At 41.2% G+C, this 56463-nt stretch overlaps 1 protein-coding gene across 3 annotated transcripts; it reads right to left on the bottom strand.

Moving 5' to 3' along the window:
* Positions 1-3474: 3474 nt before the first annotated feature.
* zbtb33 (zinc finger and BTB domain containing 33) lies at positions 3475-41764 on the bottom strand. 3 transcript variants are annotated; one of them, XM_060832046.1, is made up of 3 exons: positions 41700-41764; positions 9683-9724; positions 3475-7402 (listed from the first exon to the last, which is right to left on the bottom strand). In XM_060832046.1, exon 3 carries the CDS (start codon positions 7398-7400, stop codon positions 5550-5552), a length of 1851 nt encoding a protein of 616 aa, XP_060688029.1. In that variant the 5' UTR covers positions 7401-7402; positions 9683-9724; positions 41700-41764; the 3' UTR covers positions 3475-5549. The 3 variants fall into 3 exon arrangements, with proteins under 3 accessions (XP_060688029.1, XP_060688028.1, XP_060688030.1); XM_060832045.1 differs by lacking the exon at positions 41700-41764 and adding an exon at positions 41341-41409; XM_060832047.1 differs by lacking the exon at positions 41700-41764 and adding an exon at positions 17498-17531.
* Between the last annotated feature and the right edge of the window lie 14699 nt (positions 41765-56463).

Here is a 56463-nt window from a genome sequence, read left to right as displayed (position 1 = left end):
TGGGACATTGATCTTGCAGACAGCTGGTATGGACTTGAAGGGCTAAATGGTCTCCTTCTCCACTGTAACCATTGATAATAGTTTCTGCAATTGGCTTGAGATCTAAATCACTCAGAGAGAAGGTGGGCGGCACGGTGGCTAGCACTGCTGCCTCACAGCACCAGAAACCCGGGTTCAATTCCCGCCTCAGGCGACTGACTGTGTGGAGTTTGCACATTCTTCCCGTGTCTGTGTGGGTTTGCTCCGGTTTCCTCCCACTGTCTAAAAATGTGCAGGTTAGGTGAATTGGCCATGCTAAATTGCCCGTAGTGTTAGATGAAGGGGTAAATGTAGAGGAATGGGTCTGGGTGGGTTGCGCTTCAGTGGGTCGGTGTAGACTTGTTGGGCCGAAGGGCCTGTTTCCACATTGTAAGTAATCTAAGTGTTCTACCATGTTTTACAAATAGCTTTGTGAACTTCAAGAAGATGTGAACATCAGTTTAACAATAGGATTCACATGTGCACCAAACAGCATTTGCATGTTTTGACTGACATGGTTCAATAATTTGCATTTTAATTCCTATGATATTTCAGCATGTAAAGAACATCTGTAAAAATTTACACAGTTTGTGGAACAAATGCTGCAAATATTTTTTGAGGTTTCAACTTTTGTTAGTACTTTTTATACAGTGGGGAACAACAAGTATTATGTCTAAGTAAGCAAAGAGGCATTTTAGAGGCCCTGGGAAAGGTTCATCAGCCATTCAAGGACTCCCAGACCCAATGACCAGTGACACAGAATTTCCCAGATTGTCAATCATATTCGTTATCGAGTGATTGCCAACAACAACATATACAGCTGTAATTGTCAGAGGGAAATGAGTCTAGGTGGGTTGCTCTTCGGAGGGTCGGCGTGGACTTATTGGGCCGAAGGGCCTGTTACCACACTGTCGGGAATCTCATCTAATCTAAAATTGTTTGATGAAAGTACTTGTGAAATTTAATCTTTAACTATAAATGAACATTAGTAGAGAGCTAAATTTTTAAAAGTTCACTTGCACCTATCCTAGATATTTCCACCTCACCTGGTTTTGAAATTAATGAAACCCTAAGCACTCCAGTACTGATGGTCTGACTTGAAATATTAGGACATCTTTCCCTTATTTCATGTGAGGAGTTATTCAGTTCTACACAATGTTCAACATCATAGTAGGATAGAAAACACAAGAACTGACAAAGTAAGGTTTGAAAACTGTCAATGATCTTCAATGGTATGCTGCGATTGTAATGCAAGTTTACCAATTACCTTCAACATGAGTTAAAGTGGGTGCATTCTGTTTAGACATACAGCCATATCCTCTAAAATGGGAGTGGAGAGACTGTAGGTGAGAAAGTACAATCAATTTATTTTGAAGCACTTCTTTGCCCTCACCTTGAAGACAATAATTAAATTCTCAAGAATGAAAAGCTGCGAGGATTCATGATCAAATGTAAAATTGCCATTTTTGAAAGGAATACATAACTAATGAAACTCATTTTATGAATCCCATAAAAACCTAATTAAGTACATTCAAAACTGTGTACACAACAAGTAATCATTCACAGACAGATGAACAAAAAACTGTTTGACATGAAATCCCTCTGTACACAATTAATACTTTTGTGGGCTCCACTGCGGAGTCAGTGGGTAAATTAGTATGTAGTGCACAAGTGAGCCATGCAAAACAGGAAGGTCTGTTTGTTTGATCCTTGTTCTGCATTCAAGTTGGCCAATCTTATCCAGGGAATTAGGCAATGTGTTCCTTTGGCTGGGAGTCAGGGAGGTCCTATTCATTAGCACTTTCCAGTAACCTTTGCTGAAACATTACACAGAATCAATTCTTCCTGATGTGCTTCCTGTACGCTGTTTGCCTGTACTACATTTTGCGATAGCAAATTCTACATTATAACCACTCTGAGTAGAGACATTTTTCTCAAATTTCTTGTTGGAACCATTAAAATAAGATGGTCAAATTAATCCAAGTTTTGGACTCCATTAAGGAGTTAAATATTTATCGACATCTACCAATGAATCCTTTTCATAATTCATCGAATCCCTAGTGTGGAAGCAGGCCAGTTAGCTTGAGTCCACACCAACCCTCCAAAGATCATCCCACCCAGACATAACCCTCTACCCTATCCCTGTAACCCTGCATTTGCTACAGATAATCCACCCCTAGTCTGCACATCCCTAGACACTATGGGCAACTTACTATGTACTGTGTGAGGAAACCGGAGCACCCGGAGGAAACTCATGCAGACACAGGAAGAGTGTGCAAACTCCACACAGACAGTCGTTTGAGGGTGAAATCGAACCAGGTATTTGGTGCTGTGAAGCAGCAGTGCTAACTACTGAGCCACTGTGCCACCTCCCAAATAATAATCTTAAATAACTCAGCCTTAGTCTCATCTTTTCTCAAATGCCCCAAGATGTTCATCTTTCTGATAAGTATATTCTTTCAGTTCTGGTTGAGCTTTGTGAACCCTTTTTCTGCTTTGGAAGTATGTGGTTTGGATTAAGTTTGAAATGCATGAACATACAGCCTGTTGACATTCATTGGGCTTGCTGAATCTTCTGACTCCCTAACGTCTTTGCATTGTCTGAAAGGAACAAGTAGAAAGTGTGATGGAATATTCTCCATTTTCCTAGCATCCCATTCACCACATTGAACATTTACCCTTCCATCAATGGGTAGCAGGCTTGAATTGTGTACCATCTACAAGGTGTCAAGGGTTCTTCGACAGCACCTTGCAAGCCCTTACAGCTACTGCCTAGAGGAATAATTGTCTGCAAAAGAACATTACCAATTACAAGTTTCCCTCCAAATCGCACAACATCTTGACTTGGAACTATATCTATACCACATAGATTATAGAGGATAAAGAAGGTGCTCACCATTACCTTCTCAAGGACAATTAGGGATGAGAAATGAATTCTGACCTTGCCAGAAAATCTCATAATCCATTAATGATTTTTTTTTAAAAAGCTATGCTAACTCTTGGCAATACCATTTAACTAAGAGACAGAGTTTTAGTAAATATCCATGGACTCTTGTCCCAACAGTTGCATAGTCCTTCAGAAAAGGGGAGAACATTTTAGACACAAAACTTGGAAACTTACTTTTTTTAAGCAAAAGAACATTTTACCACATTTTCAGAGAAATTTCAAGTCCAATATAAAAGGTACACCTTTTGGAGAATGCCAAGGAATTCCATATTTTGTTGGTAATTAGTAACCTGATCAAACAAAACATATATAGTATGGACAGATACAAGTGAACACATTCTGTAAGTTTTATTTTTATCATTAAAAGAGAGCAAATACAATAAATAAACTTACATTCTAAGGCTCAAACTTAAAGAAACTAGAAAAGTGACAATAATAACCTATACTAAGGAAGAAGCTTTGTTACAACTCTATGTACATTTTAGTAGTTTTATTATTTTCACTGGTACAAAAGCATTAATCTTGCTTGCACAATAGGACGTAACAGTATTAAACAGACCAACATAATTTTTCCAATTTGCAGATAATTAGAAAAAAATTACTGTAATGCAATTGTAAAAAGATTTGCTATTCTGCAGTTTTGTTCTAATCTATGCATGCAAAACTGTTACAAACAAAATGATAGGCTATTCCTTTTTTATTACTTTTCTACAATTTTGAAGACTTACTTGAAGGACCAATTTTCTTCCCCAAAGTGAAACATATGTACAATGTTGATCCATACAGTGGTGCATTTACAAAAAAATCATTTTGCTAAGAGTTTACCCCTGCATAGGTACTAAACAGGAGTTTGCTACGAAACACATTTCCAATATTGTAAGCATACAGTACTTGACATGATAGCATAATCATTTTGTTTTTAACAATGTATACCACGGTAATGATAGACCGGGTTAATGATGTAAACCACAGCTGTGGCATTTAAGCTAACAAAACATTTTCAGTTTTTTCTCAGTTGGGAAGATTTCAATTTAAAAATCTTAAAATCATTTTGGGTGAAAAGGCATCTTAAACTGCATCAACCACCTGATTAATAAAGCCTTCTGAATGGCTATGAGCCCAAAAATTACTTTAGCAGTACAATCATTGGAGCTATAAAATGATAAATTAAGTCCCTAATCATTTATTAAAAATACAATTATGGAGCTATTCCACTATGAAGATGGAAAGCTAGATATTGCTCTTTAAAATCATACCGACTACCAATTTCACAGTAGAAAAACAAATGAGAAAAATATTTGAGAAATTGAAAACTGACAAGAAAATATCACTTAACATGCATATCTCAGGTAAGCCAGGCATTGTAAATATTGTAAATATCCGTTCATTTCTCGAACTGCTAGATTTAAAAGCTTTCATCCCAAAGTACTGCATTAGCATCTAGCTTGATAGATATAATCAATATAACAAATAACAAGACAATGGCCAATGAGGAGTCAGCTTGGTATTGGGTCATCCAAAATAAGTCACCTTGCATTATGGACTCAGCACCACTCTCGCAAGTTAGATTAGTTTTTTTTCCTAACACATCTCGTCCCATCACTGATTCTATATTTATTTAATCTAGTTTAGTTAGGCACATTTTTTAAAAATCAAATGTATACATTATTACGATAAATTTGTAAAAGAGTGATTAAAACTGCAAGATGAATGATCATGGAATCAAAGACAGTCTTTCAGGGTTGAACTATGGTTGTTTAATAAGGATGTGAACCTCCTATCGTTACTCTTCAATTTTGTGGTGTTCGTGACAGAGCTACTTACAGCAGCATTTACACCTGTCCATCACTATATCAATAAAGGCTAGAACTAAGCTTTCTACCATTGTGAAGCTTTGTTTAATGGCACTGTTACCAAAATTAAGCATGACACTCTCCAGTACTTTTGATTGCTCTCCAGTGACCCTCTAGGCTTCATGTCTTAAAGACAGTGAGGTGTCACTTTAGGAAGGAGGACATAGTGATTAATTAAAGATTGATAAATATTGGAGGGTAAAGTGATTTGCTACTTTAGGTACATGATTTTTTGTGGATTCACCAGAAAAAGAAATCAACAGCAGCCTTTTATTCCAGCCCTATAATGTAAAATGAAAAGTGCTAATACACAAAATTTCACAAATTCAGTTTCTGACCAGAAGTATGCAAAAAATAAACATCTGGGTAAAGGCTGTTTGATCAGCAAAAGAAATTGAAAACTCTTTCAATACTATACATCAGATATAAATGTCCACTGGCTTCTGGCCACTTCCAATGAAGCTCCTTTAGAAACTGGATTTTAGTTCAAAACCATGATTAGATTCTGTTTAATAATCATGATGTATACTACACCGACATCATTACATTTAACAGTAAAAAAAGACTGCAAGTTACCTATACAATGGTCCAGCCACTGAATCTTTTGTTTGCCTGAAACACAACCTGGTCTGTTAGTACATTAATATCACCAATGGCTGTCTGTCAACTGTTTAGCAGGTATCACAGTCCATTTTCTTACTATGTTCAGTTCCATCATAGTTTGAATTAATTTATGCCAGTTCTCTGAAGGACTCTGGTATGACAAACTCTAATTCGGAATTGCCATCTAAGGAATTGTACCTATAAACAGGAGTGCCTTCCTGAGGAAAAATATCGTCCCAACTTGTTGACTTGTTGCTTCCTATGGTCTGGGGAGTCTGCTGTGGAGTTACTGTAACATCATCATCATCATCAACATGATATACAATTCCATCTTCATTAATCTCAGCCATGGGACCTGATTCACTTGCAGTCAAGAATCCATACTGCCTAATCTGTAAGGTTTTGCACGGCAGTAAGCGGTAAAGTTTGGAATCGGAGACAGTCTCATCCTCAGCTGCACTCTTGCCGGTCTTTTTGCTATGGACTGACCTTATGTGTGATGCCATCACCTGGTAGTTGATGAAGGTTTCGCCACAGGTTAAGCACTGGTATCGCCGTTCACCGGTGTGGAGAATTTCATGCTTAGTACGATATTCTGCCAGAGGGAACACTTTCTCACAGTAATGGCAAGGGTATTTCTTCTCCCAGGAATGAACATTGAAATGCCTTCTCAGGCTAGTCAGGCAGGCATATGATCGCTTACAAACAATACAAACATAAAAGACTCGTCCATCCACAACTAACTCGTAATGATCTTGTTCCCTTTTCATTCGTTTTGCATCTGGAAAGTGCTGATCATTAATGAATACAGGTCTTGAGTTATTTATATGATTAGCAGAATTTTCAGGCATGATTTGAATACTTGACTGGCCTTCATCACCAGATACCTTGTCTCCAATTAGCAGTAACTTTTTTTCAGGGGACCTAGGTTCCTTGTTTTGTTTGGGTTCACGGCTGGTTAAGTCATCTTTGTTTGGTACCACAATGTGATAAGTGTTGGGGTTTGTGTCAATATTTGCATAGACTCTGCAACCTTTGGACAAAGTATCAATGGCAGCTGTTTTAACTATGGTTACAGGCTGTTTTCCATCTTGAATATACTTTGTGTCTAGAATCTTCATGCTTTGCTGGCTAATTACAGTGTTCTGCCCGCTTCCTGTGCCAGTGTCTGAGCTTTTGACCTTAAAATCACCAACTTTCAAGGATGCCTCTGGCAACAGAGTAACTTGTTTTGTTTGAACTAAGTTGTCAGAACTCACTGATATATTGGGAATAATATTTGTTTGCAATAAATTGTTAGTAGCTACTTTGGAAGATTGTTTAGGTGGTGCAATTTCACTGCAGAAAATGACATCATCGTTATCTTCCGAGTCTTCACCGCTGGCCAAGTCTTTACCATTACCTTTAGAATCCCTAAACTCTTCACTAGACAAAGAGAAAGCATCAGTTATTCGTGGTCCCAGACCTCCTTCTTCTACATGCACAATTAAGCATTCAGGTTCTGCTGCTGGATCAGCAGCATTTTTCTGTGAAGTGTCACTCTTGGAATTTGTCATAGAAGCTGCACTGTCTGTAGCAGGTGCTACTGGTTTTAACTTTGAAAGAGATGCCCCTAAGTCAGCAAGGAACTTTAACCCCAGGGCCTGCCCAGACTGAATTAACTCACTCACAAGTTCAGCATTTACACGTACCAATTTGGAGCTGTAGATAAAATTCAGGACTTCTGCAAATACTTCTGCTCTGACAAAGTTCAATTCAAGGACTTGTCCATATATGTTGCTAGTGACATCGAGAGTGAAAAGTTGACGGAAGTAGCTACTGGCAGATGACAAGACATTCTTATGTGCACGAAATTTGCGATCTTCCACGATTATAGTAATATCACAGAATAGTCCTTGGGCACGCTGCTCATTTAGAGACTGCAACAATGTTCCTGAATGATGAATGTCCGTTGCACTAATAAGTTTTTTGCTCTCCATAACTAGATGAAAAATAAAGATAACATTTCCAATGAGAGAAAGCCAGCTGGCTAGATGATCAAATCTTGTTAAGTAAAAAGAAAAATTACTCCAAACATCTTACAATTGCACCAACAGCAATGACTTATCAGATTCCCTATGATCACTGATCACTGCTATAGTTTTAGATCAAAACAGTAGCATTTATTTTATTTAATTCTATGAAACAGTAAAGACTTGATGCACCTCTCTACTATACTGAATGTGACTGAATCCAATTTATAACACATCACATATAATTTTGAGTACAGTGTATAATCCCACAGAAACACTGCAGAATAAAGATTTACAACAAGTCCATGCAGTAGTAATATTTTTCCACAATTAAATCTAAATGATTTTGGAGTTAAGAAATTAATTTAAAATAATTCACCTGAAGAGAGCTCTTACAGCATACATTTCGTTTTGTTAAAACTTGGGCAATGAAATTTGGCAAGGACTCTTCCAATCTCCCACTTTAACTTTAGCTAAAACAGCTTTGAAGTTGTTTCTCCAGTGATATTCTCAACGCTTGGTGGCCGCCTCAGTATTTGAAATGGGTAGGTAGACCAAGCTTACTTTCAGCAAAGTAACATTAATACAGGACACAGGAAACTCTTGGTTTGGGGGTTATGCAGTTCATGCCTTAGAGAAGGTAATAGGAAAGGACAAGAAATGCTAACCCAGACACTGACTCCCAAATCCCATGTGCAAACAAAATAAAAGTAGGCCAAGGTCTGTTTCAGTTCATTTATATAGCAGCTAGACCCCTTCTTCTGGTCTCTGTGCTCCATCAAGTGGCCTCTGCCAACTTGTTGTTCATTTTCTCTTCAGCATTGAATCAGTCACGAAAAGGAAAAGTTGTCTGGTTCAAGGGAACACAGGAATCTACATAAGCAGTGGAGCCAAAATGAAGATCGGATGGATCCTAACTGTCGCAAGTTAATAGAAACAAAACACCAGCCACAGAGCCAAGTTCAATAATTCCAGTTCTAGATAACTGCTGAGAGCACTGAATTAAAGAATAACCTTGTACCAGAAAATATTTTCTAGTGATGTACAAGGAGAACAAGATTCTTTTTCACATTTAGTTTAATTGTTCATGGGCTTCTTGGGTTACTTATATTAACGTTTTTCAATTAAATGAAAAATCAAGAGAACAGCTCAAACTAAGGTGATAGGACCATAAGACACAGGAGCAGAAAGAAGTAGGCTGGTCTACCCATCCAGTCTGCTCTGCCATTCCACAAGATCATGGCTGATCTGATAACTCTCCTGCTTTCTCCTCGGAACCCTCAATTCTCTTACTGATTAAAAGTCTGTATGTCACAGTCCTGAGTATACTTAAAGATCCAGCCTCAACAGCCTTCGCAGTAAAGAATTCCACAGATTTGTTACCTTGAGAGAAGAATGTCCTCCTCATTTCAGTTTTGAATGTCTGACCCCTAGGTCATAAATTTATTTTGTTAGATTCTGCCTTTTGGTAGTTCGGGATAAATGGGTTTGGGAAAATATTGAGCATTTGACTGCTCAGTTTTCTGCTGCTGAGTGGTCTTCATTCATACTTAACAACTGAATTTAACTATTTTTAATTCATTCATGTTTAATAAGTTAGATAATAATTTTACTAGGTCTTTATTTTAGCTAATCATTATTCACATGGGGAGGCAATGGCCTAGTGGTATTATTGCTAGACTATTAAAACAGAGACCCAGATAATTTTCTGGGGCCCTGGGAAAATGTGACTCCAGACCAACAGCAATGTGGTTGACTCTTAACTGCCCCCTGGGCAATTAGGGATGCTGGCTTGACCAGTGATGATCACATCTCACAAATCAATTTTTTAAAATGCATAAATGCCACTTTTGAGGACTGATTTTATGTATGATTTCAAGATGAGGAAGCAAGACTTCAAATCAAAAATGGATCACTTAATCATCACTTAAACTGGAGATCTGAAATCAAAAAACAGGAAGTGCTGGAGAAACTCAGCAAGTCTGGCAACATCTATGGAGAGAGCAACTGAGTTCAATGAAAAAGTCAAAAGTTTTGACTGAGTTATTGAGCTTGAAACATTAACTCCTCTTTCACTCTCCACAGAGGCCGCCAAACCTGCTGTGTTGCACCAGCACATTCAGTTTTTATTATATAATTAAAGGTATTATCGAGAAAACTAGCTAAAATTTTGTGCTGTGTATAATTTCTATTCAGGTAAGTGAATGATAATATTACTTTAGTAAATATTTCTGAAGTTCTACGTTTACCTTTATTAATTTTTTCAAAGGTCACGATTTCTTTGCAATGATCTGCAAAACCAAAAACATATAATTTTAGTTTTAAAGAAAGCTTCTAGAAAATAATAAAAATCCAGACAGCATTTAAAACAAAAAACATGCTATCATTGACTAGCTGTCTGAAGGTCGATGCAGTCAAGTTTATTTGCCTTCAACTTATTTTCAATGAGAAATACATTACAAAAATACACTATTTTTATGATGCCAAAAATATTTTCACATTTCAGTTTCAATTTTCGCAAGCCTTTCACATCTTACTAATCATAATAATATTGATTTCTGCCCTAGGTTTATGTATATTCTTGTGACCTTCTACGACCTTCATGGTTCCAAGTAATAGCTGAACAACTAAATATCATAGTTATTTCACTGCCCCTCTGCTTCAGAATTTAAGTTCAAAGGCTGAGAGCACATATAGAGCTTAAAGAATAATATAAACTGCTTTGATTTTCCTCTCCACTCCTTATATTTCAAGGGCTCAACTGTTTACTGAGGTATGTTTTCATAGGCAGCAAATAACAGTGTTCATTATTTACAGAAGCCTCAGTATGGCAGAACGCATACACATGGCAGAACGCATACACAGCCACTCTCCAACATCAAGTGGCCACTTTCTCTGTGAGCCTCAATTGTGGCTGCTTACTATAAGACATGAAAAGACAGTATCACACCAACCCCAGTTACACCCTCGTTCAAAATTTACACACATTTTCCACTTTCAGTTCTAATAGTAGGAGCACTGCATGAATTAGAATGGTGAAGGGGTAAATGTAGGGGAATCGGGCTGGGTGGGTTGCACTTCGGTGGGTCGGTGTGGACTTGTTGGGCCAAAGGGCCTGTTTTCACACTGTAAGTGATTTAATCTAACCTAAACATTTTCCCCTCATTGCCAACAACAGCATTGCTCTGGTTGAAACCACCTAACCCAATGGAATCAGGATCAAATCCAACTTTTCTGGCTCTGTAGAATACTAGGCAATACATCTTGCCATGTGCCATCAATGTATTCCTATGTTAAATCAAATTCTATACACTACATAATTAGTAACATTCAGAAATTTGAATCAAAATTCCCTTTTCAGTTTAGGCTACAATGTACCAAATTAAAAATAAAAAGCATGTAACCAAATTCACAAAACAAATAAAAAATGCCTGGAACTCGTAAGTATCAGTAGCCATTTCAGTACAAATTCAAAATTGCTTTATCACACAGTTAAAAGCAAAACATGAAGATTTGGCAATGCAAGGTATAGGACTTGAAAACACTGGATTAAAATAAATCTGTTGCACATTGACTTTCATTAACAAAATAACCAGAAGCTGCAGTTTTTTTGGTTTTCATTAATTCACTTATGGGATGTGGGCATTGCTAGCTAAATTAGCACTTACTACCCATCTCTAGTTGCCCTTGAGAAGGTGGTGGTGAGCTGTAGTCCAGTTACCCTAACAAAGAGAATAACTAACAGTTAAGAATTGAAGAAATTAAACAACAGCTTTGAAATTCCTCCACATGGTACTTTTACTGCAGCGGTTAATGTAATTATGTCCAATTCCTGTGTGCAGTATTGTACTTAAATCATTCAGTACTTTCTAAATGTTTTCTCTGAACATCGCACCGAAGAATTTGACATGCAAGTGTTAACTACTGCGCTAACAATAGCAAATGGAAGGAATTTCAACATTTTTTCCTCAATGCAAGGATTAATGAATTTGTGAAAATAGTGTACTTAACATAAAAGCTTAACCAAAACTAATGAGTGAGGAATTTCTAACCTTGGACTTATAGGCAATTTTCTGTACTCCGCCAACAACACCATCTCTATGTAATACCCTCAGAACTTGTGGGGTAAATCCATCTTTTTTAATCAATTGGTTTAAAGCCTACCTTGAAACAACTGGGTTGTACCACTTGTGCCTCTCAGACAGCCTCTACTGTGCCCCTCACTCCTCATATAAATTTCCAGTTAGTTTTAACAGGTGAAAATGATATAAAATTATGTTCTTTCCATCAAAAATGTTGTCTACGCTTTGTCACTTTGACCAGTTTCGACATAAATTTGTTTTACTCATATTGTAGTAAAAAATGAGGTCTGCAGATGCTGGAGATCACAGCTGCAAATGTGTTGCTGGTCAAAGCACAGCAGGTTAGGCAGCATCTCAGGAATAGAGAATTCGACGTTTCGAGGGCTTATGCTCGAAACGTCGAATTCTCTATTCCTGAGATGCTGCCTAACCTGCTGTGCTTTGACCAGCAACACATTTGCAGTTTTACTCATATTGTCCATGCTTTGGACAGTTCAACTAGTTTATGTATTAAAAACACTTTTATCCAAGCTCTCTGGACGCAGAGGTGGTCAAAGCAAAACAGAATTCAGTTTGTGGTTCAACTTGATTTTATTAACTAAATACTCCTTATGAAAAACATCATGTGAGAATGTCTCAAATTCCCACAATATTTCTTGTCTTCTTGCTCTATCTGCCTGAGAAAGAATATTACCCACAATAATCTTCTCTCTGATGTAGGGCTGGCTCTCTTCCACAAAAGTGGGTTTCAGAGGTCAGGATAGATTTTCTCTTGGGTCTTTTTGGGTTGCTGCATGGTCTTCTGCCATGAGTCTTGCTCCAAGCCTTTACTGGAAGGATAACTTCCAACATATGTTTGTATTGCCCTTACATCAGACTTTCCCATATATTTTGTGTCCTTTGGCCAAATAGAGGCATGAACAGAGCTTCAAAGTGTCCAATTGGTCATGCCAACACCCTCCACTGTAGCCATGCCGGGATGGTAAAAAGTGCACATCCACAGGTGCTGGCTGGAAGTCAAGGTGCCAGGAGTCTGACTGATACTTCTCCAATACACAATCTTCGGGCTGGTTGTAACTGGATCCCCTGAATTTCTGACCTTGATTTCTGCTGTCCTCTGTAGCCGATATCTGGTAGCTGCTGTTTAGTTGGCCAATTTTCTGTCATCCTGATTCTTCCAGCTGTGGGTTGATTTAGAATGCCCAATTTTGGGTCCCTGGTCACTTAACCATAGCGGGTGCTAAACTTGTGAGACGAACAGAAAGGTCAGAATTGTAATTAACTTACAATTCAACACAATTTTATTCACAACATACAATGAAATTACAACAGGGGTTGTATGACTGATTACTATTTAAATATATATATTATCTAAATATAATTGAATATCCCTGTTCTTCAGCAACAAAATTCCGAATTCTTAAATTAATTACGCTACCAATTGCAACGTTAAGTCTTTGTCACAATTCATTGAAGGAATAGCTGCCAGTTGTTCCTTCTTAGCCTTCCCTGCAACATCCTTCCAGAAAATTCTCTGGTACTCAGCCAATCATCTTCCAGGTCAAAGTCATGGCAGCCAATGGGATCCCAATATGTCAAGGGTACTTTCCCCTTCTCCATATGTGGTCATGGCAAGAACCCAGGGCACCAGTGAATTTACCTTACTCCAATACACAAACCAGTCTCATTTTCCAGGGCAAGTCCAGCTTATTCTAGTTTGCCTTTATATTGTGCAAATACTTTTTGCTCGGCCTATCATGAAAGTCCATTGGGCTTAAAGATTGCCCATTTTGATTTCAGACCTCGCCTTCGGGCCTTGGGCTACCTGTCTAGAATGGCAACACTCAAACCAGTTCGGCTCATGTAATCTGATTCATCATTGCCACTACTTGCAACAATGGATCTGGAGAAGCAAAAATCTTTTGTTTTACAATTTTTATAACCTGGCAAAAATATTTTAGGCTGTTCTTTTCTGCACTGAGGCTGCTGTGTTATAAGATATCTTCACTTACTTATAAAACATTATTGAGCTGATTAATCAAATAATACCAAGAATGCTGTTTGGGTTGGAGAGTTTTAGTTATGAAGAGAGATTGGATAGAATGGTTTTGTTTTCCTTGGAGCAGAGGAAACTGAGGGGGGACATGATTGAGATGTATAAAATAACGAGGAGCAAAAGTGTGGACAGGAAGAAACTTTTCTCTTTGGTAGCTGGGTCAATGACCTGGGGACATAGCTTTAAGGTAAGGGGCAGGTGTATTAGAGGGATAGGAGGAACTTTTTCTCATCCAGAGGGTGATAAGCATCTGGAACTCTGCCTGTAAGAGTGGTAGAGGCAGAAATTCTCATAACATTTAAGAACTAGTCAGTTGTGCTCTAATGGTGCCAAGACATTCAAGGCTATGGGCCAAGTGCTGGAAAATGGAATTAGAATAGTTACGTGGTTGTACATGATCAGTGCAGACTTGGTGAGCTGAAGAGTTTTTCTCTGTGCTATACACCTCCATGACTGGAAACGAATTTCTGGTCAGCAGTGAAGTAATAATGTTCATCATTGATCTCAAGGCAAAAGCCCAAAAATCTCATGATCTCTCTGGTGTGATTTTCTTCTTTCCTGATAACAGTCTAAAACTGGTGCCAAATCAAAAGGATCTCTATGCATGCATCAGCAAGCAAAATATGCAGCCAATTACATTAAAATATTATTGCAGACAGCATACAATCTCTTTGCTAATCACAAAATAAATAATTGAGTGTGTAAAAGATTAAATCAAATATCAATATAAACAAAGCTTTTTTTTTGAAAAGTAGAATGCGGAGATTTATTTTCACATTGCAGAAATGTGACAGTTGCAAGTATAAAATTAGCTTTGAGATTGCCAGTGAAGGTGCTTAGCAGTACTTATGACATTATTTTCCTATTAAAAACTTGCTTTCAGCTTATTTTACAAGATGCAACTTTATCAAGAGTTTTTTTTAAATTGCAAAACTAATAGTACAAAAGTGTTAAATCAATGTTTGTTTAGGGATTGTACTCCAAGGAGATCTCAACTTCTGGATTTTTTGGTCATTCTGTGTTTGTGTGGTAACATAAAGTTGCTGTTAGTTTCAATGCAGGAATGAAGGTGAACAATGAGAGTTTTGTCATCATTACCATCTCAAAATACTGACCATTTTCAAATGATTTAGCACTCTGTGGTGCCTTCCTTACAGCACTTAAGGAAATGAATAAAGTGCCTTCATTGATCCTTAAAGTACAAATCCCCTTCTGCAACTAGCCACTGAAAGTTGCCAGTTAACATGTTTTTTATTGAGTAAAAGCTAGTAATAATGGAATCACTTAAGACAGACTAATCAGAGCAACAGAGTTAGCTGTGGTTGATCTAATAAACAACAAAACGTGAATTTACATAGCATTCTCCATCCAGTAAAGTATCCCATAATAGTATTATCAGAAACAAGTTATATTGAGTTACATAATGAGCTAATTGGACGTGGCCAACAGCTTGGTCAGAGGTAGGTTTAAAAGGAGTCTTAAAGAAAGATGGAGAAAGGGCACAACCTTTTTTAATAATGAAGCAAAGAAAACCAAGACAGTCCAAAAGTATTAGAGGAACGCAGTTCTTGGAGGCTTTTGGGGCCAAGGTAGGTTACAAAATAGGGTGCAGCAAACCCATGAAGGAATTTGAACACAAGTATGAGGATAAATTTAAGGTGTTGCTGATCAAAGTGCAAATGTAGGCCTGTGAGCACAAAGATGTTCGTAAGTGGAACATGAAGTTGGCAGACAGCTTACAGAGTCAGAGTCATGCAGCACAGAAAAAGGCCCTTCAGTCCAACTCATCGACACTGTCCAGACATCCCAATCTGACCTCATCCCATTTGCCAGCATTTGGCCCATATACTTCTAAATCCTTCCTATTCATATACTCATCCAGATGCCTTTTAAAATGCTGTAATTGTACCAGCCTCCACCACTTCCTCTGGCAGTTGATTCCATATGCAGACCATCCTCTGCATGAAAAAGTTACCCCTCAGGTCCTTCTTAAATCTTTCCTCTCTCACCTTAAACCTATGTCCCTCTGGTTTTGGACTCCTTCATCCAAGGAAAAAGACCATGCTATTCACCCTATCCATGCCCCTCATGATTTTATGCACCTCTTTAATGTTGCCCCTCAGCCTCCACTGCTCCAGGGATAAAAATCCCAGCCTATTCAGTCTCTCCCGATAATTCAAACCCTCCAGCCCCAGCATCTTTGTAAATCTTTTCTGCAGCCCCTCAAAAGTTTAATATGGGCTAAAGTTTATACAGGGTGAAAGATGGAAGACCAGTCAGGAGTGCTTTGAAATGCCAGCAATAAAGGTGTGACGTATTACATATTTCACATCAGAGATAGAAATCTGAAAAAACATGAATACTCCCATGGCTCACTCAATATTTAAATCCACCACCTCATATGGTATTGAGTCTTGGGAATATAATGCTACGTTGAGTCCAGCCAAAGCTGGAAAGGGCCTACGGATGGCATTAGCATTTCAGATTTGAGAGCCATTCCTAACCACAAACACACTCGCTCCACTGTGAAGAAGAAACTTGATTAGGGTCAGTGTGATATCTTGCTGTGACTCATCGAGATGGGCATTGGTCATCAGGCAGACGGCAGAAAGTATACTTAAGCTCTATTTTCGGCAGTGCAGTGGAGTAAATGAAAGAGTTAAAGAATATACCAAAACCCACTTTTTCTTCATTACCATTTTGAAGATGCTGCCAAATCTTAACGAAATAGGACCTCAGTCATTATTAATGAGCAAGACGGAGATCTCAGCTGAGTCACATTAAAAAGTCTGGAAAGTGACTATAAATGATATCTGACATGAAAATACATATATCCTAGTCAATACAAAACATCATGACTATTAATTTTAGTTTTTCAATACGAAAGAATGAGATCTGTTTTGTCCTCATTGTAATAGACTCCTTCATGGCCTGTTGCCTGGATACTTGTGGACTGGCAAGGGGTTTGGCTGAAACACATCGTTTTTGTGGTTCTGACTCATGTTCTTTATTACTATATGTTAATAATTTGATTCAACCGGCCAGAAAATAGTCAAGAATTTTTAGCCATGACTGCCAACAGTGAAGAAGTAGGTCGTTCTGACTGAAAGCTGAACACAAGATTTATGCTTTTGTTTAACAGAACTATATATGCTATGTTGCAGTGATTTTTAAAAAATTAAACGCAGTTGTAGAGCGGTTGGGAGGGGGTGGGGAATGTAGTTGAGGCAGGGAGTTTGTAGTATTATTATAAGCATCAAGATCAAGCCTTCACTGAAAGATTAACAGAGAAAACAATGACAATCCAATTTACTTTGTAAATTATTCAATCATAATGACAAATGGTGGGGTAAGAGATGGGCAAACATCCTGGATTAACTTCATCGCTGTTTTTGATTTCTCTCAATGCCTCACCTTGGCAACCCAACTGCGAGTGATTAGGGATTACCATTTTATGGCACAACTTTTGTAACATATTACCTCATCACAAATGAAATGGTTTACTTTTCAAAGATTCAGACATAAAACATTGGAGTCCTAAAGCACAATGTTCTAAGTGGCAGAAGATGGAGTCAAGACCACAAACCTTCACATCAGTCTAATTACAATCACAGAGACATGTAATCTAACGCACAGTTTCACTTGTTGGCAGTTTCACCTTCGCCACTTTTCAGATCCTAGGTATGCACATCTTCCTCCTTGACCCTACCCATCTCCTCTACTAAAATAAATCGGTGAAATTTGCTCAATGGAGTTTACAGCAGATCTCTAACACCCAAGAATGCCCTCTGTTTATGTGTCTAATTTCCCATGGTCTCAACTGCAACACACCAAATAGTAAAAAGGCAACCTACTTGCAGACCTGCATGGAAGAGCATTTGAATAGTATCCAAATATTGCCCAAGACAACTTCAGTGCATACTTACCTTGAATCACCTTTGGGGGAAAATGTTCTGAAATAATTCAGCAATCCCCACACTCCATCCAAGTCAGGAATTTCGCTATGATAATGATACAAAATCACGCACCTCACTAACTGGACCATCCCACTGCAATGAAGAGATATTTACATCAAATAATATCAACCATTCGTCATATTAAATGTTATTCTAGGAGCTCTTTGATGCTGAGTATATGACACAGTACCAAGCCACCAAAATGGAACAATCCAAGTTCATTCTGAGCATGCAACACAGAAGTATACAAATTATGAGCAGGAGTAGGCCATTCAGCCCCTCCATCTGCTGCGCCATTCTATAAGATCATGGCTGATATGAATATGATTCAACACCACTTTCCTGCCAATCCCCTTTTACCTCCATTATCAGTCACAAATCAATTTACCACTGCCTTAAAAATATTCAAAGACTGGTTACCACTGCTCTCAAGAGAACCTCTCAAGTCTCTGGGAGAGAAAAATATCTCCTCAGCTATGTCTTTATAAGAGACACACTATTTTTAAATTGTGTGTGTGTTTTCTCATTTCACCTACAAGGTGAATCATCAATTCAGAATCCACTCTGCCAAGACCCCTCAATCTTAATTGTTTCAATAACATCACCTCTCACTCTTCTAGATTCCAAGAGATTCAGAACCACAGCCTGCCTAACCTTTCCTCATATGATAACACCCTTATCTCAGTTATTAGTTGACTGATCTTTCTCAAAACTGTTTCTGATGAACTCTTGAAATAATGAGTGTTCTACAAAATGGCCTGTACAACTGCAACCCTGACTTTATTCAATTCCTCTTGAAATAAATGAAAGCATTCAATTTGCATTTCTAATCACTTGTGTTTGTGCTTACCAACTTTATCTAATTCATGCATCTGTACACACATCACACACAATGACTCAAGAGTTCGACAATCATTCTTAACAGTCATTTTCAATTGATTATAAGTATCTTTCTCAATTACATTTGTGGTATCCCACTTCCTTTTATCCTGAAGGTAATGGTTCTTTGAGGAGTGGATTTGCAAGACTCATTCAATGAGGAATATCACAGAAAAGCCCAATTCTGTACTCAACAATATTGTGCATAGTCACTTTTAGCAGGTGGGAATCACTATATGGTAACTGGGTCTGACAACCATAATCAATCTTATCCTCCAAGGTCAATGGGCAATCCAGTACTGTCCAGGCTAAGACCAGCCAACTTTGCATTGTGCTGAGGTGCTTATGCTTTACATGATTCATCTATGTACTACCTTTGTTAGTTAAAATTTGGTACTAGAGTGCAAAGGTACAAGTTTTTACTGCAGCCTTTAGTAAGCCAATGAGTTTATCATAAAGAGGATTTGTACATAATCTTCCAGGCCAGTGGTGGTACACCTGGAGACAGAAAGTGAATTAAATTTGATGCGAAGATAGCAGGTCAGGATCTTGCCTGAGTTCAGTTCTGGGCGGGAAGCTCAATATTCTCACCTTACAACAAACTGAGGTTCTTAAGTGGACAATTAAACTCCACTTAAGGGCCTCCGCCTGTTTGGGTTGCAATTACTTCAGTTAGAGAGATGAGAAAGATTCAAGTGACTCAACTCTTTAACGAATGCTATCAGACTGTCAGATTTCTTTTTAAATTAATTCATGGGATGTGGACACAGTGGCCAGGTTAGCATTTACTGCCAACCTGTAATTGTCCTCGAAGGGATGATTGAGAGCAACCATCTTTAATTACGATCATTCACGAGATGTAGTGCACACAATGCTGTTAGGAAGGGCATTCCAGGACATGTAATCTAATGATAGCGAAGGTAAAGCGACATATTTCAAAGTTAGGATGGTATGTTAGAGGGGAGGTTGCAGATAGCAGTGTTCCCATGCATCTACTTCCAGATTGTAGTTTGTAGCTTTAAAATGTCCTGTCAAAGCAGCCGTGGCAAGAAGCTGAAGTACAGCTTGTAGATGTTGAATACAACTGCAACTGTGCATCAGTGATGGGCGGAGTGAACGTTCAACTGGTAGCTGGAGTGCCAAACAAGCGGACTCTTGTACTGAATAGTGTTGAGTGTGATCAGAGTTGTACTCATTCAAGAATAGTGTTGAGTGTGATCAGAGTTGTACTCATTCATTCATACCCTGACACATGCCTTGTTGATGATGGTTAGGCTCACAGAAATAATAATGGAAGTTACTTGCTGCTGGATGCCTACCTTCTAACTTTCTAACCTGCACTTGCAATCAGTATTTATATAATTGGTTCAGTTCAGTTTCTCGTCAAAGGTAACCCCCATGATGTCAACAGAGGGAGAGTTCACAACTGGTAATGCCAGTGAATGCTTTTTGTTGGAAATGTGTGTGCGCATGTGCGCACTTGTGCCCTCTCAATCTGCACAGAATTCTACTTACAGCAGAGACTGATAACTGAGAACCAATTGTTGAAAATGTGTTGCTGGTTAAAACACAGCAGGTTAGGCAGCATCCAAGGAATAGGAAATTCGACGTTTCGGGCATAAGCCCTTCATCAGGAAACTGAGAACCAATCCCCAGCCTCACTTCTAATTCAACTGTACCCCCTACCCCCTTGAGCCCAGCACTTTCTTTACCCCTTGGTGAGCCTTTGTCCTGAGAGTTCAGAAAACGTTGTCCCACAATAGCCACAGCCTCTGCCTTCAATCTTCCAAATTCTGGACCTGTTGGCCTCAGATTGGCATGGAGCTGCTGCCCAATCAGCTACCTGACTGCTGGAAGAACTAGTGGGCTTTCTCACTTCATTAGGCTGTTGGTTTCCTACTCAAAAGCTCTCCCACTTTCAGACTTAGTCCAATCATCATTATGCAACTAGCAGAGACCGTCAAATTAAACTTAAGCAACTTCATCATCTCATCCATCCCTTGTATGTAATTCTATCTCATGTTTCCCATGCCATCCCATCTTTCGAATGATAAATCACTAAACGACTTAGAAGCCAAGATGACCCACATTTGCCCAGCCTGAATCCAGCCATAAAGTTTCCAAATGGTTACATTTGAATTCGTATCATTTGCCTCTTAATGGAGGTTCACACCAGACAGATTGCCCCAATAATCATTATGGTATTTGAACAGTATTTTGAATCTTCCAAAGCATAATCAATAAAGCTTAGATTACATGCAAATGATTTGAGTCTGAACAGCAGTTACACATGTGGATGTATATACACTCAAAAGATGATTCGGATTTATTTAATATATTACTATATCCAATGATATTACCATATCAGTTATCATATGTTGTCAAAACATTTCACATTCAATGAATTATGACCAAGCAAGTAAGTAAATATAATCCACAATCAATTTTTTTTGCAATCAACAATTAATTGAATTACTTCAGAGGGAGAAACCATTGATCAGGACACTAAGAAGTCTACCTACTTTTCTTCCAATTCCATGGAATCTTTAATATTTAACTGAACAGGCAGACCATGACTCAGTTTAATGCCGCATTCAAAGAGCAACAACTTGGCCAATACCGAAGTATCAGCTCAGATTTGTGATGAGGGGTTCAAACCAAGAAATAATGGCTAGAACCAAACATGATCAAAAATTATATGACAATAATGTACAGCGTGGAATCTTCTGGTCCCAGAACCAGAGGACATGGCATCAGGAAGGAATTTTAATTAGCCAGGATGGTTGCAAACCAGAAGACTGCTACACACCCATCTCCACCAGAATTTAGTTCTGGGTAAGAACATCCGAGCTCAACTGCAAACTGAGACCCTTAGTTAGGAGAAAGTGAAGACTGCAGATGCTGGAGATCAGCATCAAAATGTGTGGCACTGGAAAAGCACAGTAGGTCAGGCAGCATCCGAGGAGTAGGAGAGTCGACATTTCAGGCATAAGCCCTTCATCTTAATACCTGTGTTAGACAGGTATTAATGACCATTTCAGGGCCGATTCCGATCTGGGCTGCAATGATCTCAACTTGAAGCAAGACATAAAAAGAAGTCAGCTGACATGACTGGTTAACTAGGCAGACTGTCAGTGGTTGTTGGTGTAGGGATCTGTGAAACCTCAGATTTTTGACACAGGGAAGAGAGATGCCCACTGAGTGCTACCCATGAATCTCACCTCACAAGATCTCTACTCCCAACAAACTCATCTATTCTGTAGTCACCCCTCTAACTTGGCAATCCTGGGACTGTTGCACTGGCAGAAACTGTGGTGTGTGCCATGACCATGGGAAATGCTTTTGGCAGACAGAGTCCTAATACCAGTAGAAAGCCACCAGGTGGCTGAAGGTCCAGAGGGATTCTACAGCCAACCAAAGCGCATAGTTCTCTCTCCTACTTTTGGACTTAGTATGTAAATGGAAAGATACTTCCTATATTCTTTAATAGATGCTTAAGAAAGTATGTAATTGTTGGAGTAACTGCCCTACAGTTAGTTTTTCTATAACGCGATGGTTGCTTTCTTGTGCAACCCGTGTTATACAAAAATCACACTTTAGAAACAGTACCCCATTTGTCAATTGCATTATAGTGAATTTGTGTTAACAAAACACCGTTAGAGGAGAATGACGTGTATTTACATGAGATTTCTCAATTAACAACTTTGGGATGGCAGACTTTTATCTATCGATTATGTCTAGGAATTTGAAGTGTCTTTCAATTTATTCTTCTCACCATCAGTCCTTTGTATCAATGCTCAAGAATACACAAGAAAAATAATTTCCTCATCTATATCAATAAATCCTCAACATCACCAATAAAAAATTCCTCTACCAAAACCACAAAAACAGGATAACTTAATCAGTGAACAGTCCTGTTTCAAATATGCCAATTCCAAAGCTATTTTTTTCTGGCCTTTAAACAAACCAATATATTTCAAAATTCCTCACTTAAAACTGCAGGCTAAAAACACTCCAGAGACAGTCCTTTAACCATGTGAAAATCAACAGAGATGTGACAGTAACTATGACATAAACAATTTTGCAGACAACAGCAATCCAATGGCAACAAATCCGATCCATTCATTATTAATCCACTTGCCCACACACCACCATCTTTTGCATAGTGTGATTAAAAACAAATCATATTGATAATCACAAAAAAAATTAACTGTACTGATTTTAAATTAGTGACTTCTGGGTGTTGTTTATTCCTATAAAAAGGGGTGTAAAAATAAACGATGTTCAAAACATGATTTTATACCTGTATCCGCTTCCTGAGGTGTTCATGACTGTTTGCTCATACTATGGAGGTTTATGACCAAATTAACATTAAACCATTAGCTTAGCGGAAGCTGGGACAAGCAAGTTTATCTTTTAATTTCGTTCAAAAGTTTTTGAACAGGAAAAAACCTGACTGAGGTCAGAAGCAAGTACAGTATCTCCCACAAAAGGGGATGTTCAGAGCAGTTAAAGAAATGGACTACCTCAGTGAAAGAGGGTAGTTTGTGAAATTTCCAGACCTGGAGTGTTTGGTTGGAACTCTGCAGATTATTGAAAGACCGAGATGGTCTAGAATCTCAGTTATAGGAGTGGTCAGGGAAAAGGTCTCATCGTTCACAGGACCAGAACTGAGAATTAATTAAGTCAAATATAAAGATTTGTAAGGAAAGGAATTTCTCTGGATATGTGTATAAATTATGTCATTGGGCAGCAGATAGAATTTTATTTTACCATGTATTTTAAAACCTTTCAAACTGCTTTACATTCATAAAGCTTTGGTTACTTTTATTTTTATTTCTTTTAAGTGTAGTAAACCTCTATTTTATTGTTAAAACCAAATCTGCAGCCTTATGTGCTTATTTTCAGAGGAAGACTGTAACCTAAGAAAAAGATCAATCAAGTCAGATTTAATTCAGAAATCTGACTTGTCCAATGGTAACATCAGCGTGGCATCATAACAATAGGAATTTGCAATAACTAGAAACCCATTTTTCTGCAAGGTTCTTACAGGAGATATGGAACATTAATAAATTGGGCGAGCAACTATGTATCCCCTAAATAATCAGATTAAATAGCTTTTAATGAGCTGTACAATATCAACATGATGGAGTTCATCTTCAAATATTTAATTTAATACCAAGTATGTTCATAAAATGAAATAAGGAGAAGGAAGTAAAACTGGATTGAGAGAGAGATAAAAATAAGTAGAACTGAAACTTAATATTATAACAATCATCCAAATTAAACTAAATTCTATAGAAATAAGATAATCTATACACAATTGTAAAAAGTAAAAAGATTTATTTGGACGCACATCAGCTGATGAAGAACAGCACTCTAAAAGTTAGTGCTTCCAAATAAACCTGTTGGACCATAACCTGGTGTTGTGAGATTTTTTAACTTTCTCCACCCTAATCCAACACCAGCTCCTCCACATCAATACTTGTACAAGTTAACTTGCTGTGCAAGAGTGGGTGTTCAGCAGTAATTAAGACTTAAAAGGGTGTTTCAAATTCATTTATATTTGAATGGTCAAAACATCTTTTTTTCTGACAAGTTTATTGGGTATGTAATGGCAACTTCAGGCCCAACTTCATGCGTCAACCGCAAATCTCTCAGTAAGTTACTATTATAGCAAAACTTCAAGAAGAGCATAGAATCATAGAGTCATAGAGATGTATGTACAGCATGGAAACAGACCCTTCGATCCAACCTGTCCACGACGACCAGATATCCCAACCCAATCTAGTCCTACCTGCCAGCACCCGGCCCATATCTCTCCAAACCCTTCCTATTCATATACTCATCCAAATGCCTCTTAAATGTTGCAACTGTACCAGCCTCCACCACATCCTCTGGCAGCTCATTCCATACACGTACCACCCTCTGTGTGAAACAGTTGCACCTTAGGTCTCCTTTATATCTTTCCCCTCTCACCCTAAACCTAAGCCTTCTATAAGACCATAAGACCATAAGAGTAGAAGTAAGGCCATTCGGCCCATCGAGTCCACTCTGCCATTCAATGATGGCTGATGGGCATTTCAACTCCATCTACCCGCATTCTCCCCATAGCCCTTAATTCCTCGAGACAACAAGAATCTATCGATTTCTGCCTTGAAGACATTTATCGTCCCAGCCTCCACTGCACTCTGTGGCAATGAATTCCACAGGCCCACCACTCTGGCTGAAGAAATGTCTCCGCATTTCTGTTCTGAATTTACCCCCTCTAATTCGAAGGCTGTGTCCACGGGTCCTAGTCTCTTTGCCTAACGGAAACAACTTCCTAGCGTCCACCCTTTCCAAGCCATGTATTATCTTGTACGTCTCTATTAAGTCTCCCCTTAATCTTCTAAACTCCAATGAATACAATCCCAGGATCCTCAGCCGTTCCTCATATGTTAGACCAACCATTCCAGGGATCATCCATGTGAATCTCCGCTGGTCACGTTCCAGTGCCAGTATGTCCTTCCTGAGGTGTGGGGACCAAAACTGGACACAGTACTCCAAATGGGGCCTAACCAGAGTTTTATAAAGTCTCAGTAGCACAACGGTGCTTTTATATTCCAACCCTCTTGAGATAAGTGACAACATTGCATTCGCTTTCTTAATCACGAACACAACCTGCATGTTTACCTTTAGTGAATCCTCGACTAGCACTCCCAGATCCCTTTGTACTTTGAACTTCTAGTTCTGGACTGCCTGATTCAATGGAAAAGACTTTGCCTATTTATCCTATCCATGCCCCTCATAATTTTATAAACCTCTATAAGGTCACCCCTCAGCCTCCAACGCTCCAGGGAAAACAGCCCCAGCCTGTTCAGCCTCTCCCTATAGCTCAAATCCTCCAACCCTGGCACATTCTTGTAAATCTTTTCTGAACCCTTTCAAATTTCACAACATCTTTCCGATAGGAAGGAGACCAGAACTGCACGCAATATTCCAATTGTGGCCTAGCCAATGTCCTGTACAGCCGCAACATGACCTCCCGACTACTCAATACTCTGGCCAATAAAGGAAAGAATATCAAACGCCTTCTTCACTATCCTATCTACCTGCGGCTCCACTTTCAAGGAGCTATGAACCTGCACTCCAAGGTCTCTTTGTTCCCTAGGACTTTACCATTAAGTATATAAGTCCTGCTAAGATTTGCTTTCCCAAAAAGCAGCACCTCGCATTTATCTGAATTAAATTCCATCTGCCACTTCTCAGCCCATTGGCCCATCTGGTCCAGATCCTGTTGTAATCTGAGTTAACCCTCTTCGCAGTCCCCTACACCTCCAATTTTGGTGTCATTTGCAAACTTACTAACCGTACCTCTTATGCTCGCATCCAAATCATTTATGTAAATGACAAAAAGTAGAGGGCCCAGCACCGATCCTTGTGGTACTCCACTGGTCACAGGCCTCCAGTCTGAAAAACAACCTTCCGCCACCACCCACTGTCTTCTACCTTTGACCCAGTTCTGTATCCAAATGGCTAGTTCTCCCTTTATTCCACGAAATCTAACCTTGCTAATCAGTCTCCCATGGGGAACCTTGTCGAAAGACTGACTGAAGTCCTTATAGATCACATCTACTACCCTGCCCTCATCAATATTCTTTGTTACTTCTTTAAAAAACTCAATCAAGTATGTGAGACATGATTTCCCACTCACAAAGCCATGTTGACTATCCCTAATCAGTCCTTGCCTTTCCAAATACATGTACATTCTGACCCTCAGGATTCCCTCCAACAACTTGCCCACCACTGAGGTCAGGCTCACTGGTCTATAGTTCCCTGGCTTATCTTTACCGCCCTTCTTAAACAGTGGCACCATGTTTGCCAACCTCTAGTCTTCCAGCACCTCACCTGTGACTATCGATGATACAAATATCTCAGCAAGAGGCCCAGCAATCACTTCTCTAGCTTCCCACAGAGTTCTCGTGTACACCTGATCAGGTCCTGGGGATTTATCCACCTTTCACCGTTTCAAGACATCCAGCACTTCCTCCTCTGTAACCTGGACATTTTGCAAGATGTCACCATCTATTTCCCTACAGTCTATATCTTCCATATCCTTTTCCACAGTAAATACTGATGCAAAATATTCATTTAGTACCTCCCCCATTTTCTGTGGCTCCACACAAAGGCTACCTTGCTGATGTTTGAGGGACCCTATTCTCTCCCTAGTTACCCTTTTGTCCTTAATATATTTGTAAAAACCCTTTGGATTCTCCTTAATTCTATTTGCCAACGCTATCTCATGTCCCCGTTTTGCCCTCCTGATTTCCCTCTTAAGTATACTCCTACTTTCTTTATCCTCTAGATAAAGAGGATCCTAAGGATTTATCCTAAGGATTCACTCAATCTATCCTGTCTATACCTGACATATGCTTCCCTCTTTTTCTTAACCAAACCCTCAATTTCTTTAGTTATCCAGCATTCCCTATACCTACCAGCCTTTCCTTTCACCCTAACAGGAATATACTTTGTCTGGACCCTCGTTATCTCATTTCTGAAGGTTTCCCATTTTCCAGCCATCCCTTTACCTGTGAACATCTGCCTCCAATCAGCTTTCAAAAGTTCTTGCCTAATACCGTCAAAATTGGCCTTTCTCAAATTTAGAACTTCAACTTTTACATTTGGTCTATCCTTTTCCATCATGATTTTAAAACTAATAGAATTACGGTCACTGGCCCGAAAGTGCACCTCCACTGACACCTCAGTCACCTGCCCTGCTTTATTTCCCTGGAATAGGTCACATTTTGCACCTTTTCTCGTAGATACATCCACATACTGAATCAGAAAATGGTCTTGAACACACTTAACAAATTCCTCTCCATCTAAACCCTTAACACTATGGCAGTCCCAGTCGGTGTTTGGAAAGTTAAAATCCCCTATCATAACCACCCTATTATTCTTACAGATAGCTGAGATCTCTTCTTACAAGTTTGTTTCTCAATTTCCCTCTGACAATTAGAGGGTCTATAATACAATCCCAATAAGGTGATCATCCCTTTCTTATTTCTCAGTTCCACCCAAATAGCTTCCCTGGATGTATTTCTGGGAATATCCTCCCTTAGCACAGCTGTAATGCTATCCCTTATCAAAAATTCCACTTCCCCTCCATTCTTGCCTCCACTTTCTATCCTTCCTGTAGCATTTGTATCCTGGAACATTAAGCTGCCAGACCTGCCCATCCCTGAGCCATATAATAGCTATGATATCCCAGTTCCATGTTCCTAACCATGTCCTGAATTAATCTGCCTTCCCTGTTAGTCCACCTGCATTGAAATAAATGCAGTTTAATTTACTAGTCCTACCTTGTCCCTGCCTGCCCTGACTGTTTGATTCACTTCCGTTCTCAACTGTACCAGTGTCAGATTGATCTCTTTACTCACTATCTCCCTTGGTCCCATCCCATTCCCCCCCCCCAACCTTATTAGTTTAAATCCTCCCAAGCAGTTCTAGCAAATTTCCCTGCCAGTATATTCGTCCCCTTCCAATTTAGGTGCAATCCGTCCTTCTTGTACAGGTCACTTCTACCCCAAAAGAGATTCCAATGATCCAAAAACATGAATCCTTCTCCCTTACACCAGCTCCTCAGCCATGCATTCATCTGCTGTATCCACCTATTCCTGCCCTCACTAGCTTGTAGCACTGGGAGTAATCCAGATATTACTACTCTCGAAGACCTCCTTTTTAAATTTCTGCCTAACTCTCTGTAATCTCCCTTCAGAATCTCAACCTTTTCCCTTCCTATATCGTTGGTTCCAATGTGGACAATGACCTCTTGCTGGCCCCTCTCCCCCATGAGAACATTCTGCACCCTCTCTGAGACATCCTTGATCCTGGCACCAGGGAAACAACACACCATTCTGCCTTTTCACTGCTGGCCACAGAAACGTCTGTCTGTACCTCAGACTACAGAATCCCCTAACACAATTGATCTCTTGGAAACCGACGTACCCCTCATTGCATTAGAGCTAGTCTCAATACCAGAAACATGGCTGTTTGTGCTACATTCCCCTGAGAATCCATCACCCCCTACATTTTCCAAAACAGCATACCTGTTTGAAATGGGTATATCCACAAAAGACTCCTGTCCTAAGTGCTGACCTCTCTTACACTTCCTGGAGTTAACCCATCTATGTGACTGTATTTGAGACTTTCCCCCCTTCCTATGGCTGCCATCCATCAAATACTGTTGCTGTTGCAAATTCCTCATCACTTCTATCTGTCTCTCCAGCTGATCCACTTGATCTGATAAGATTCGCATCCAACAGTATTTATGGCAGCTATAATCCGCAGTAACCCTTAAACTCTCTTTAAACTCCCACATCTGACAGAGCAAAGCATTTAGAATTGCTTCTTCCTAATTAACATGTGTCCAGCTGCTGGAATTTCCTGTCTGATTTACTCTTTAATAATGGTGTACACTATCAGCAACATTTATTCAGCCTACTTTTCTTTTTTTGTGATTCATATTGCAGTGCCTGAACCTCACCTTCCTAACGTGCAGTCTGTTCAAGTGAATTTAGGTACTTATCACCTATGTGTCCCACAGTGACATAATCAGCCCCCAAACTTACTGTCCTCGTCCACCTTCACCTCTGACGCAGCTGCTGCATCTTCTGTTGCTTTGACATGAAGGTGTGATTATTTTCATCAGATCAACACTGAACACAGTCAAACCAATCTTACATCTCTGGGGGCATCCATGTTACTTTGTATGTTACTTGCATCCACCTTCCATACTAGATTCTCTTGTTCACTAGTGGTGCATACATTTGAAATCATGCTTTGTCTACTTGAACCTTTCATCCCACATCCCTATCATTAAATTCACTGTCTTCAGCTCCTGAACACTGCCTGCCTGCCAAATTTCCTACCACTCCCCACTGCTGATTTAACTCTTTTTTTCAATCTTTCATAGAATATGGGCTTGCTGAGTAGGTTAGGATTTATTTCCTCTTCCTACTTGCCCTTGAGAGGTATACTAAACTCACTTCTTTAACAGCTGCAGTCCAGATGATGTCGGCACACTCACATGCTGTTAAGGAGAAAGTTCCAGGTTTTGACCCACAACAGGAAACAAACAGTTTCCAGACAAGATATTGAGCAGCATGGAGGGGATCTTGTTGTTCACAATGTTCCCACAGGCCTGCTGCTCCTATCCTTCTAGGTAGTACAGGTTGTGGGTTTAGATGGTGCTGCTAAAGAATGTTTCGTGAATTGTCATATTATATCTTGTAGATGATACACACTACTGCTACTATGTGCCAGTTACAGACAGAATTAGCAATATAAAATGGTAGGTAGGATGCAATCAAGCAAGCTGCTTCATCCAGGATGGTGTCAAGTTTGTTGAATTTTGGTCGAGCCACACTAATTCAGACAAATGAAAAGTATTCCATCACACTCTTTGCTTATGCTTTGTAACAGGTGGCTAGGTTTTAGGGAGTTAAGGGAGGAGTGATTCACGACAGATTTCCCAGACTCTGTCCTACTCCAACAGCCACAGTACTTACATGACTGGTCTAGTTCAGTTTCGAGTGAATGTCAATTTCAGGATGTTAATGGTGGAAAATTCAGCAACGTTAATGCCATTTAAAGTTTTGGGGAGATTGTTAGCTTCTCTCTTGTTGAACACAGTCATTCTCTGGCATTTGTGCAATGTGAATGTTATTTGCCATTATTCATCTTAAACCTGAAAGTTATCCAAGTCTTACTACATAAGAGGATAATATTTTCCAACATTGTCCTCATATGCCTTCTTCCAAAACTGCAGCAAAACTAAAACATAATTTTCATATTCTCTTCAGCATAAGATCTAGAACCTTCCCTTCTCCACACCCAATTATCAATCCCTTAATAATAATATCTACTGGTTCCCTATGCCACAAAGAATCTGCTTTAAGATCACTGCATCTTTTTTAAAATTCTTCAAAACATTGCTCCATCTGAATTACCAAGCTGTATTTCCTTGTTCACCCTTTTCATTTGTTCCTTACCCCTAAAATCTGAATAATTAACATCTAATCGCAATCACTTACCCTTTTTGGAACATTTCCCCAAATCACTTTGCCCTGTTAACTTGCTTCTTGCTGTGAAAAGCCCTAAAAAAAAACTTTCCTCCTTAACTCTGCCAGGTCTTTGATCTCGTCATCCACCCCAATGTTATAAATTTTGTCCTTTTCCTTCTTGCTGTGTGCCTCACTTCTCCTCCATGTTAAGTGCTCCAAATCTTTACTGGCATGTGTGGAGCTCGTTACTAATGAATGCTGCTGTATTCCAAATTGGTGCTGGCATAAACAGAATTCATTGCAGGGTTTGGCTTCCCACCAGCACAAATTTGGACACATACCACTATAATCCTGCAGACTTGAAGCTGAATCACCTCGAGTCTGGACTCTCACTATTGGCCCATGCCCTCTCAGCGATCTGACGATCAGCCTTTGTTCTTGCTTCAATTAATCCTTCTTTTACATTTGCAAACTAACACCTACTGTTGGTATCCTATTGAGAATGTAGTATCATCATTGCATCTCCATAGATACTCAACACGATTTTCAAGTCTGTCTTTCAAATTCAACATTAAACATGGATTCAATCAGCGTAGAAGTACAAGTCAAAACTGATCTCAGTGCTTTTGGTTCACCCCAAAAAAAAAGACTCTGTTGCTATCTAACTTTCACTCAGTTCAATACACAAGGTCCAGTAATCACCCAAAGAAACATTTAATGGAACTGCCCTGTTGTGTTAGCAGAGACAAAGTAGTACATTAGCCATGCATACTACAAAAATAATTAATTGAAAAAATTAATTGACACTTTTTTTTAAAATCTGAAATAAACAAGTGTTGGTGTGAATGGAGACAAAGCAACTGGTCTGGAGGCATACATCGATTTGGATCACCACACTGTAGCCAATTTACATGTCAGTTTGCTCCAGTTGAACCGACGCGGGCTTTCTTTGAGAAAGATTTGAAATCCAACACCATTTTCTGGTCAGGCTTCAGTGTGAAATTACTACTCTGTGTAAAAATGGTTGATTTGAATTAAAAATAAACAATAACAGATCTATGCTTACTAGCCCATCCTCACAGGTATTAACATGTCAGAGTAATACAGTCACATGCAAGTATCAATGCTCATCAGCTGCTTCTAACAGTAAACAATATGTGATAGCCGTCGTATTTAAATACAACTGCAGCTCAAACCTGCTTAAAAATGTACTATTACTAATTAAATGAAAGGAAGAATTTCAAGATTTGGTGTGATGTGTCACTGCAAGACTACCAAACAAAATATTTAAAAGGGATTCATAAAACTCTGAGAAACATTGAAAGTTCAAAGGCTGTGGTCCTACTTTAGTGCCTCCTGTACATTACTGGGCAAGGACTGTACAACAAAATTCAGAAGATATAAGCATTTGATGACATTCCAGTAGTTTTTTAAAAATTCTTTCATGAGATTAAAGACGGTCAGCATGGTTGTGTGAGGGGCAGGCCATGCCTCACTAATCTTATTGAGTTCTTTGAGGAGGTGACAAGACAGTTTAATGAAGGTCAAGCAGTGGATGTGGTGTATATAGACTTCAGCAAGGCATTTGATAAGGTTCCCCATGGTAGGTTCATTTATAAAGTCAGGAGGTATGGGATACAGGGAGATTTGGCTATCTGGATTCAGAATTGGTTGGCTGACAGAAGGCAGAGAGTGATTGTAGATGGAAAGTATTCTCCCTGGAGGTCAATGTTGAGTGGGGTCCCGCAGGACTCTGATCTTGGGCCTCTGCTCTTTGTAGTTTTTATAAATGACTTGGATGAGGAGGTTGAGGGGTGAGTTAGTAAATTTGCAGATGACACAAAGGTTGGAAGTGCCGTCGATAGTATCGAGGGCTATTGCAGGCTGCAGCGCGACATAAACAGGGTGCAGAGCTGGGCTGAGAAATGGCAGATGAAGTTCAATCTGAATAAATCTGAAGTGATGCATTTGGAAGGTCAAACTCGAATGCTGAATATAGGATTAAAGACAGGATTCTTGGAAGTGTGGAGGAACAGAGGGATCTTAGTGTTCAAGTACATAGACCCCCTCAAAGTTGCCACCCAAGTGGATGGAATTATTAAGAAAGCATATGGTGTTTTGGCTTTCATTAACAGGGGAATCGAGTTTAACAGCCGCGAGGTTTTGCTACAGCTCTACAAGTCCCTGGTGAGACAACATTTGGAATGTTGTGTCCAGGTCTAGTCGCCCTACTGTAGGAAAGATACAGAGGCTTTGGAGAGGGTGCAAAGGTCTACCAGAATGCTGCCTGGACTGGAGAGCTTGCCTTATGAAGAGATGTTGACTAATCTCGAACTTTTCTCTCTCTCTTGAGAGAGAGAGAGAGAGAAGGAAGGGAGGTGACCTGATCAAGATATACAAGGTAATAGAGGAAATGGATAGAGTCAATAGCCAGAGACTTTTCCCCAGGGCAGGATTGACTGGCACAACGGGTCATAGATTTAAGATATTAGGAGAAAGGTATAGAGGGGACATCTACTCTTTATGCAGAGAGTTGTGAATGCATGGAATGCGTTGCCAGTGGTGGTGGTGGAAGCAAAGTCATTAGGGGCATTTAATAGACTGCTGAACATGCACATGGACAACAGTGCGTGGGTTAGGTTATTTTATTTTATATTAGGATTAATCCTTGACACAACAGCGTGGGCCGAAGGGCCTGTTCTGTGCTGAACTTTTCTATGTTCTATGTGGGTGCTGCTGATGGGGTGAGCATTTATTGCCCATCTCTAATTGCCCTGGTCAAAGTGGTGGTGAACTGCCTTCTTGAATTGCTGAACTCTTTGGGGTGTAGAAACACCCACAGTGCTATTTGGAAGGGAGTGTCAAGATTTTGATTCATAACAGTGAAGAAATGGTGATACAGTTTCAAGTTCAAATTGCATTGGGACATGATTGCTTCAGTATCTGACTCAGTCACAAATGACAATCATCACTGAAAATACCCACTTTTGACCTTAAGGAGCAAAGATCATTGACAATGCAGCTGAAGATGCATTAAGGCACTACTCTGAGTGACTCCTTGAGACCGAGATGATTGATCTCCAACAACTACAACCATCTTTCTTTGTGTTGATAAGACTTCAAACAACTGGTTTTTATTTTTTTGATTTCCACTGATGCCAAAGTTGCTAAGGCTGGTTGGTGCCACACTCAATCAACTGCTGAATCAAGTTAAGGTCAAGGACAGTCACCTTCACTTCCTCTTCAGTAAAGTTTTGTCTATACTTGGACAAAAGTTGTAACGAGATCAAGAGGTGAGTCGGTCTCACATAACCCAAACTGAGCATTGGTCACAAGATTATTATTGACTGAATGTCACTGGATAGATTGTCAAATAAAGTTTCCATTGCTTTGCTAATGATCAAGATAGGCGAAGGGGGTGGTATTTTCCAAATCAGATTTGTCCTGCTTTTTGTGGACAGGACATACTTGGTCATTTTTTTACATTGCTGGGTAGAGGACAGTGTTCAAACTGTACTGGAACAGCTTGGCTAGTGGTGTGACTGGTTCTGACCTAAAGTCTTCAGTAAAGTTGCCAGGATATTGTCAGGGCCCATAGACTTTCCATATTCAGTGCTTTCAGACATTTCTTGATATCAAGTGTACTGAATCAAATTGACTCAAGACTGGCATCTATGATGGTGAGGACCTCAGGAGGTGACCAAGATTCAGCATTTCTGACTGAAGCAGCATGTAAATGCTTCAGCCTTCTCATTTGCACTGATTTCCTGGGCTTCCTCCATCATTTAGTATGAGGATGTCTGTGGAGCTTCCTCTTCCAGCGAGTTGTTTAATTGTTCAATATCACTCACAATCAGATGTGGTAGGACTATAGAAGCTAGATCTGATCCATTGATTGTGGGATCGCATGTTGCTTAGATTGTTTGATTTATAGTGGTTCTGTTCGCCGAGCTGGAAGTTTTTGTTGCAAACGTTTCGTCCCCTGGCTAGGAGACATCATCAGTGCTCTAGAGCCTCCTGCGAAGCGCTTCTTTGATGTTTCTTCCGGCATTTATAGTGGTCCATGCAAGGACTGCACAAAACACTATATAGGACAAACAGGAAGACAGCTAACAATCTGCATACATGAACACCAACTAGCCACTAAACGACACGACCAGCTATCCCTAGTAGCCACACACTCGGACAACAAGCAACATGAATTCGACTGGGAAAACACTACTATCATAGGGCAAGCCAGACAGAGAACAGCCAGGGAATTCCTAGAGGCATGGCATTCATCCGCAAATTCCATCAACAGACACATCGACCTGGACCCAATATACCAATCACTACAGCGGACAGCTGAAACTGACACCCAGAAGCGGCAAGGACAGACCACTATAAATGCCGGAAGAAACATCAAAGAAGCGCTTCGCAGGAGGCTCCAGAGCACTGATGATGTCTCCTAGCCAGGGGACGAAACGTTTGCAACAAAAACTTCCAGCTCGGCGAACAGAACCACTACAACAAGCACCCGAGCTACAAATCTTCGCACAAACTTTGAATTGTTTGATTTACTTGGCTTAGAGATTTTAGAGTCTATTATTAAGGATGAGATTGCGACGTATAGGCAGTTTATGATAAAACAGGGTGTAGTCTGCACAGTTTCATCAAGGGCAGGTCATGTCTGACAAATCTGATTGAAATTTTCAATAAGGTAATGAATAAATTAGACAAAGGAGAGTTAGTGGACGCAACTTATTTGGTTTTCTAGAAGGCCTTTGACGAAGTGTCGCATAGGAGGCTGCTAAATAACAGCCCATGATGTTAGAGGCAAGGTACTGGCATGGAAAGAGGAATGGCTGACTGGCAGAAGGCAGGGAGTGAGGATAAACAGTTTGTTTTCAGGATGGCAGCCCGTGATTAGTGGAGTTCCACAGGGTCAGTTTGGGACCATAACTCCCATAATTCATGTTACACATTAATGATCTGGAGAAGAGAACTGAGGACATCGTTGCTAAGTTTGCAGATGACTCAAGGTAGGGAAGGGACAGGTAGTGTTGAGGATGTAGGGAGGTTGTAGAAGAACATAGACAGGCTCGGAGACTGGATAAAAAAGTGGTAGATGGAATACAGTGTGGTAATGCGTGACATCATGCACATTGTTAGGAAGAATAGCTCTGTGAAAAAATATTTTCTAAATGGGGAAAGACTTCAGAAATCTAAAACATGAAGTGATTTAGGAGTCTTGACTCAGGATTCTCTGAAAATGAAGGTTCATTTGGCAGTTAGGAAGGCAAATACAATGTTAGGATTCATTTTGACAGGGCTAGAACATAAGATGTACTGCGGGAACTGTATGAGGCTCTGGTCAGATCGCTTTTGGAATATTGTGAGCAGCTGTGACCTCGTATCTTAGGAAGGATATGATGGTGTTGAAGGGGGTCCAGAGGAGGTTTACAAGAATGAATGAATGGCTTGTCATCCGGGGAGTGGTTGAGGACTCTGTTAAGTACTCAATGGAATTTAAAAGGATTCAGGGTGATCACATTGAAACTTATAGAATACTGAAAGGCCTGGATAGAGTGGAAGTGGAGAAGATGTTTTCACTAGTAGGAGAGACCAGAGCCCTAGGGCACAGTCTCAGAGTGAAGAGATGTTCCTTTGGAATTGAGATGAGGAGGAATTTCTTCAGTCAGAGGCTGATGATTCTGTGGAACTCACTGCCACAAAAGGCTATGGAAGCCAGTCACTAAGCAATTTAAGACAGATCTTTTATTAGTCAAGAATCTAAGGTTACAGGGAGAAAGCAGGAGACTGAGGTTGAGAAACATATCAGCCATGATCAAAAGGTGGAGTGGGCTCGATGGGCCAAATGGTCTAACTTTGGTCTTATATCTTTTGGCCTTATGAAACCAATTTATCAGCTAAGGCAGGGGTTGAGGTTGGTGATAATCAGCAAGTGTCCCTGTTTCATCTGACACCATGTCTGGAGTCACTGTTTAGTATTATGATGGCAACTCCCACGTGTTGTTTCCCACTGCTTCATCACCTCTGCTGGATCTGTCCTGCTGGTGAAAGAGGACACACCTAGGAATATTGATGTCTGGTGTATTATCTGTAATACGTGATCTCCTAATTTTGACACAGGCTCCTAAAAGTTTATAAGGAGGACTCTGCAGGGTTAACTGGGCTGTGTGTTATGGTCATGTCCGTGGCCTTGGTCAATACCAGGTGAAGGTGGTAATTGTTCCAATTTCAAAACTATTATCAAACTTTGTTGCAATTAGAAATAACTTAGTGGGTTGCTAAGCTATTTTACAGGGCAGCTAATTATGGGCCTGAAGTCACAAATAGGCTAAGCCACATGAGAATGGCAGATTTTCCTTCGAAAAGGACATTAGTGAAGCTGGTGATGGTCAATGGTTAATTGTTACCATTAATTTTTAATTCAAGATTTTATTAAACTCAAATTTCACCACCATTCATATCCAAGTAGTCACAAAAGTTTTTTTTAGATTACTTACAGTGTGGAAACAGGCCCTTCAGCCCAACATGTCCACACAAACCCTCCGAAGAGCAACCCACCCAGACACATTCCCCCTACATTTACCCCTTCACCTAACACTACAGGCAATTTAGCATGGCCAATTCACCTAGCCTGCACATTTTGTTTGGACTGTGGGAGGAAACCGGAGCTCTCGGAGGAAACCCACGCAGACACGGGGAGAATGTGCAGACATGGGGAGAATGTGCAAACTCCACAGACAGTTGCCTGAGGTGGGAATTGAACCCGGGTCTCTGGCGCTGTGAGGCAGCAGTGCTTGCCACTGTGCCGCCCCATAGTTCAACCACTATACAAAAGATAATGCTCCTCACTTCCCATTTCTGCACCCTCCTTCTCACCTTCCCTCTCTCCTCTACATATCACTGTGCATAAGTGGCAAAGTTACTTCAAAGTACTATTCCTCTCAGGATGCTGTGTGGACTCAACACCCTGGATCTACAAAATGGAAGAGGCACACTGGCTCCTTTGCAGTTTGAACCTGCTTGTCCATCCAGGGAAAATAAATGTGGCAAAGTGCTGATCAGTTATTCAGCTCTTCATAGTAAAGATAGCCAGGCGCATTCCAGGTCTCCCTTTCTTGCAACAATCCAGTAAGAGACCACTTAACATTTCTATACTGAGACTGTTGTAAGAGAAGGCTCTGTAGGAAACCTATATTTAGCCTCCACACTATAGTAGCATTAATGTTACACACTTTTATCTTATTTAAATTAATAAACTTAAATCATTTACCACTGTCTCTGTCACTCAACTTGACCAAATGACCATGGATCTGGATTAGTGGTGCTGGAAGAGCACAGCAGTTCAGGCAGCATCCAAGGAGCAGCGAAATCGACGTTTTGGGCAAAAGCCCTTCATCAGGAATAAAGGCAGTGAGCCTGAAGCGTGGAGAGATAAGCTAGAGGAGGGTGGGGGTGGGGAGAAAGTAGCATAGAGTACAATGGGTGAGTGGGGAAGGGGGGAGGGGAGGAAGGTGATAGGTCAGGGAGGAGAGGGTGGAGTGGATAGGTGGAAAAAGAGAAGTCCGGACAAGTCATGGGGACAGTGCTGAGCTGGAAGTTTGGAACTAGGGTGAGGTGGGGGAAGGGGAAATGAAGAAACTGTTGAAGTCCACATTGATGCCCTGGGGTTGAAGTGTTCCGAGGCGGAAGATGTGGCGTTCTTCCTCCAGGCGTCTGGTGGTGAGGGAGCAGCGGTGAAGGAGGCCCAGGACCTCCATGTCCTCGGCAGAGTGGGAGGGGGAGTTGAAATGTTGGGCCACGGGGCGGTGTGGTTGATTGGTGTGGGTGTCCAGGAGATGTTCCCTAAAGCTCTCTGCTAGGAGGCGCCCAGTCTCCTCAATGTAGAGGAGATCGCATTGGGAGCAACGGATACAATAAATGATATTAGTGGATGTACAGGTAAAACTTTGATGGATGTGGAAGGCTCCTTTAGCGCCTTGGATAGAGGTGAGGGAGGAGGTGTGGGCACAGGTTTTACAGTTCCTGTGATGACAGGGGAAAGTGCCAGGAAGGGAGGGTGGGTTGTAGGTGGGCGTGGACCTGACCAGGTAGTCACGGAAGAAACGGTCTTTGCGGAAGGCGGAAAGGTGTGGGGAGGAAAATATATCCCTGGTGGTGGGGTCTTTTTGGAGATGGCGGAAATGTCGGCGGATGATTTGGTTTACGCAAAGGGTTGGGGGGGTGGAAGGTGAACACCAGGGGCGTTCTGTCCTTGTTACGGTTGGAGGGGTGGGGTCTGAGGGCAGAGGTGCGGGATGTGAACGAGATGCGTTGGAGGGCATCTTTAACCACGTGGGAAGGGAAATTGTCAAATCATCCGCCGACATTTCCACCACCTCCAAAAAGACCCCACCACCAGGGATATGTTTTCCTCCCCACCCCTTTCCACCTTCCGCAAAGACCATTCCCTCCGTGACTACCTGGTCAGGTCCACGCTCCCCCTACAACCCACCCTCCCATCCTGGCACTTTCCCATGCCACCAGAGGAACTGTAAAACCTGTGCCCACACCTCCTCCCTCACCTCTATCCGAGGCTCTAAAGGAGCCTTCCACATCCATCAAAGTTTTACCTGCATATCCACTAATATCATTTATTGTATCCGTTGCTCCCGATGCGGTCTCCTCTACATTGGGGAGACTGGGCGCCTCCTAGCAGAGCGCTTTAGGGAACATCTCCTGGACACCCGCACCAATCAACCACACCGCCCCATGGCCCAACATTTCAACTCCCCCTCCCACTCTGCCGAAGACATGGAGGTCCTGGGCCTCCTTCACTGCCGCTCCCTCACCACCAGATGCCTGGAGGAAGAACATCTCATCTTCCGCCTCGGAACACTTCAACCCCAGGGCATCGATGTGGACTTCAACATTTCCCCTTCCCCCACCTCACCCTAGTTCCAAACTTCCAGCTCAGCACTGTCCCCATGACTTGTCCGGACTTGTCCTACCTGCCTATCTCCTTTTCCACCTATCCACTCCACGCTCTCCTCCCTGACCTATCACCTTCATCCCCTCCCCCCTCCCCCACTCACCCATTGTACTCTATGCTACTTTCTCCCCACCCCCACCCTCCTCGAGCTTATCTCTCCACGCTTCAGGCTCACTGCCTTTATTCCTGATGAAGGGCTTTTGCCGAAACGTTGATTTCGCTGCTCCTTGGATGCTGCCTGAACTGCTGTGCTCTTCCAGCACCACTAATCCAGAATCTGGTTTCCACCATCTGCAGTCATTGTTTTTACCAAATGACCATGGATGTCTGAGGAAACATAAAAACTACTTTTTCTCTCCCCAGCTCTCAATTTATTCCAACCCAAATTCCAATCTTAAGTGAAATTTGAGTTAACCCAGGTTTTACTGAGTCCACAAACTAACAGGCTTGTGCCACAGAAATGGAAAATGGTGAAGGTAGTTGTGAAGAACTCCATGCCTTAAAATAGTTCACTCTCTGGGAAGAAGATTGGATAGTGAAGGTGGTGTTTGGTATGCTTTCCTTTACTGGTCACAGCATTGGGAAGTCATGTTGCAGCTGTACAGGACATTGGTTAGGCCACTTTTGGAATATTGCATGCAATTCTGGTCTCCTTCGTATCAGAAGGATGCTGTGAAACTTGAAAGGGTTCAGAAAAGATTGACAAGGATGTTGCCAGGGTTGGAGGATTTGAGCTTTAGGGAGAGGCTGAATAGGCTGGGGCTGTTTTCCCTGGAATGTCGGAGGCTGAGGGGTGACCTTACAGAGGTTTACAAAATCATGAGGGGCATGGATAGGATAAAAAGATAAGGTCTTTTCCCTGGGGTGGGGGAAGTACAGAACTAGAGGGCATAGGTTTAGGATGAGAGGGGAAAGGTTTAAAAGGGACCTAAGAAGCAACTTTTCCACACAGAGGGTGGTGCATGTATGGAATGAGCTGTCAAAGGAAGTGGTGGAGGCTGGTACAATTACAGTATTTAAAAGGCATCTGGATGGGTTTAGAGGGATATGAGCCAAGTGCTGGTAAATGGGACTAGATTAGGTTAGGATATCTGGTCAGCATGGACTAGTTGGACCAAAGGGTCTGTTTCCATGCTGTACATCTCTATGACTCTATGGCTGTAAGATGTGAAAGATATATACAGAAAGAATGACATGAAAGGCATCCTCAAAGTTACAGCAATCAGCATATGTAAAATAATACTTTAGCAAAGCATAGATCAGAAACTGCAATTTTTGTGAATGCTTAAATTCAGATGACATCTTGTTCCACTGTAAAGGTTTTGACACTAATATAATTTTATGGTATGGCTTGGCAGCTATCTATTTGAAAATAAAATTTATACCAATTAAATAAACATGATAAAAATCAAGTAGGATTTTGTGTGTTTTTCAAAACTGACATTTTAGGACACTTTCCTCAAAAGTTTTGCAACAAAAAAAAAACCAAAATGTACAAATCTAAACAGCGGACAATACACAGTTGGTATTCCGCAAGCACATCAAGGATACTTCTGGCACGCTTCAGGGGTCATGCATCTGAAGATAACATTCATCCTGCTATAACTAAGGTTCCTTTTTTCCCTACACTAATCATGAAGGAACAGGGTAATGAAGAAAGAAAATCAAAACTGTGCAATAAACGAACCCTAAAACTGCATGCCTGCATTCAGACTAAGTATTTTAAACGCCCACAGGACAGTTGTGCCTTTCAGAGTAAAGGCCTAGAGAGGCCTGCATGGAAACATCCCACTAACATTTATCATCACAATGTAAACATATAAACAAAAAGAGGACTCTAGTGCTCTATTTTTTAAAAACTCTTGCCTCTTTTTTTTACTTCTTGTGCTGTCTACCTACTGACTCACCAGTCATTTTCTTTAAAGGGGGAAACAACCATTCATCTGAAGATACAGCTCTCCAGCCAGGAAGGAAGGGAAAGGGAGGGAGATGGGGAATTATCCCGTCCACAAATACATCACCTCAGAAAACAAGTATTTAGATATGTTTATAAAATGCCAAGAAGCAAATAATGACAAGAGTGACAGGCTTTCCTCTTCCTGGTTCATTAAAGGTGGCGTCGTCGCGCCGATTTCCGACTCAAAGCCACTTTATTTTCCCTCCCCGCCTCAGGCCGAGTGTTGTAAAACCCGTTTACAGTCTCACAAAAGAAGTCAGGAAGTTCCTGGTAATTTAATTTGTTATTTTTCTCTCTGACTGTACTCACGGTTCCTCCTGGGCCTTGACAAGCGAGCAGAAGAAAAGAAGAAAGAGCCCGTGCTGCCCGCAACGCCGCCCAGGGTCTGCAGAGGGCGCAGATGAGGCGGCCCTGGCATGCCCCTCCCCCCGCAGGAACCCCACAGCATATACAGGTCACACTTGAGGGCAGATATACAGAGAGAGAGGGATATATACACAGAGAGGGAAAGAGAGACTTAGAGGTAGATACAGGTATAGTTAAAAATCACACAACACCAGGTTACAGTCCTACAGGTTTATTTGGGAGCACTCGCTTTCAAATGCTAGTGTTTCCAAATAAACCTGTTGGATTATAGCCTGATGTTGTATGGTTTTTACCTTTGTCCAGCCCAGTCCAACACCAGCTCCTCCACTGGTGAAGTCCACATTGATGCCCTGGAGTGGCATGGTGGCTCAGTGGTTAGCACTGATGCCCAGGTTCAATTCCAGCCTCGGGCGATTGTCTGTGTGGAGTTTGCACATTCTCCCCGTGTCTGCGTGGGTTTCCTCTGGGTGCTCCGGTTTCCTCCCACAGACCAAAGATGTGCAGATCGGGTGAATTAGCCATGCTAAATTGCCCATAGTTGTTAGGAGCATTTGTCAGAGGGGGCTGGGTTACTCTTCGGAGGGTCAGTGTGGATTTGTTGGGCCGAAGGGCCTGATTCCACACTGTAGGAAATCTAACCTAATCATGTATACAGGCAGAGACGGTGATATATATAGCAAACTAGAAAGAAATACAGATATACACTAGAGGGGGTTGCAGACATATACAGAGGGGGATATAGGTAAAAACAATGACTGCAGATGCTGGACACCAGATTCTGGACTAGAGTGGTGGTAGAAGAGCACAGCAATTCAGGCAGCATCCGAGGAGCAGGAAAATTGACGTTTCGGGCAAAAGCCCTTTATCACGAATACAGGCAGAGTCCCGAAGGGTAGAGAGATAAATGACAGGAGAGTGGGGGTGGGGAGAAAGTAGCATAGAGTACAATAAGTGAATGGGGGTGGGATGAAGGTGATAGATCAGACAGGAGGGTGAAGTGGATAGGTGGAAAAGAAGCTAGGCCAGTAGGACAGTTGTGGAAACGGTGCTGAGCTGCAAGTTTGGAACTAGGGTGAGGTGGGAGAAGGGGAAATAAGGAAACTGGTGAAGTCCACGTTGATGCCCTGGGGGTTGAAGTGTTCCGAGGCAGAAGATGAGGCGTTCTTCCTCCAGACGTCTGGTAGTGAGGGAGCGGCGGTGAAGATGGCCCAGGACCTCCATGTCCTTGGCTTAATGGGAGGGGGAGTGGAAATGTTGGGCCACGGGGTGGTGTGGTTGATTGGTGCGGGTATTTCGGAGATGTTCCCTAAAGCGCTCTGCTAGGAGGCGTCCAGTCTCCCCAATGTAGAGGAGACCGCATCGGGAGCAACGGATACAATAAATGATATTGGTGGATGTGCAGGTAAAACTTTGATGGATGTGGAAGGCTCCTTTGGGGCGCAGCTTTTGCAATTCCTGCAGTGGCAGGGGAAGTTGCGAGGGCGGGAGGATAGGTTGTTGGGGGGGGGGAGCGTGGACCTGACCAGGTAGTCACAGAGGGAACGGTCTTTGCGGAATGCGGAAAGGGGTGGGGAGGGAAATATATCCCTGGTGGTGGGGTCTTTTTGGAGGTAGCGGAAATGTCGGCAGATGATTTGATTTATGCGAAGGTTGGTAGGGTGAAAGGTGAGCACCAGTGCGGGTTCTGTCCTTGTTACGGTTGGAGGGGTGGGGTCTGAGGGCGGAGATGCGGGATGTGGACGAGATGTGTTGGAGGGCATCTTTAACCACGTGGGAAGGGAAATTGCGGTCTCTAAAGAAGGAGGCCATCTGGTGTGTTCTGTGGTGGAACTGGTCCTCCTGGGAGCAGATACGGTGGAGGCTGAGGAATTGTGAATACAGGATGGCATTTTTGAAGGAGGTAGGGTGGGAAGAGGTGTAATCCAGGTAGCTGTGGGAGTAGGTGGGTTTGTAAAAAATGTTGGTGTCATGTCGGTCGTCATTAATGGAGATGGAGAGGTCCAGGAAGGGGAGGGAGGTGTTAGAGATGGTCCAGGTAAATTTAAGGTCAGGGTGGAATGCGTTGTGAAGTTGATGAATTGCTCAACCTCCTCGCGGGAGCATGTGGTGGCGCCAATGCAGTCATCAATGTAGCGGAGGAAGAGGTGGGGAGTGGTGCTGGTATAACTACGGAAGATGGACTGTTCTACGTAGCCAACAAAGAGACAGGCATAGCTGGGGCCCATATGGGTGCCCATGGCTACCCCTTTGGTCTGGAGGAAGTGGGAAGATTTGAAGGAGAAATTGTTAAGTGTGAGGACCAGTTCGGCCAAACAAATGAGAGTCTCGGTGGAAGGGTACTGTTGGGGACGTTGGGAGAGGAAGAAACGGAGGGCTTGGAAGCCCTGGTCATGGCAGATGGAGGTATAAAGGAATTGGATATCCATGGTGAAGATGAGGGGTTGAGGAAGTCTTGGAGGAGGTGGAGGGCATGGGTGGTGTCTTGACTGTATGTGGAAAGTTCCTGGACTAGGGGCGATAGGACAGTGTCGAGGTAGGTAGAGATGAGTTCAGTGGGGCAGGAGCATGCTGAGACAATGGGTCAGCCAGGGTGGTCAGGCTTGTGGATCCTGAGAAGGAGGTAGAACCGGGCAGTGCGGGGTTCCCGGACTATGAAGGAGAAACAGAACTGCAAATAGATACAAACATACACAGCGAGGGAGATACAGACATATACAGAAGGAGGTATACAAAGAGAACGAGAATGGGAGATAGATACATTGAGGAGATACGGACATATGCAGCAGGGAATATATATATATATATATATATATATATAAGATCTAGAAACATGCAGATGTACACAGACAGGAAGATATATACAGAGAGGGAGGTACAGACATATACAGAGTGAGTGGTCTAGAGACAGGCACTTACTGATATACACACAGAGGGAGATACAGTCATATAGAGAAGAACATATGTACAAAGGAAGGGAGAGATCTAGAGACAGATGTACATAGAGAGGGAGATATATAAAGAGAAGGCAATACAGACATACACAAAGGGAGATATCTACAAAAAGTAGGAGCAATCTAGAGACAGGCAGATACAGGTATATATAGACACACAGAGAGAAGTAAATACAGATATATGGATTGCAAGATATACACAAAGAGAGAGAGATCCAGAGCCTGATACAGATATATATATAGATATACACAGAAAGGGAGATATGGACATATGGAGTGGGATATATACAAAGTGAGGATCTAGAGACATACAGATATATACAAGGGGAGATATATACAGACACAAAGATACAGATATATACTTAGGGGACATATATTAAGAAAAGGAGCAATCTTGAGACGGACAGATACAAGTATATACAAAGGGAGGAGATATAGAGAGATGGAAAGAGAAATATACACAGGGGAGTGGGAGATATACAAAAGGAGAGAAATCCAGAGAGATAATATAGAAAGAGAGGGTAAGAGAAACACAGTGATATACAGAGAGAGAGATCCAGACACAGAGAGATGCAAATATACAGAAAGGGAGAAATACAGAAATATATACATAGAGTCAGAGACAGAGAGATACCATACAGGTGGAGATATACACAGAGAAAGTGAGACAGTGTGATGCAGACATAGAGAATATGGACATATACAGAAGTGCAGATATATACAGATAGATATAAAAAAGGATAGAGAAATAGAGATACATCGCAAGGGGAGATATATAGAATACTATACAGAGACACAGAGACATACAAAGAATGAACGATCCAGAGACAGAAAAATTCTGACATACACAAAGGGCAGATATACAGAGACATATAAGGATATATATGTAGAGAGACAGAATTACATTTCCATATCATGAAGGGGATTTACGGAGGGACACACAGAGTGATATATACAAAGAGAGACACAGATATGTGCAGCGGTAGAGTTATACAGACAGAAAGAGCAAGAGATCCAAAGACTGATAGCTACAGAGTGAACCAGAGATATAAACTGAGATATGCAGACACATACAGATATACAAAGACACAGATTCAAAAGTAGAGATGCAGATAAATACAGCAAGATACACATATATTCAAGGAGGTTCAGAATCATAGAAATTACACATGCACACATATAATATACAGAGAGAGATATAAGGTGAGATACAAAGAGAGAGAGAGAAAGACAGAGATCCAGATACCCGTATAAACAGTTAAAAATCACATAACACCAAGTTATAGTCCAACAGGTTTATTTGGAAGTATTAACCTTCAAAGATAGCTAATACTGGTGCTTCCAAACAAACCTTCAGGACTATAACCTGGGGTGTTGTGTTATTTTTAACTTTGTCCACCCCAGGCCAACACTGGAATCTCCACATCATATATAAATAGTACCAGAGATAGAGACATACACAGAGATCCAAGGACAGAGAGATAGATTGGTATATAGAGAGAGCTCAAAATAGAATTACAGAGAAATACAAAAGTACACAGATTGAAATATAGTGAAAGAGAGGGGTACCTCAGATTACAACTGGATCTTGATCAGATGGACCTATGGGCTGAGAAGTGGCACATGGAGTTTTATTTAGATAAATGAGAGGTGCTGCATTTTGAGAAAGCAAAGCTTAGCAGGACTTAAACACTTGATGGTAAGGTCCTAGGGAGTGCTGCTGAACAAACAGACCTTGGAGTGCAGGTTCACTGCTCCTTGAAAGTGGAGTTGCAGGTAGATAGGATAGTGAAGAAGATGTTTGGTATGCTTTCCTTTATTGGTCAGAGTACTGAGTACAGGAGTTGGGAGGTCATGTTGCTCTGTACAGGGCATTGGTTAAGCCACTTATGGAATCTTCCATACAATTCTGGTCTCCTTCCTATCGGAAAGATGTTGTGAAACTTGAAAGGGTTCAGAAAAGATTTACAAGGATGTTGCCAGGGTTGAGGGATTTAAGCTATAAGGAGAGGTTGAATAGACTGGCGCTGTTTTCCCTGGAGCGTCGTAGGCTGAGGGGTGACCTTATAGAAGTTTATAAAATCATGAGGGGCATGGATAGGATAAGTTGACAATGTTCAGAACTAGCAAGCATAGATTTAGGGTGAGAGGGAAAAGATATAAAAGAGACTAAGAGGCAATTTTTTCACGCAGAGGGTGGTATGTGTATAGAATGAGCTGCCAGAGAAAGTGGTGGAGGCTAGTACAATTGCAACATTTAAAAGGTATCTGGATGGGTATATGAATTGGAAGGGTTTGGAGGGATATGGGCCAGGTGCTGGCAGATGAGGTTGGGATAGCTGGTCGGCATGGACAAGTTGGACCAGCGGGTCTGTTTCCATGCTTTACATCTCTATGACTCTATGACTCTGAAGATGTACAAATAGGGAAGTACAAATATATACAATGCATATACCCAGGGAGACAGAGTTACAAAGTGATAGTTACAGAAAAAAATACTAAGATATCTGGATAGAGAGCTACAAAGATAGTTAAATATAGTTAGAGATATGATGTGGAAGTGCTAGTGTTTGACTGGGGTGGACAAAGTAAAAAATCACATGTCACCGGATTATAGTCCAACTGGTTTCTTTGAAACTGCAATCTTTCAGAGCCCTTGCTCCTTCCTCAGTCAGTGGGGGCTCCAAAAGCTTGCGGTTTCAAATAAACCTGTTGGACTACAACCCAGTGTCATGTGATTTCTAGCATAGTTAGAGCTATACAGAGAGATACAAAGATATATATATGCGTAGAGACAGATAAAGGTGTACGCAGAAAGATATATAAATAGAGATTCAGACAAAACAAATACAAATATCCATAAAGGGAAATAGAGATAGAGACAGTTACAAAGATAAACAGATAGAGAACAGAACATAGACATAAGGACAGAGATAAAAAGGCATATATAGAGAAACAAATACATAAAAGACATACATGATCTAAAGTTAATGGATAATTGCAATGTTGTTGCTTACCCTGCTCCAGATTTTCAAGTCACTCTTCAATTCTTCATACAAGAAATTTGGACAATCCTTGAAAGTTGACAAAGCTAAATCCACATTCTGAGCTGTCCTTAATGTGTACATTGACATTAATGATGAGGAAGAACTTGCTATCAGATGCTGAAACTGGCAAGAAGTTGTCGATCAGGCTACACCACACTTCAAGTCACAATGGCTCAATGAGGAAGCACAGAAGTGCCAGAGAAGGAAATAAGAGGAAGCAAAACCTTTACTCTGGACCTCACTATTTCATGGGTTACCCTGCCCCACGTGCCCAATAACCTGCAGTTTGTGAATCAGCATGTTTAGTCACAATGAAGAAACTTGTAACCTCGAGAAGACATCATCTTGAGTCAAAGTACAGTTAATGGTGATTATGTATCTCTCTCTGTACGTCACTGAATTTTTTTGAATACATTGTTGAGATGTGTGCATTGCTAGCTAAGCCAGTAATTGTTGTCCATCTCTAATTTCCCAGGAGAACGTGGTGATGAATGTACATAGATGCTGCCACTGTGTATCAGTGGTGGAGAAAATTAATGCTGAGGGTGGTGGACAATGAAGCAAGCTGTTGTGTTCTTGATTTTGAGCTTGTTGAGTGTTATTGGAGCTACACACATTCAGTCAAGTGGAGTGTATGTCATCACACTCCTGACACGTCTTGTAAATGGTGGACAAACATTTATGAGTCAAAAGGTGAGTTATGTTGTTGCCACAATATTAACTTGGTTGGTCCATTTCACTTTTGATTCATGATAGCACCCATGCCTTTCATAATGGAGGATTTAGCATGGTTGATACCATTTAATGTCAATGGGAGATGATCAAATTTTCCCCTCGAAGATAATCATTGCCTGCCACTTGTGGCGTGCAACCTGGAATTCTCTTGCTAACAGAACTGGGGGCATACCTATATCACATGGATGGCAATGGTCCAAGAAGGAGCTCATCACCAAGCTCTGTAGGGCAATTAGAGATGGGTAGTAAATGTAGACCTGGCCAATGACGTCCACATTCTGTGAATGAATCAAAGAGAAAGAGCAAGAAATGGTCAAGGTCAACAAAGTCGGTCAGATTTGTCTTTAAGTGAAATTACTGACTCCTTAACACTGTGCAGTAGATTAGTTTGTGCAATATCACCCAATTGGGAAATATTTCTGAGGGTTTGATGTGTTTGTCCATCTTGTTTTAAACAACAGGGCAATAATTGTTTAAAAGTGTGTTTTGAAAAATGTGCAGAAATAACAAACATACAGTAATCTTGAGGGCCATCACTGGTGATTGACTAGTATGCTTTGTACCACATTGCAAACGTTTGTTAATTGTTCATGAGGACACTTTGTCCAAACTACGCTTTTGTTCCAATGATGTGTATGGGACTGGATCTGTGCCAAAAGGCATTCTGTATCACCCCTGACCTGTTGGAATAGATTTGTGCCTTAGCTCCTTGTTAGTCAGTGCTCAAATTTATTTTTTCTGACATATGCAATCTCCTACTGAGAGCTATCCAGGAAGCCGAAGACTGACTGGTTAATGGTGTTTACCTGACGAGCAAATTTTCCTTCATGATATTTTGTAGCGTTTAATTGTGTGGCACTGATAGTTAAAGCTCTTGAACAACATATAAAATATCAAAAGCCAAAGATCATTTTTAACAACAGGCAAATGATCTGCTCTAATGGTGCAAATCATGCAGTGTTATGATAGTAAGAATATGGCACCACCTATCTGCAGCATATCATTGACATTTTCATGTGTATTCTGAGCATCCGATTTCCCCAGTGCGCAGAGTACTCTGAGTGTATTACCATCAGAGCTTGATCATGACCAAATGAGGTGGAGTGTAGAGACTTGCAGGGCAAGGTCAAATGTCTATCTTTTCCTTCGATTCCTTCTTCTCATTTGACCGCAACAGGTATGCTTGCTTTTTCAATAAGCAATTAACTATTTATGTGCTATGATCATAAAAAACGCAACCAGATAGGATTTCTTGAACGTTTCAAAAAGGAGATAGTCTTCATTATACTTAAGTAGGCAACAGTGAGGACTGCAGAGGCTGGAGGTCAGAGTCTAGATTAGAAGAGTGGTGCTGGAAAAGCACAGCAGGTCAGGCAGCATCCGAGGAGCAGGAAAATCAACATTTAGGACAAAAGCCTTTCATCAGGAATCCCTCCATTGTACTTAATCCAAGTGAAATAATAATTTCAAAAACACATCAGCTTTCATATACATACTCAAAGTTCACACCCACATACACACATAGATTATTGAATGGATAGGATAGAAACCAGTAAAATTAAAAGGATTAGAATCTTATTTTTCATCATCTCAGTTACTCTTTATGTTCTGGAGAGAAATATGTTGGCTTATAACACCCAAAGAGCTGATTTTTCATGTGATCTAACTAATCCAAATCACGGCTAATCTATTCCGATGGTAACGTAATTCAATTCTGACTGGGAATTCCTCTATCAGCCAAAGTCTCATTGTCCAAGTGGTTATGTTTTAACAGTTTGTCTCCACCCAGCTGAGTAACCAAGTGACTTGCATTTGCAATAACAGACAGCCTACATTTTCTAGCTTTCAAGATTGTTGTTCCAGGTGTGGCTCTGCAGGTAGGTTGTCTCCATTTCAATAGCTTTTGGAAAGTACAAAGTACTGTGATACAAAATTGCAGCAATCTTTGACAGCCAACCCAAATCAATGCAATATTCCTTTAGTTTTTTTTAAAGTCACTTGGGTTTCCACTGGGTGCATTCAAAGAATCAATTTCTGATCTAGAACATGATTTTGCAGGAATATGAGAATAATTGTCAATGGCAATACAAGTTTTTCTACATATCAATTGTTTTGATACCACTGTAAGATATGTATTGTGTTATACCTATCTCTTCTAACTCGCCGTTTTCATGGATGCCACATTCCCATTCTTTTATTCATAACTCTTTACTAACCTGTTATTTACTATAATGCATTTTCTTTCATTCATAAAACTGCATTTCTGTGGTGCAATTTACTGTTGCAAGATAGAGTCATAGAGATGTACAGCATGGAAACAGACCCTTTGGTCCAACCCGTCCATGTCAACCAGATATCCCAACCCAATCTAGTCCCACCTGCCAGAACCCGGCCCACATCCCTCCAAACCCCTCCTATTCATATACCCATCCAAATGCCTCTTAAATGTTGCAATTGTACCAGCCTCCACCACTTCCTCTGGCAGCTCATTCCATGGACATACCACCCTCTGAATGAAAAAAGTTACCCCTTAGGTCTCATTTATATCTTTCCCATCTCACCCTAAACTTATGCCCTCTAGTTCTGGACTCCCAGACCCCAGGGAAAGGACTTTGCCTATTTACCCTATCCATGCCCCTCATAATTTGTAAACCTCTATAAGATCAACCCTCAGCCTCCGACACTACAGGGAAAACAGCCCCAGCCTGTTCAGCCTCTTCCTATAGCTCAAATCCTCCAACCCTGGCAACATTCTTATAAATCTTTTCTGAACCCTTTCAAGTTTCACAACTTCTTTCCAATAGGAAGGAAACCAGAATTGCATGCAATATTCCAACAGTGGCCTAACCAATGTCCTGTACAGCTACAACATGACCTCCCGACCCCTGTACTCAATACTCTGACCAATAAAGGAAATCATACCAAACGCCTTCTTCACTATCCTATCTACTTGTGACTCCACTTTCAAGGAGCTATGAACCTGCACTCCAAGGTCTCTTTGTCCAGCAACACTCCTTAGGACCTTACAATTAAGTGTATATGTCCTGCTAAGATTTGCTTTCCCAAAATGCAGCACCTCGCATTTATCTGAATTAAACTCCATCTGCCACTTCTCAGCCCATTGGCCCATCTGATCAAGATCCTGTTGTAATCTGAGGTGACCCTCTTTGCTGTCCACTACATCTCCAATTTTGGTATCATCTGCAAACTTACAAACTGTACCTCTTATGCTTGCATCCAAATCGTTTATGTAAATGACAAAAAGTAGAGGACCCAGCACCGATCCTTGTGGCAATCCATTGGTCACAGGCCTCCAGTCTGAAAAACAACCCTCCACCACCATCCTCTTGTCTTCTATCTTTGTTTGTATCCAAATGGCTAGTTTTTCCTGTATTACATGAGACCCATCCTTGCTAACCAGTCTCCCATGGGGAACCTTGTCGAATGCCTTACTGAAGTCCATATAGATCACATCCACTGCCCTGCTCTCATCAAGCCTCTTTGTTACTTCTTCAAAAAACTCAATCAAGTTTGTAAGACATGATTTCCCACTCACAAAGCCATGTTGACTATCCCTAATCAGCCATTGCCTTTCCAAATACATGTACATCCTGTCCCTCAGGATTCCCTCCAACAACTTGCCCACCACTGAGGTCAGGCTCACCGGTCTATAGTTCCCTGGCTTGACCTTACCACCCTTCTTCAACAGTGGCACGTTTGCCAACCTCTAGTCTTCCGGCACCTTACCTGTGACTATCGATGATACAAATATCTCAGCAAGAGGCCCAGCAATCACTTCTCTAGCTTCCCACAGAGTTCTCAGGAACATCTGATCAGGTCCTGGGGATTTATCTACCTTTAACCGTTTCAAGACATCCAGCACTTCCTCCTCTGTAATCTGGACATTTTGCAAGATGTCACCATCTATTTCCCTACAGTCTATATCTTCCATATCCTTTTCCACAGTAAATACTGATGCAAAATACTCATTTAGTATCTCCCCCATTTTCTGCAGCTCCACACAAAGGCTACCTTGCTGATCTTCGAGGGGCCATATTCTCTCCCTACCTTTTTGTCCTTAATATATTTGTAACAACCCTTTGGATTCTCCTTAATTCTATTTGCCAAAGCTATCTCATGTTCCTGTTTTGCCCTCCTGATTATACTCCTACTTCTTTTATACTCATCTAAGGATTCACTCGATCTATCCTGTCAATACCTTACATATGCGTCCTTTTTCTTAACCAAACCCTCAATTTCTTGAGTCATCCAGTATTCCCTATACCTACCAGCCTTTCCTTTCACCCTGACAGGAATATACTTTTTCTGGATTCTTGATATCTCATTTCTGAAGGCTTCCCATTTACCAGCCATTTCTTTACCTGCAAACATCTGCCTCCAATCAACTTTCAAAAGTTCTTGCCTAATACCGTCAAATTTGCCAAACTGGCCATAAACAGGTCCAGGCAGTAGGCCGTGGAGGGGGGTCGTGAGGGCCGACTGTCTGCCCCTCTTCCGCAGTTACGTTAGGGCCCGGGTGTCTTTGGAGAAGGAGCACGCGGTGTCCACCAACACCCTGGAGTTGTTCAGGGAGAGGTGGGCACCGCAGGGAGTGGAGTGCATCATTTCCCCCTCCAACTCTATTTTGATTTAGTCCCTGCCCTCCCCTTCACTGCTTGATCACACAGCATTGCCGTTTGATGTGAAGGGCACTGCTTGTCACTGGCCACCCGTGTGTTTTCCTATCTTCCTGGTGGTGGAAATTGAATAAAGATTTGTGCACTTTGTGTCTCTCACTGTGTCTCACACCTGCAAACACACACCATGGGTGCTGGGGAAAAAATAAGCACTACCACAGTTAGGTGGTAGTGTGGGGGTTAATTTAAAGAAAAATAAATGAATAAACAGGAGTGGGAACAAAAAAAAACGTCAAATTAAAACATTCTTTCTAAACCCATTACTGTTCCTTCACACTTTCAACCGGGTTACACCCAAAATGTTGGTTTCTCCATGTCCTGAGGCTGTCTGGCTTGCTGCGTTCTTCCAGCCTCCTGGTTGTCCACCTAGGATTCCAGCATCTGCAGTATTTTTGTCTGCATTTACATCAAAAGCTACCTCTGAATAACTATCAAAGACTACTAACCTATTCAGAAACAATACCCTGACCATCACAGTGTCTCCATAACCCACCTGAAACTATGGAAAGATTATAATATTAATCAGCCCTTACCAATCATCTCTCAGGATCTGAATACATTGCAGATCAAACAGTTTCCCCAACTAATATGTACTTGTTAAATACATTAAACAGGGCCACTATCCCCTTTACTGTTAAAACAGCACTTCTGTGAAACTGCATGAATGAATGAAACACACACCAGCAAATAGTAAATAAATCTAATGACCCAGCTGCAGTAATCAGTTTAATATCCTTTATTCTTTTATAAAGTACATGTATAATGTCTAATTTATTTAGAACATATGAGACCATAACATATAGGAGCAGATGTTGGCAATTCAGCCCATCGAGTCTGCTCTGCCATTCAATCATGATAGGTTTCTCAGTTTTTAGATCAGAGTGGTGCTGGAAAAGCATAGGTCAGGCAGCATCCAAGGAGCAAGAAAATCGACGTTTCGGGCAAAAGTTCTTCATCAGGAATAGAGGCAGGGAGCCGCAAGGTGGAGAGATAAATTGACGGGGGGTGGGGGAACCTGGGGAGAAGGTAGCAAAGAGTACAGTAGGTGAATGGGAGTGGGGATGGAGGTGATAGGTCAGAGGGGAGGGTGGAGTGGATAGGTGGGAATGGAGATTGGGAGGTAGGACAAGTTATAGGGACAGTGCAGAGCTGGAAGGTTGGAACTAGGGTGAGGTGGGGGGGAGGGGAAATGAGGAAACTGGTGAAGTCCACATTGATGACCTGGGGTTGAAGTGTTCTGAGGCGGAAGATGAGGCGTTCTTCCTCCAGGCGTCGGGTGGCGAGGGTGCGGCAGTGGAGGAGGTCCAGGACCTACATGTCCTCGGCAGAGTGGGAGGGGGAGTTGAAATGTTGGGCCATGGGGCGCTGGGGTTGATTGGTCCATGTGTCCCGGAGATGTTCCCTGAAGCGCTTTGTGAGAAAGCGTCCAGTCTCCCCAATGTAGAGGAGACCGCATCGGGAGCAACAGATACAATAAATGACATTGGTGGATGTGCAGGTGAAGGTATCCTTCCCAACTATCTGCTCCACCCTCCCCTCTGACCTATCACCTCCATTCCCATCCCCATTCACCTATTATACTCTTTGCTACTTCTCCCCAGCCCACCGCCCTCTAATCTATCTCTCCATCCTGAAGGCTTCCTGCCTCTATTCTTGATGAAGGGCTTTTGCCAAAATGTCGATTTTCTGCTCCTCGGATGATGCTTGACCTGCTGTGCTTTTCCAGCACCACTCTGATCTAAACTCTGGTTCCCAGCATCTGCAGTCCTCACTTTTGCCTGATAGGTTTCTCAACCTCATTCTCACCGTAAGCCTTGATCCTCTTAATACTCATTAACCTATCTATCTTAGTCTTAAATATACTCAATGACCTGGCCTACAGATTCACCACTTTCTAGCTGAAGAAGAATCTCCTTATCTCCATTCTAAAAGGTCTTCCCTTTACTCTAAGGCTGTGTCCTTGGGTCCTAGTCTCTCCAACCAATGGAAACATCTTCCCAACATCTACTCTGTCCAGGCCATTCAGTATGTGTTTCAATTAGATTCCACCTAATCTTTCTAAACATCATTGAGTATAGACCCAGAGTCCTCAAACGTTCTTCATATGTTAGGTTTTTCTTTCCTAGGCCCATTCTCGTGAACCTCCTCTGAACAAGTTCCAGGGCCAGAAAGTCCTTTGTGAGAATACGGTGCCCAAAACTGCACACAATACTCCAAATGTGGCCAGACCATATAGACTCAGAAGTATATCCCTCCTTATATGTTCAAGTCCTCTCAAAATAAACACCATCATTGCATTTGCATTCCTTACTATTGACTCAACCAGCAAGTTTACCTTAAAAAAATCCTGGACAAGAACTCCTAAGTTTCTCTGCACTTCAGACTTCTGAATTTTCTCCCCATTTAGAAAATAGTCCATGCTTCTATTCTTCCTATCAAAGTGCATGACCTCATACTTTCCCAAGTTGTACTCCATCTGTCACTTCTTTGCCCACTTTCTTCACCTGTCCAAATCCTTCTGCAACGTCTTCGCCTCCTCATTGCTATCAGTCCCTCCACCTATCTTTGTTTTGCCTGCAAACTTAGCCACAATGCCCTCAGTTCCTTCATCTAAATCATTAATGTATAAAGTGCAAAGTTGTGGTCCCAACACTTGCTGAACACCAGTTGTATTCTGTTGCTATCCTAAGAAAGACCCTTTTTACCTCCACTCTCTGCTTTCTGCCAGACAGCCAAGCTTCTACCCACGCTAACACCATGGGCCCTTATCTTACTCAGTACTAGGCATAGCACTTTTACTAATATTTACTAACTTAAAAGATAAAAAGATTAACACCTCTTAATTAATCAAGCTCAGACCAGACAGAAATTCTAATCCCATCAGAAGTAACAGCCACCATTTAACAAATGTTTAAATCATCTCCAGTTTCCCCAGGACAGAAGTCACCCAAACCTCTGTGTATAATAGATAAAACAATGTAACACCACAGTGATAGCATTTTAATATATGTAAGAGCTGTGTAGAAAGAAGCTATTGTAAGAACTGTATTTTGGGATTCCATTCACCATCTCAAACTGTGCTACTGTAGTTGTTGAGTAAAGTGGTCATTTTCGCCACTTACCAATTTCGGTTGTTACACCACTGATCATGTAGAACTCAATTAAAGGGTTTTGTAATGATTTTTAATAACTTTTACTCCTCTCTTTTGTGTTTGAATAGCCAATTTAAATGGTATCATCTAGAAAACAGATTTGAAAGAATTAGTGCCTAAGTGTG

This window comes from Hemiscyllium ocellatum, chromosome 11 (assembly GCF_020745735.1).
Source record: "Hemiscyllium ocellatum isolate sHemOce1 chromosome 11, sHemOce1.pat.X.cur, whole genome shotgun sequence".
Classification (NCBI taxonomy): Eukaryota; Metazoa; Chordata; class Chondrichthyes; order Orectolobiformes; family Hemiscylliidae; genus Hemiscyllium; species Hemiscyllium ocellatum.
Note: the sequence above shows the minus strand (reverse complement) of the source record. Positions and strands in the feature narration are given on the sequence as shown.

Bases quoted from the DNA above. Each gene is read 5' to 3' on its own strand.
- zbtb33 (XM_060832045.1), bottom strand. The intron at 7,403-9,682 runs GTAAACGTAGAA...TTTTTCATCTAG, and splicing joins CTTTGAAAAAATTAATAAAG to TTATGGAGAGCAAAAAACTT.